This window comes from Peromyscus maniculatus, chromosome 5 (genome assembly GCF_049852395.1).
Source record: "Peromyscus maniculatus bairdii isolate BWxNUB_F1_BW_parent chromosome 5, HU_Pman_BW_mat_3.1, whole genome shotgun sequence".
NCBI lineage: Eukaryota > Metazoa > Chordata > Mammalia > Rodentia > Cricetidae > Peromyscus > Peromyscus maniculatus.
Window position 1 is genome coordinate 46,367,062 of NC_134856.1, and position 72,089 is coordinate 46,439,150.

Sequence of the window (72,089 nt, forward strand, 5' to 3'; positions counted from 1 at the left end):
TTACCAATATTTGAGTGGAAAGTTTACTCAAGTTTTAGAACTGGATGAAACTTGGAGGAAAGAATCTGGTTTCTTTCTGAACAGGGAAAGTGACTTGATTGATAGATTCTCAGTGAGCCAACTTGTCTGCAGAGAGAAGTGCTTCCAGTTGAGAATTCCCAGGTTTTATTGGACTTGCATGGAAGTAGATGCTAGAGATGCAGGAGGTTAATGTGTGCCACAGTCTGGGTATTCTGCAATGACTTCCTTCACAGCATGTTCATTTGAAGAATAAAGAGGTCTTTATGGTTACTGGGAGTTTAATGAGGATCACAATGGCCCACAGACGCTTACAGCAGCATTTAAATAACCCATAACCCCTGTGTTTATCACAAGGGGGAACCTGCCAAATTTTAGGAATTACAAACATTTCTTCTATAAAGTGTTGCCATTTCCGCAGTCTTTTCCAATGATTCCTTTCTTGCTATATTGCAAGGTATAAATGGCAGAATGTGTGTTACTATGGAAACGACCTCAGGTTTATCTGTTACTCAAACACATGAAAGATAAGATGAGATTATACTCTCCTAGCCGATAGCTTGGTGACGAGTCCTCCCCTCCCACCCTCCCCATTTCTAACCATTTAGACCATGGGCAATTTTGAGATGGTACAGGAAGGCAAATGTGGTGCTAAGTCAAAGCACCAATGTTTTATAGAGGACTAAAGGACAGGTTGGAAAAGAAAGGTCAGAGACGTGACTGAAACTACTGTCCTGATAGCAGCTTCTTAGACCCCTGTCTTCTCCCATGCCATCTAAACTTTAGCTTACATGTGCATCAGAATTGCCTGCAGGACCTGACTGATGGTTCTGCCATGCATCACCCTTCCAGCCTATAGGTCTATGGAGTGGGGTCTGAGGATTCTTGTTCCTCCTAAGAACATAGGATGCTAAGGCTATTGGTATAAATACAAAACTTGAGAACCACTGTTCCTAGTATTATTGAAAGCATTTTTGCCACAAAAAAATGTGCATATGGCCAGTGACATGGCTCAGCCAGGAAGGGCCACCATGCCTGAGGACATGTGTTTGATCCTTAGGACCTTCTGGTAGACAACTCCTTGAAGTTGTCAGTTGGCCTCTACACATGCTCACATACACACACATGCACACAAATGCATACAACAAATAAATAACTCTTTACAAATATTAAAAAGGAACATAATGTGAACTTTAGCAATTTAATCATTTCCAGCTACAGTTCAGTGGCATTAGCTGTATTTGTGTTGTACCACCTGTCTCAAGAACTTACCATTACAATTTGAAAATACTGTACTCATTGATCAATAACTGTCTAACCTCTGCTTCCTTGACAACCACCACTCAGCTTTCCATCACTACTAATTTGACTATTGTAAATACCTCATAAAGTAGATTCATATGATACAAAATTGTATGTCTGGCTTATTTCGTTTGGCATAATATCTTCAAAGCATTTACACGAAGGAACAGATAGACGATAGGCAGATAGATAGATAGATAGATAGATAGATAGATAGATAGATAGATAGATAGATAGATATTTTACTTCTGCCTTTTGAATATTATAAGCAATGGTGCCATGAACATGGTTATATAAATATCTGTCTGAGAATTTATTTAGGGAAAATAATCAGCACTGGATTTTTTGTTCTAAACATTTCACTTCCATAATTACACTCTACTTTAGAAAAAGATACGCTATTAATATACACATTTTATAAAGATGCAAACTGAAACTGAATTCACCCTGATTTCCTGAGGTCACACAGTTGGTAAACAGCCTAATGACCAGTGGAGGCAGGCTGGCTCCAGGCTCAGGTACTCAGCACACTTGACTGCTTTCTCTGCCCCAATAAAGTATTTTATTAGTCACAGAACACTTTTATTATTGATGAAAATACTGATTTCCTACAATCAGGGTGAAAATAAGTACCTTTAAAAGTATATGGCTCAGGTAAAATTGAAGAATCAAATGTATATGAGGATTTAAAACGTGACATAGTCTATCTCATTGGTTAATTGTATTTCTGTTTTATTTAATTTCTGGAACAAAGTAGTATAAGTCGTTTCTGAAGTATGTCATTTGGAGGTCAGAAGTATTTAAAATTGGCCAAAGACCTCAACTCTGAGCGGTAGAAATGGAAATCTTACAGCTGAATGAGTTGTCCTTTGAATGGCCAGAATAGCTGGCCTGGCCTATGGACATACATTCAGTTCTCTCACTAATTAAACCAAACCATCCATTGATAAATTCCAGAGGAGGAATCCACATCCAGTTAAATTAAATTAGCATGCTGCATGAATCACAATCTATGATTGGAAGGCTACCGGAAAAATCCAACAGGGAGTCTATGACACAGGCAAACAATGCAATGTGGCTAAGAGGACCTTGGAGATCTGCTTAAGGGACTGGATCTCATTTATTTCATAATGGCCCCTTGCTATGGACTGCCTATTTCCTGTCTAAGGAAATGACATGGCTTAGTGCACAGGACATGGCATGTCAGGCTCCAGAATTGATAGAGAAAGTGGATTACAGTGTCCTCAGGAGATGTCTTCTCTATAGGTAACCAAGAGCTTCTGTGAGTTGCTAAGTGTGACAGCTGTGTCATGTCCAGAAGTAGGCATTTTTCAGCTCTTTTCCCCAGGTGCCAGTTCTTCCTCCCATGACCCCTCCCCCATGATGTTCCCTGGAAAGTGCAGTGTGGATGGACGAGGGGCCCCCAAGTTCCCTCCTTCCTTGGAGGGGCTGGCTATTGTTTGATGCCTGCTGATGGAGGCAGAGTCCCTCTCCTTTGGGGACATGACTGCTGGTAGGCAGCTCATGCTCCAGCGGATGGCCACACACTCGTAAGCAGTTAGGCAGTACTAGTTGGACCCAGAGGCTTACTAATAACAATTAAAAGAAGATATGAAACTGGGAAGGAGATGGGGTGAGGACTAGGGGGAATTGATGAGAAGCAGTAAGGAATGGATGTGTTCTGCATACATTATATAAATGTATGATACTTTCAAAGAATAAAAATGTTATATGAACGGGTAAGAGTGTCACCAATTAGGGCTGTTTTCAGTGTATTTTAAAAGGTACACACTTATACTCTAGGAATTGTCATATGGTTACCATGGGTTTAATATTAGTCTACAAAAGGAAGCAGGTTTCTCTGTTCCCCAGGCGTTGTCCCAGGTTCCACACGTGTGTATCCTCCTGTTTGTCAGCCTAGTGCTATGAGCAAACCAGAAGATCATTAGTCTATTGATCTGTTTGCAGTGGAAATCCAATCTCTAAGTAGAAGAGACTAAACTAAAGAGAAGATAGAATTTATAAGAAAGGCACTTCTCAGGCTGGCTTAGTGATTAAGAGTGCTTGCTGCTCTTTCAGAGTTCGATTTCCAGCACCCTCATCAGGTGGCTCATAACTGCATGTAACCCCAGCCCCAGGGGATCTGACACCCTCTTCCGGCCTCTCTGTGCATCAACAAGCACATACACATACATACAGTTATGCATAATAAAAATAAAATGTTTAGAAAGGAGCTTCTTCACTCTGGTGTAGCTTTGGAGGTCAACAAGACACATAGAGTCCTAGGAATCGAGACAGAAGGACTTGTCTTTTGTGAGCAATTAAAGGATGGAACATGGCAATCTTGCAAATATTTAATAAGCACTGTTACATGCAATCTTGCCTCTAGGCTGTGCATGTATGGTCTCTAGTCTTATGTGCTGTAACCTAAATGATGTCAGCTCTTTAAATTAACCAAAGTTTCCTTCTTATTTGTGGCCTTGGATGAGCTGTTGTTTGGGAGGACTGTTGAGTGACTTCCAAGGGAGACCTAAGCAAGCATCTGTTCATTCCACTTAGAGCACCAAGGAAACAGTTCTACCCAGGGCTAGCTACGTAAACCAGAGAGTTTATTGGAGTTACTTACAACAGCATGGATGATGGCTGAATTGCAGGAGCATGGGTGGCTCAAAGGCAGCTGTTTCCTCAAAAGACCCACCCCAGCATGAGTGAGGACTCACACAAACTGCACCCCTGGAGCTCCCTGCACAGCTTGCAAGTGGCTTGGCTGATCGGAGAGTCTCTATTTCAACAAATGTTACTGCTTATACGACCTTGGGGGAAGAAGGGTCTTGTGTACTTTCTGAGCTTCAGGAGCATCCCGACTTGGAGATTTTGTTCACCTCCTGATCTTACAAGTCTCTCTCCTTCCACAGGAATGAATGTTTTCATTCAGAGGAAACTGGGGCGGGAAGGGGGGTTCCACCTTGCCCCTGTCTTGCAGGAGAAGGTATTTCCACATAAATTAACATCAATATAGTGTTATTAGTTCTTTTTTTAGATATTTGTGTGCGTGTATCTGAGTAAGTCTGTGTACACGTGTGTGCAGGTGCATATGCCTGTGCCTGTGCATATGTGTGTGTGTGTGTGTGTGTGTGTTTGTGGGTTGAAGTCAGAAGAGAGTCGTGAGTCTCTCAGAGCTGGGGTTAACAGGCATTTGCAGGATACTCTAGCTTGTTACCTGGCTGTTGGGACCTGAAGTCAGGTCCTCAGGTTTGCATAATAAGTGCTTAACTGCTGAGGCATCACTCAAGCCCTAGGAGTTGTTTTTTTTTTTTTTAAGACTAACACTTAGAATTACAGTTTTATGAATTTATCAAAAATAAATTACTCTTAAATACAAAAGGACATTTGTCATAGTCCAATGTTTCAATGTACACTTAAATATTTTAATCTTTCTATATCACAAGTTAATAATAATTAGTGAAATTGAAAAAGACAAATTAACGGTGAGTTTTTTTAACTTTATAGTTTTAATCCACTTTTAAATAATCATTTCCTCTCTGAGTCATGTATTTGTTTTTCATACTACTTATTTTGTATAAAACAAATTTTTAAGTGTTTTTCTTGCATTTAGATAGAACAGTGAATCCGGGATATATCCTGGTGGAGTTCCATAATACTGTCTCTACAGTTCTGAGCATCCTCCTTTGGTGAGCTTTTGTCTGTTTCTTCCAACTGTTTCATATCTAGACCTGTCTTTTAACACCTCCAGTCACATGCCTCTCTTCAGAGGCTTTGCCTTCCTCAGTACCTCTTTCTCTTTGGTAGAGCTCTCACAATATCTCTGATTATCCAGACATAACAATGGTTCTCAACCTTCCTGATGCTATGTCCCTTTAACACAGTTCCTCATGTTGTGGTGACCCCCCCAACCATAAAATTATTTCACTGTTTCTTTGTAACTGTAATTTTATTACTGTTATGAAACATAATCTAAATATCTGATATGCAAGGTACCCAAAGGGGGTTGAGACTGTTAAAAATGGTAAGTGGCTCTGGTTACCATGCAGAAAGGTCATGACGCATGAGCCACTACAAAACCCAGTATCAGAGCTTTATTGGGGGGGGGGGCTCAGAAAGAAGCACGTGCAGAGAGCAGAGAAAGGGAAAGAGAGTTAGAGATAGTGGGGGCAGAACAGAACAGAGCAGAGAGGAGGGGGAGTCCCTATCTGACTCTTTAAGGATTCCTGTGCACATGTGCAGGTAGGCTCATGGAGCTACACCATGCATGATTGCTTCACCACACTGCACGCATGTAATCACCAGCGTGCACTGACGACATAACACACAAGACCCCTTACTTAGCTCCTGAACTGCGCATGTGTGGTCATGGAGCTGGAATGGGGGCAGAATCCTAACAGAGGCCCTTTGAGAACCACTGAGATATTGCATATGAAATCCTTGTCTCATTTATAAAGCTATACCCTGCTGTCTCTTCTCAGAGATCTTGATTTTTTTGGAGATCTGCCTGCAAACATTTGTGTTCCTTGAAGTCAAAGACTGTGCCCAAATACTCAGTATTCTATTTTCTATCAGTCAGTATTCTTAGTTGCTTACAGGAGACTGACACACTGGGTTATTCATGTAAAATCAGGCTTTATTTTTAGAAAACTGAGCAACTCAAAGGACCTGTGGTCTGAAGAACTGGGCTGAATCTTTTGCAGGACCAATACTACAGATCTTACAGCAAGGTCTCTTACATACCAGCTGAAAACTATGAATACCCATTATTATTCATCTAAGCATGGCTTTGGATGGCAGTTCCATGGAGAGTTAGACCACCTTTCTGCAAGTGCTATCAGAGATTGGTTGCCTATACAACATCTTGTTGCCTAAACAGTAGTCTCCTTGGTACTTTATTTAGACTGTAACACTTTTTAATGCCCAAAGGTAAAGGACAGTTAGTTTCCATGAGGCAATGGGCAGAGGACAGGCTCATGTTCCCTTTTTTGTTCCTCAGATACTCATCTCTGACATCTACTTCATGAAAACTCTCCAGGTAGTACTAGATGGGTGTGTCCTGGCAGCCCATCCTGGTGGCTAAGTAGCAAATACATCTCTCAGTTAGCATTCTTTCCTTTCTACCTCCAACTTCTATGTCTCCCTACTGAGATCACATCCCTCTAAAACTATCAACTCAAAAACTTTTATATTCAGGAGGGCTAAGGGAGTATAGTTTGATTTATTATTTATTATTATTCCCCTTACATATTTATTAGTTTATAAATTAGTGAATTTCCTCTTTTGTTTTAAAGTGTTTCTCTAGGAGCTGGAGAGAGATGGCTTTGGGGTTAAGAGAACTTCCTCCTGTTACACAGGACTTGGGTTTGGGTTACAGCACCCACATGATGGCCCACAAACTCTGTAACTCAGTTCTGGGAGATATGTTGCCCTCTTCTGACCTCTATGGGCTCCTTAATGCACATGATAAACACACACACACACACACACACACACACACACACACACACACAAATAAAAAAAAACACATGAATAAATAAATTCATTCTATAGATTTTAGTGCACACTGAATTAATTTGAAGCATAATTTAAATTTACTCTTGCTACACATAAATTTATGCTTGGACCTTATCTAGTCCTTCTCTGATTCAAGGACAGTTGATGCTGATTAGACTGTATGACTTTCAAATCTCCTAAGACTTTGGGAAATTTTGTCATGGACAAATAACAATCACTTTTTGTTGCTCCTCATCTATCCATGCAGTTCTGCTCACACAATTGGTGTTATTTGTCTGCTGCTAAGAGCAATCTGCATGAAGAGTTGGGGTGAGAGATGCTCTCGAATTTTCCTTTGCATCCATTTTTTTCTGGAGAATATTTTATTGGATATTGAATTCTATATTGATTATATTTTTCTTTCAATTTTTAAAATAATGAGCAACAGCTGCAGTCTGGCCTTCATTGTAACCCTTTTTAATATTAAAGATTTATATATTTATTTTTATTTACTGTGTATGTGTATTTGCCAGCATTAATAATATATATATATATATATATATATATATATATATATATATATATATATATATATATATACACACATTTGTATCTGTTGTCCAAAGAGGGCAGAAGAGGGCATGAGCCATCCAAAGAGGGCAGAAGAGGGCATGAGCCATCATATGTGGGTGCTGGGAATTCATTATCATGGTAATATTAATACATATTCTTTTTTTCCTGGCCCTATTTTTTGAGATTATTTCCTTTACTTTTACTAGTTTTTATCTGTGGAAATCTATTAATTATTCTATGTGTCACTGGTAGCACTTCATAGGCTTGTGGCTTAGTGTACTTTATTAACTTTAGACATTTATCTGTCACTAGTTTCCACATATTGTTTCTATCCATTATCTTCCTCTACTCTTCTGGGACTATAGTAGCCTTACATCAGCCTCATGTCCATGACCCATCTGTTTAAACTATTTTCAGCATTTCATGTGTCCTTGCAGACCAGAAGAGGGCACCAGATCTCATTACAGGTGGTTGTGAGCCACCATGTGGTTGCTGGGAATTGAACTCAGGACCTCTGGAAGAGCAGTCAGTGCTCTTAACCACTGAGCCATCTCTCCAGCCCCCCCCCCCTTTTTTTTAAAGATTAGTTAGTTCATTTGGAGTGTTTACTGTTTTTTTTTTAAGGTTTATTTATTTATTATGTATACAGCTACTGCATGTAGGCCTGCAGGCCAGAAGAGGGCACTAGATCTCATTACAGATGGTTGTGAGCAACCACCATGTGGTTGCTGGGAATTGAACTCAGGACCTCTGGAAGAGCAGTCAGTTCCCTTAACCTCTGAGCCATCTCTCCAGCCTTATTTTCAGCATTTCAAATGCTTTTTTCTTTCTGTGCTTCATGCTTGATATTTTATTCTCATCTGTTCTGTTAAATTATTTCTCCACCTGGGTCTACACTGCCCTTATCTCCTTCCAAGTAACAGCTGGTTTCAGTTTTGTTGCTATATTTCTAGAAGTTTCATTTGACACTTTATTGAAGGCTTTTGCTCCCTGCCAAATTCTGTCCCATCATTTAATGCTTCCAACAGTATTACTATTTCAAGGTACACACTTCATATTTACACTGATCTCTTTTGTATCTGTTTAATATATGGTTTTCTTTTATTCTTAATTTTTATGTCAAGTTATGATTTATTGAATTTTAAATGTTATACCAGAGTTATGGCATAAGTATTTGTATTTTAAGCAGATAACTAGTTGCAGGCAGAACTCCTGGCTCTAATGGGGAATTGAGTTCATTTTAAATTAGACATTTCAGTGATGGTTAGAGCAGCCTTCTGGTGTGAAATTGTGTGGAGACATCAGGAACCCAAAGAAAAAACTTGACTAACTTACCAGGACTTTTTCTAGGTGAGTATATGTCTTATTTCTGTTTCCTCCCTTCTGACCCCATGCAGTTGTAGAAATCCCTGCTCTTCCTGGTCTCTTAGCAACACTCAGGGTTGCTACAGCCTTGTCTGAAGAATGGGACCAAATATCAGGACAAACTGTCACTTGGATTTACCCTTTTCCTAGATGTTAGGTCAACCAATACCCACTGCTTTAAAGGCAACTGTCCAGTGTCTTCAGGTGTGTGTGTGTGAAAGAGAGAAAGTGTTTATGTATGTGTGCACATGTGTGCATGAACATGTGTAAGATTGTGTGCATGTGTGTGTAGGTACACACATGTGCAAGCATTGTGAATGTGTATGTGCATGTGAGTGTGTCTGTGTGTATTGCACATGTGTGTGTACATGTGTGCAGTATTTGTGAGTGTGGGGGAGTATGCTCTCAAATGTCATCCAGTTTATATTCACAATCCTCTGGATGGAAGTTGTTCTGATGTGCTAGTTTATTATTATCATAAGGTGAATTTCTCCTCTTGGATTTAAAAGGATAGAAGTTCCCCTAACTCTCACCCTCTTCCGCAGGCAGAGTCCACCTGAACTGTGTGTCCTGGCTCAGATGCCTATTGGATATTGACTCACAGATCAGCAAGGTGATGATATCTTCCATTTTGTTTGCTGGCAATTAAAGTATTATTTGTTTAGAGGAAAAATATTTTTCTTCCAAATGTGGATGGTGAAGATAAAAGCCATTCATAGTAAGAATCACCAAAGCTGCAAAGCAAGAGAACAGACTGCATTATGAGATTGTTGGAAGATCTAAACAGATGAGTAATTATAAAAACAGTAATATTTTCTTTTCATACAGTATATTGACTTTTCCGTGGAGAGAGTTATTTCACAGATTCAAGGGCATGTTAGCAATAAATACAAACAGATAAACAAACATAAAACAAAGCAACCCCCCCCCATGCACACCACCATCATCCCCTCCCCAGTAAGGATATGGATGTAAAGTAACTTAAGTTGATTCTGCTGAAAAATGATGGTGGATCTTGAATCCTGAAAATAAATTGAAATTGAAGAAAATCATTGACCTTGTTAAAGTTGTGGTGATGGAGAGGCTTTCCTATCTGGACATGGCTCTTCTAGATTTTTTCATGTGCATGCAAAGAACAAAAGACTTGGGGAACGTCACAAGTAGAATGGTATAATTCAAGCAATCAGAAGAGTAGATGTCAAAAACCCATCTGCTATTATATCCAGCAGCCCAGGTCATGTACTAATTCTTTCATACTACAGTAAAAGAGTTAATTCTAGTACTTGAGAAATGATGATAGAGCAGCTGACAAAGTGCTCCTGCCTTCCCAGAAAGTTAAATTTTGATGCAATCTTCACTTTGTAGATACTGAGAAAAATTAAAGTCAGAGAGACACAAAGTGGATGCTCATAGAAGCATAAGGCAAGCTTCAAAACTTTTTGGTCAAGTTAGATTGATAATAAAATATCGGTTGTAGAATATTATTTTAAGGGGTGTTACTTTTGTTTATGTTATATTTGCTTAACTCTGTGAAGCTGTGTTACTGTGCCTGTCTAGAGCACCTGATGGTCTAATAAAGAACTGAGTGGCCAATAACAAGGCAGGAGAAAGAATAGGCAGGGCTGGCAGGCAGAGAGACTTTATAGAAGGAAAAACCTGGGAAGAGAAAAGAAAGAAGCAGCCAGAGAAGGAGGAGGACTCCGGGGGCCAGCCACCCAGCTACATAGTAAGCCATGGAGTTATAGTAAGACTTACAGAAGTAAGAGAACCTAGGGGCAAAAGGTAGATGGAATAATTTAAGTTAAAGAAAGCTGGCTAGAAACAAGCTAAGCTAAGGCCAGGCATTCATAATTAAAAATAAGCCTTTGTGATTTATTTGGGAGCTGGGTGGCAGACCCCCCCCAAGAGTAAAAAACAACCAACAAGTATCATCAATAATAATAATATTAATAACATAAAACATTAATATTTTTAATTAATTATCTCTAATTAATAATTTTAAAAAATCAATAAAATTAATTTCAGAACTTCCAGGCTAGCATAATAACCATTTGCCATATTTCAAATCTCATTCTTTAGGTATAGTTCTTATAAAATGCTTATAAATATATTAACCTAGCCAACTCATCGCTGGGTCTAATTTCAGCAGCTCAACATTAAGCTCCAAGGATGTCTTTGTATTTCTTGAAATGTAGTCAAATTATTTCTCTTTTGTTTATATTAATATTTAATTATATGAACAGATCACCAAATATTTGTTCACTACATACTTGGTGAGTGTAAATAAAAGTCATTGTGGGCATTTTTTAACATTTACTTATTGCGGGAGATGCATACATGTTATAGTTTATGTGTGGCAGTCGGAGGTCAGCTCTCAAAGTTCAGTTTCCTCCTTTCACCATATGGGTTCCAGGAATCAAACTGAAATTCTTCAGTCTTGGCAGCCATCTCCGTCACCTGAGGTGTCATCTTGCTGTTGTGTGCTGTGTGTATTTGGATATCCATGTCCTACACAGTTCTGGTGAATACCCACTCAGGGGTTGAATTGTGCTGTGGAATGTACATAGACTCGCATCCAGAATATGGGCCAACAGACTGCCCAAAGTGTGAGTACCTTTGCCGCTGTAGCACCAGAATCCGCAGTACACTCGTCATGTCATGTCCTCTCTAATGTAATGGCTACCCTTTCAATGCTGTCTACTCTGGCTGTCAGTTTTCACACTGGGATGATTAGCAATATGTTGGAGCCCATTTGGGTTTCCTCCTGGCTTTACCCAGCAGGTCTGCAAAAAGAGGATGATTGGACCACGGGCCTGAGTGCAGGTGTCTGAGATGGTCTGCACTTGGCTGCATCTAGCAAGGGGGAAGTCTTTTGCCCCTCCCCTTGGCATTGACACAAACAGCCTTTTGGAATAAAGTTCTGGGCCGACAGATGAGGATCCAGGCCCTCCCAAAGCTATCTTGTTTTTCCTCTCGTTGTGTAGGTATCTCTTCTATCTAATATTTCTCACTTCTCCCTATTCAAGAGTACCCTGGATTGTAAATGTGGGGGCTAGTCCCCCACAGCAATATAGAAAGTTTTCTTATTGGCTAACTGGCTTATGCTTGTGGAGTGTGAGGAACCTATGCAGTTGAACTACTCTGGATATAAGTAATTTGCTTTATATTGCAAATAGTGTCTCCCAATTCCTGTTTGTGTTGTCTATCTAGTCTCTCCTTGATGTCTTTTAATGAACAAATACATTCTGGGTCTTTGCTGGCCTCTCTGTGTCTGTCTGTCTCTGTCTCTACCTCCCCCTCTTGCCCCCCCCCCCGTGTGTGTGTGTGTGTGTGTGTGTGTGTGTTAGTCCTACTAAGTGTTCCAAACTGGCCTCAAACTAATGATCCTTCTGCCTCTGCTTCCCAAAGTTTGGGATTCTAGGTATATGCTACCAAATCTGGCTTGAATGCTGTTTTAAAATGTTATTTATTATTTCACACATACATGCATATATTTTGATCATAGTTTTCCACATTCAAATATTCTTAATTTTTCATGAAATCTATTTATCTATAGATTCCTATAGGATAAATTTTTTAAACAACTACTTTAATAACACTTGTTGACTCCAAGGTCATGGAAAAGGTTTTATGGGATCTAGTCCTCTATAGAATCTGTTTACCAATCCAGTATGCCTGTTGGGGATTGCTATTTTAAGGTGTGTTATTTTTGTCTATGTTGTATTTGTTTAACTCTGTGAGGATGTGTTACTATGCTGTCTTAAAACACCTGATGGTTTAATAAATCTCTGAACAGCCAATAGCAAGGCAGGAGAAAGAATAGGCAGGGCTGGCAGGCAGAATGCATAGAAGGAGAAATCTGGGAAAAGGAAAGAAAAGAGATGGAGGAGTGAAGAGAGGGGAGAGAAGGAGGAGGACGCCAGGGCCCAGCCACCCAGCAACACTGCGAGCCATGGAGTCAGAGTAAGATGTACAGAAGTAAGAGAACGGGAAAAGCCCAGAGGCAAAAGGTAGATGGGGTGAGTTAAGTTAAGTAAAGCTGGCTAGAAACTAAGCCAAACTAAGGCCGGGCATTCGTAATTAAGAATAAGCCTCCATGTGTGAATTATTTAGGGGGCTGCTAGGTACAGCCCCCCCCCCAAATACCAAAAGAACAAAACCAAACTACAACATATGCTTTTTTTAATATTAATCATAGTTTTAAACTTTTCATGCTGCTCTAAAAACCAGATGATCACTGGTTCTGCTTCTCACATTACTCAGTTGTTGGGGTTTAGGGCCTGTCAGATTTGGGACTGGCAGGGGATTGAAGAGGACACTGAGACTGATGGCTGGAGAGTGAGGGGGTTTATTAGAAGACTTAGTAAGACCATGGACAGCCAGAGAGGCAACAGCATGCTGGGGCTCCAAGGAGAACTTGGGCCCTGGCCCAAACAACAGGCAGCACAGTAGAGTCTCTGGAGAGAGAAATCAGACTCCATGCAGTCTATTGATACAGCTTTCTGAGGATGGAGGAGGCTTATGGCAAGAGCCTGTGGCCAGGCCTCTTTTTAAAAAATAGTTTTACTAATTCTTTGAGAACTTCATATAATACATTGTTTTGTATTTATCCATTATGCCTCCCATAATTCCTCTCAGAGCCATCCCACCTTCCTATCCCCCAACTTCATGTCTTCATTTGAAAACTTACTTCTTTTATTTTTTAAGCTTATAATATAATTACACCATTTCCTCTTCCTTTTCCTCCCTCCAAGCCCTTCCAGACTCCTCCCTGCTCCCTTTCAAATTCATGGCCCTTTTCCCCATTAATTGTTGCTCCATGAGTATATGTGCATACATATATTTCTGAATATAGCACACTCAATCTATATAATGTTACTTATATGTATGTTCTCAGGACTGACTATTTAGCACTGGATAACCAATTAGTGTATGTTCTCTGTGGAAAAACCATTTCTTCTGCTCTCAGCATACCTTGGTTGTCTCTTTGTGTAGGGCTGAGGGCCAATGGGCTTTCCTCTGTTCATGTTAGCATGTCTGTTGCTATTTTCCTGACTCAGCTCATGTTTAGGCAGCCATGTTGGTGAGATTTTATGGGTGTGGCTTTTCTGGTGGGTGACAGAGAAGAGAGTGAGCTGTGAGGAAAGTGGCTTAGATGTAAACTCACTTCCCAGGTGCCATATCCTGGCACAGGGAAGTCTGTTATGTGGGAACTCACAGACTAGGTATCAATGTGATGCCTGTCAGTTTCTTTTGAAGAGGAGAGGTAGCTGCTGAAGTTATTGTGGCCTGACCAGACACTGGAGTCTAATATAATCTTACAGTATTTTTTTCTTTTTTACTAATTAAAATGTTGTCCTTTTTTTCCCAAAAAATGTCACAGGTTCTATCAGATGATTTTATGAATGCTGCCTAATGCACGATAATAAACCTACTTAACACATTATCTTTAATATTGCAATTATTTCTTGTAATTTGGTTGCCAAATTATCAGTAGTGAACTTTGCAGATGATAGATCTATTGCAATGCTAAAAAGTTTGAACATACCTGCTGGATAAAGCCCGTATTCCTTGAGAAAGTTAGTTTCAAATGGATACACATTACTTGTTTGTTTGTGGCAGGGTCTTTTGTATTCCAGGCTAGTCTTGATTTCACTGTGTAACCAAGGATGACCTTGCACTTCTGACTCTCCTGCCTCCACCTCCTGAGTGTTGAGATTAGGGGTGTGCATCACCATGTTCAGTTTTGAGAGTTCTTGGGCCCAAACTGCACTGTAGCCATGCACTCTACCATTGGAGCTACACCTCAGCCTGTGTGCTGTTCACTTGTGCATCAACATGCACAAGCTGGGGATGCAAAGAGTAAAGGGCAGGCTCAGAGTATTTGAGAATCCTGTCTACTTCTGAGCTGCTTCACTTGTAGGTTACTAGGGTGTCGTTCTTCCTTAGAGAACTGGATGCTAGTTTTTCACTTTCCTGTACATTTAGTTTTGGAAAATCCCTGCTCATGGTCTTAGATATGTAGAAGCCAATCTATCCTTTGCTCATCACCCTGTGACCCCTTTCCATGGGCAAGCAACTTAAGAATGAAGCATAAAGGAATGCACAAGGGCACATGATGTATTTCCCTTTTCTTCAGGATTTGGTACCCCAAGTCTTGGCTCCTTCAAAATACCTTATCCCCAATCTTTGGCTATTTTACCTGTAAGCCTGTGCAAAACACAGCTTAGCTGCTTTGTGCCAGCTTTCCTGCAGCTGCCCCCATGCTGTTCCACAATCTGCAAATGCATCCATAGAAAATGTAGGATGTTGGGCTCATCTCCAGCACTTTCTTCTCTCCACGCTCTTGGCTCCACATCTAGTAATTGTCTTGATTGCTCGCTGATACCTTCACAAATTTTACTTTGGTAGTTTTGATTTTGTTCTTGCATTTACCTTTCCTAGTTGGTTTGTACTTGGTCCAGCTGTATACTAATTCACCATAGCTGGAAGATGAAACCTTCAGTTACTGTATTTTTGAACTCAAAAGTAAAGCCCTAAAAATGGACATGGTCAATATACTAAAAATTATCTCTGATCTAGAATGTTTAAGTAAATGTATTCCTATATCACAAATAAGAAATATTTACTTGAAAATTCAAAATGAGTCTTTCATTTTATTCCTTGAGATTCAGGATGCAGTTTTGAAAGTATTTATATTTGTTGAATAGAAATCAATGTGTAACATATTTAGTTCATTTAAAACCTAAGGTATAGGGGCTGGAGAGATAGCTCTGTGGGAAAGAGTGCTTTCTGCTCTTTCAAAAGACTAGAGTTTGATTCCCAGCACTGAAATGGGACAGCTCACAACCACCTGTAACTCCAGTTTCAGTGGATCTGATGCCCTATTTTGGCCTCCAGGTATACTTACAACCATGAGATACAAGCATAGATACACACACACACACACACACACACACACACACACACACACAAATAAAAACAAATCTCTTTTAAAAATCCATGAAATAACATGTTCTTATTGCAGAAAGTATTTTACATAATTAGCTCTTGTTGTTGCTGGCATTTATTGTACATAAGTACTTTAATCCACATTCTCATTAAATACAACTCATTAAGTATGCAAAAGGATTACTGCTATTTATATATTTGAGATGAAGAAACAAGAAAAAGGACAAAAGGATCCTGATTAAAGGCACTGGAGGAGCCAAAATTCCAACTTGAGTACATTTTATTGCAAAGCCTGTTGGTGTATCTGTTGCATACATTCTTCAATAAGCTTGCATCTTGTTAGATTTGGAGAGGAAATGTTGAGCATGAACTATAAATAAGTATAAATAGAATGCATATAGGCAGGTACCAATCTATTAAAAATTATCATTTCTGATATAGTTTGTACCAACGCCAACAAAGGACAAAAGAAGCCAATGCTTTCACCTCTACTCATCAGATTTTCTAATCTGCCACAACCTTTTAATAGTTTGAGATTCCCACTGGGGAAGGCAGCATACAAGCTTCACCAGGAGCTGCAGCTGTTCCCATATCCCTGCTTGTTAGCTCAGTAATGCGGAAGGGGATATGAAGGCTGTGGGGGCCCTGTGATGATGATATTATTGGACTTTAGGATACTATTAACAATTTGCAATACAAATGACTTGTCTGCAGGAAGGGAATCACACTGCAGTCATACCTAATCAATGTAAGAATTCAAAACAAGCTAACATGTGGGGAGGCACAGGTGGGGGTACTGGGAACTAAGCTTTCAGCTCGCCAACAGCCTGCCAGTCAGAGTTCAAAGTCAGAACTCAGGTGCTTAGCTAGATTGTATTAGTCTCCATCCCTTTCACTGAAAATAGATAAAAATAGAAAGCCATCTTTCATGAGTATGGAAAAAGAGTATCTTTTGCCTCCTTGCTTTGACTCCAGTGCTACTCAATGAAGAGCATGCAGGGATGTACCACCTTTTGACATTGTCCTTGATGTTGCCATCTGCTACTGTTCTGGGCTGTACTCATAGCTACCCCGAGATACCCAAGGCTGGTGGGCCGCTGGCTGGACATGCCTGATTGTAGACTGAACTGAGGTGTATATTGAAATTGCTGCTCATACAGTGAATGGAAGTTAGAGGCATATCTTCACAATATATTGTAATTTTAGTTTTCAATGTGTTAACTGTCAAAATATTTAGTCCACCCTCCTAGGGGCAGGTAGATAACAGAAATCTTTTCTAAAATAAGAGTTCAGCATTTTTGAACAAATGGAAAGATTGGGAGTATATAGAGATCTAAGAATGCATATAACACCAGCTCCAAGAACACAGACTGGTATAAATGGATGCTGCACTTGGCCGTTTCTTTTTTCCTTTCCTTGTTCTGAAGCAATGGGTTCCTTCTTCCTTTGTTTCTTTTAGGGGCAAAAAAAAAAAACAAAACAAAACTTCAGGTTTTAAAATTATATTTTCACTTCACGTCCCACACCTATTAAGATTCAATTTTCTTTATGTTGGGAACATAATTTACAGAGTATTGAGAAAATGATTTACTGAAAGCAATTAAAATCAATCATTAAAGCTAGCCAATGACCCCTCTTGGAATCATACCTGTATGCCTTTTAAAGATATTTCTTAATTTCTAGAATGAAAAACCACTTTTGAACTGCGAAAGGAAAAATACCCCATTCTTTATTTGAATGCTCATCATTTGTTTTGATTATAAAAGCACAGTTGTAAAAAAAAAAAAAAGTAGTCATTTTGGAATCTGGGTATTTGGTTATTTTGTAATTCCCCAGTATAGTCTTTCTTAAGAGTTAGTTAACTCTGCCCGGCGGTGGTGGCGCACGCCTTTAATCCCAGCACTGGGGAGGCAGAGGCAGGCGGATCTTTGTGAGTTCGAGGCCAGCCTGGGCTACCAAGTGAGTTCCAGGAAAGGCACAAAGCTACACAGAGAAACCCTGTCTCGAAAAACCAAAAAAAAGAGTTAGTTAACTCAAACTAAATGGTGACTCACAGGAACCCCAGACTCCTCTTACCTTATCTGTGATGTAACTTGTGTCTTAACTGCCCATCTTCACCTGTTATCACTAATCAATAGATTTGCCTTCCAGTGAGAAATGCAACACATTCCAATTGCTCTTCAGACTTTATTATCAGGACACAAGACTAAGCTCAGGTTTGCTGAGTAATTGAAAACTAATGTTCTCTGTTTTCATGATGAAAATGGTTAATAACTTCTACTTTACACAATTAAACTAAGGATAGTGACCAAATTCTTGTTAGATTGGTTGATAGATTTTTAAATAGAATAGAATTTAATACGAAGAGGTATGGAATTGACAAATGCAGCCAAGGACTTATAGTTACTGCATTTAGTGTGGGTCCCTTTAACAAATTCTAGAACAGTATTTAATAACTCTATAACTCAAGCCTGAGCTTCCATCAGAATCACCTGGGGGACTTGTTACAGCAGAGATTGCCACCAGTTTCTTATTTGGTAAGTCTAAGGTGAGACTGAGAATCAGTGTTTTTAACAAGCTCTCAGCTGCTGCTGCTGGGCCTAATGCAGATAAAACACTTGGAAATTGATAGCTCGAGGATCTTTGGGAGCTGTGTAGCCCAGGCTGGCCTTGTACCCCTGAGCTATTACTAGTACCTCTGTGGCTCCACTAGGCCTGGTTAGAAGCAAGATTTTCCTGCCATTGTTGTTTCCCTGGCTCTCCAAGGCAAGAAAGTGGAGAGTAGACAGGGGTACCGCATCCCACAGACGGAGAAGGTTCTGCTGCAGCAGCCATTGTGTGATGGATCACTTGAATCTGCTGCCAAGAAAAGTCCTGTGTTTTCATAGGCCTGCCAGTCTGTCCTGTCAATTTGTGAGGGACTCTGAGAAGGAGCTTCTTGTTGTGTTTTGGTTTTCAGTTCGTTTTTAGCCTCATTAACTAGAAGGAAGGTAAAATGGAGGTTGGGCTTCAGTGACCTGCTTCAGAATAACCAAGAAAGGTTATAAGTGGTTTTGAAAGGAGGAAAAACTTCATCTCTTCTGGGTCTTCACAGGTGAATTATACTATGAGATGTTTACTTACTTGAAATAGTGACCCAATATGATATTTTGTCTTCATTTTTTCTCATTGTTTTTTATTATTTTAATGAATGTTTTTATTTGAAAAAAATTAGACTTGCAAACCTTAATGAGTATTGCTTTGCACTCCCAGCTTCCCTTTCTTTTAGATCATGAACTTTTGAAACTAGGGCATGCCTGCTTTCTCTACTCTACCAACTCAACTTCATCTTTATGTTTCACTGAACATTCAAGTTACAAAGATCATGACTCTTTACTACTAAATAATTCAGCGTGTTTTGCAAAACAACAAGGCCAGCTTCATGCATAACCACAGTGAAATTATCGTTTCAAAAATCTGATATTGATTCAAACATGTATCAATATGCTTCCATATTCCAATCCTGCCCATTACCTATTTACCAACATTTTCAGTTCCATCTTATGGGTCCAATCTAGGTCACAGGGTGCCTCTAGTTGCTCTGTCTTTCTCCTATATTTTAATTTGGAAGTTACTTAGATCACTTTCAGAACATGGACTTCCGGGAAGAAGGAATGCTCGCCGTACTGCCGTCTGTTGAAATTGGCTAGATCTTTTCTCACATTTTCATCCAATTTGTGCACTTTGGGCAGGATTCTCCTAAAGTGGTATTTTATCCTTTTTAGTGGCTCAAATCAACAAATGCCTGCTGTCATCTTGTCCTACTGATGAAGAGCAGTGCTTTGTCCATTCGGTCACAGTGTGGTCTACCACATTCCTCCATTGAAAAAGCTTTTGTCCTTTGGGTTGTTAATACGTGTTACTGTGAGAAATTTAGACAATATATGCATGTCTTTCCTGGGAGCAAATGATCACCTGAGGCTTTCGACATCCATTGTCAAGTCTTCATTGCACCAGTTTTATTTATTTCCATGAGATTCTCTAATGACAAGGGGGCTATAATCCTGCATTGCTAGATCTTTCATTTCACAGAAAAAAAAAAGGAGTTTTCTCCCTCCTCCTACTATAACCAGCAAGTGAGAAGAAGAAATTTTATTGTTGGAGAATTTCACACATGTGTATAGTATGGTTTAATCAAATCCACCTCCCCCATACCCTCACCTTAGTTCTTCCCCTCCCATCATTTTCTCTCTCAACTTCATGTTCTCTCTCTCTCTCTTTTAACTTAAATCCACTGGCTCCACTTAGTGCTGCCTGTATATGCATGGCCATAAGACTACTTACTGTAGCATGGATAGCCTTTCAGCAACATGCATGAAGAAAACTTACTCCCCTCCCCCAGCAGCCACAGATTGCCAATAGCTTCTTTGCTAAAGATTTCATAAGCTCCTCCCCCACCCATGCCAGGATTTTGGTTGGCTTTATCTTGTGCAGGTCTTGTGCACATAATCACAGGCATATGAGTTCATGTGTACAGTGACACTGTCATGCTCAACAGGTAAGGTTTTGTTGCAAAGAATAAGAGGCTGTGGGATGTTCTACTCTTAATCATCTTTTTTTAATCAACACCACTCCTTGCCCAAGGCACAGATGTCATCACAGAAGAGAGGGCAAAAGACTGTAAGAGCCAGAAGAGGAATTTTAAAGAAATATATGAGCCTCTCCCATGTGGGCTACCAGACTATTGAAAAAAAATGAGTCTCAAATAATTAAAATTTCCCCAGAAATTCTATGAGAGGAAAAGGAAGGACTGAAGCTATGCTGTCATCCAAAGGAGGAACTTGCTTCCAAGGGAGAGATTTCACACAATTTTAATAATGCATTGGACTGCCTTGCAGGGCAGATGAGCTCCAACAGCCATGAGCCAATGATGGGCAGGACCAGACTTTGACTAGGATAGCTTAGTCATGTGAACCTCTAGCCTTCTGCTGAACTCTATCCGGTCAAGGGGTTCCTGCAAGTATTGCTACTGGCAAGATAGCTGACTGCAGAGAGATAAGAATGAAATTTTGGGACAGTGCCATTTTTTTTTTCAGGCACTCGGTCAAGATCTCTGGAGACTGACCCCAGTGGTTTATTATCCTTACACATTTGAACATAGCAGAACTTGTGACCTGTGACCTTTGCAATAAGAATGAATTATATTGGCTAATAAACAGCTCAGGGCTAGGGTCTAGAGAAGGATCTGTGATAAGCGTAAGGATAGATTCTATTGGTGGAAAATGCAGAGTACATGGGGCTTCTTTTATCGATACCTTTTCTATTCACTTGAGAGACAAGGCTTAGAACTAGGGCCTAAACAATGTTCTGAATATTGGGGGATTCAGGAAGGCTGGCTCATAGAATAGCAAAAAGATCATCAAGTTGATTGGCCACTTTTCACTCTGGTATTCCAGGTATCTAGGCATCATTCATTTCCTTCCACTGAAGAAAACAAGCCCACAAGATTGGCAATCCTGGATTCTCCAAAGCTTATTCTAAAATGCACTTCATATTCTAACCCTCAGGACTGGAGAGAAGGTGCCATGGTTAAGAATTCCTGCTCACAGAGGACCCAAGTTTTGTTCACAGCCACTTTAGAACCAACACTGTCTTCTGATTCCTGACTTCTGGCAACTGCTGCACTCAAGTGCATATACAGACATACACACAATTAAAGTTAAAAATAAAAATCTTAAAAACACACACACAGCCGGGCGGTGGTGGCGCACGCCTTTAATCCCAGCACTCGGGAGGCAGAGCCAGGTGGATCTCTGTGAGTTCGAGGCCAGCCTGGGCTACCAAGTGAGTTCCAGGAAAGGCGCAAAGCTACACAGAGAAACCCTGTCTCGAAAAACCAAAAAAAAAAAAAAAACACACACACACACACACACACACACACAAAAAAAAAAAAAAAAACTTAGGAGCAAGAGATATGGTTCAACATTTAGGAGCAAACACTGCTCTTATAGAAGACCTGAGTTCAGTTCTCAACACCCAAGTCAGACAGCTCATAACCTTACCTGTACCTGGATCCTGGGAAATCCCACCCCTCTGGGCTATGCAAACACCTGCACTCTTGTGCATGTACCCTTGTGCGTACACACACACACACACACACACACACACACACACACAGGCGTAGTAGTTAAGTCTAACTTGATGGGGCAGAGTCCAGGCTTTGGTTTAAAAGCTCTGATAATACTATCACTTAGTTTGTTGAAATTGAAATGAAAGAACTACTTTATGAAAGAGAGCTCGTAGTTCCCTGACAAGTCTTTTGTTTTGGTTTGCTCACCTGTTTTTGTGTTGAGAAAGGTTTTACACAATTCTGACGACATACTGGACTACATTGCTGGACTCTTTTGAGCCCTGCCATAAACCTAGCCAGCCTTGAATTTATTCTGTAGCCCAAAACTTCAAACTCCTATTCTTCCAACTCCTACCTCTCAAATGCTGAAATTACAGGTTACAGCACCATGCCTGGTATTATTTTGACAAATCTTTAAAATATGAGTCACAAACATCTATTGGATTTGATGCCGATTCTTTGGAAAATTTGACACAAGGATTTGTGCTAAATACAACTGACTTCATAATCATTCCTGTAAAAACCCTTTCTAGTTCTTGGTATTGATTTGATTGACACAAGATTTTCTATGAGTGCTTGCCTTGAGATAATTCTGTGTCCTGGTAAGAAGAAGCAGGAAACATGGAGTGTCAGGGAATTCCTAGTCTGAATTTCTGTACTTAGAAACCCATTTTTCTGTTTCTACATCTGTATGTGGCAACTTGTAAAAGATGATGCCTTACTTAACTCAACCAGTGAGGCAGTATGTTTCTATTTCCAGTTTTGAGCAGTTGACCTTTTATTTAAAACATACATATGCAAATATAATGTTGATTGACTATATGCAAAACCTATGCATATTTTAAATGCTTTGAATACTCCAAATATTATAATAATCTGAATAATTAAAATATGTAGATATTTTAGATACTTCTCTATGTCATGATGCTTTGTAAAATTGTCTGATAATTATAACTAAATTGTTACATAAGATAAAACTAGTAGCTTATATGTCATGTTTTACATGAATTTAGTTGCCCTTATTAAGTATTATATGAGATCATGATTTGGATTGAGTATCTGTACCAGGCTCAACAGACCAACCTGTAGGTTAACTCCAGTAACTAATCTTTGCCTGGTTTTTTAGAAGGTTACACAGCCCATTAACTAATTAAGCTGTAAGCTAACTAAACTGTAATCGATTGACCAGCTCATGGGCTAAGTTGTAGCTCATTAACTTATTTGCTATTGCACTTCTGTTTCTCTATAAATGCTGTTTGATTGTTTTAGAATTTGGTTTCTTAGAATCTGCTTAGTTTTGAGAGATACTTGATGTAAGGATTCTGTATATGTGCAGCTCCGTGCCTTATTACATCATCAGCAGGCAACTTTGTCCAAGCCTAAAAGCTGGAGGTGCATGCCCATGTGCTCTCTCTGTCTCTGTCTGTCTGTCTCTGTCTGTCTGTCTGTCTCTGTCTGTCTGTCTGTCTCTGTCTGTCTGTCTGTCTCTGAGCCTCTCTGTGCCCCTTTCTTTATGTTTCCTCTCTGCCAGACCTGGCTTCTCCTGTCCTATCCCCTCTTCTCTCTACTAAAGCCCATTCTAATTCTGGTAACCATGGCTTGTGATTCCTCCGCTCGTGACTCTTCCGTTGACAGCCAAACTGTGGTCGCCGTGGTTAGCAGTGCTAGCCAAACCATCACCATATACCCTTTCACCTGATTCACAGTCTGCTTTTGTGTTGCTCAGATATATCTTACCAAATTTAATTAGTATCTAGGCTGGAGAGATGGTTTGGTGATTAAGAGCCCTGCTGCTTTTCCAAAGGACCAGAGTTTGGGTCCCAGCACGCATTTTGGGTGGTTCACAACTGCTTATAATTCCAATAAGGAAACTTTTAAATTTTATTATGAAGATGTAGGTCATTGGCATAGGATGCACTTAGTGTGTATTCCCGGAGTTGAATCCTTGTACCACAAACAACAATATTATCATCAACTGCAAAACCCAGGAAGTCCCCAAAGTCTAAATGCTGCATCTTAGGATACTGGCATCCAATCACATCTTAGCAAATGATGTGCCTTTAACTTTGTAAAAATCACTTCTCACCCATCTGGGAAGTGGGGTTTGTATTGGAAACAGTACATTTTGCTGAGAAGCAAAGCTTATTTGTTTTTGTATCTTTTAAATAAACACATCTAGGCTGCTATGTTTGGTTTTCATCAATGAAGGTCGATGAAGACATTTTCTGAAATCAGCAGGGTAGATATTTAGTTGGTTATTTTTCTTAGTTTCTGTTTATTTGTTTGAGTTGTGTTTTTTTTTCTCCTTCTCAAAGATGATGGTTTGTAGTCTAAAAATATGCTTCCTAGGAGTCATCTTGATTTAGCTTAGAAACTTCAATAAAAACACATTGTCTGTATGTGGCTTCAAACTGGTGATTCAGCGTGGGGGCAAGCTGAATGAAGGAGCAAGAAATGAACCAAATCCTGTTGAGAGAGAATGGAGACTGTAATGACTCCTGCTATAAACACAGGCCCCCCACCGGCCCTTGATTGGCCATTCTGTGTGAACGCGTGTTTGAAGGGAGCTGTTACCCCAGTCAAAGATGGCCTTGAGAAAATAAAAAGGAAGGACGAGATAGATAGCTACTTGTTTTGGCAACATTTGCCATCTTAAGTTACTCCCTGCGTTAAAGTCCTTACAGAATACGAAGCAATGAGAGGAACCAGTCGCGTTTTAGAGGTGTGCATTAAATGTTCAATGTGCTCTGCAAATGAGCAGAAGCACAGGGAGATTACCTGGCATGGCTGGATAGCTGACGGGTTGTGGTCTCCGACTTCATCAAGGCAAGTTCATTACAGCGATGACTAGAAAGTAGACAGGTTCTTTGCTGTGGCCACTCTAGTCACTGCAGTCTCTCAGTCATATATTCTATTTCACATAAATGCATTTTCCTTATTACTGCTTGTGTTCCTCACTCACCAGGGTGACATCCTCTTTGTAACCCCAAGACATTCTAAAACCCCATTCCCTCAACTTATTGGTTGTTAGAGAGCATTTGTCCCATGGTAGCATCCTAACACACAATACTCATGGCCACAGCAAAGTCAACTATCATCAACCACTTTACTAGAATGGCTCTATTCTGTTTTTTCTTCTTCTTTTTCTCTTCCTTTCTTTCTTGTTTTTACTTTTTCCATTTTCCACGTGTACGTGCATGTGTTTGGTGGATGTGTGAATGCATGTTTTTGTATGTGTGGCAATACATATGAGGACCAAATATGATGCAAGGAATCATCCTTGACACCTCTTTTATTTTATTTATCAAGGTAGGGTCTCAGTCAAATCCAGATCTCTTTGATGTGGCTAGTCTTGCTAGCCAGCTTTCTCTAAGGATCACCTTGGGATTTGGAGGCTGGAATCACAGAATGGACACTATATCCACCCTGCATTTGCATGGGTTTCTGGGGATCTGAACCCTGGTCCTCACACTTTCACAGCAAGCTCTTTAAGTTCTGAGCCATCTCCCTAGTCCGTCCCTACACTGTTGGTTTTAAGGACAAAGATGAGTGTATGTATGACTTTCTCCTGATGATCCTTTCTTTGGTTTAGGCTCTGTTTTGCAAGTGAGTAAACCAAGATTTTAAAAGGTAACATGATCAAGGGTACTCAGGAAAACTAAGTTTTATCTATGTGAAAAGTACCTGATAACTATGTGGAATGAAAAGTGGTGGCTTCTTCATTTCTCCAAAATATTTTGTGTTTAAAATGTCAACACTGAACTATTTTGGTTGTGTATAGTCTGTAAAATAAAAAAAAATGTATATGTATTTTTTTTTACAACTTGAGTTCAATAATATGACATTAGTCCAAACTAACCACTGCCCACAGAACTATCCTGTTTTGGTAAAGATCTACTGGATCTTAACCATTGCCTAGGAGTGCTTTGTTAGCTTCTCTGGACTTTCAGACAAATCAGACTCCTGATTGGTCTGCTACATCCATCTGAGGGATTTGGGGTTTGGGTCTTTATTTCTTCATTATAGGCCTTTAAAATTGATTTGTGTCCGGGACTATGCATATTATTTTAGCAGCTTCCCCTCTCCTGTTTCATTTCTGTATCCCTGTTGATTTCATCAGTTGCATGGAGAATAAAAAGGGTACCAGGATAAAAAACAGAATTACATAAACCATACCATATATATGTAAATGGATAGTAAACAGATGCTTCTCAAAGAAAGAGAAAATATTTATTTTCTGCTCCTGTCTTGCACAAATCAAAGTCTTGTGGACAGGGGCTCTGCTTTCTTTTCTTCAGGAAGGAATGACTGTTATGTGAAAACATTTGCATAGAGGGATTTCTATACATAAGCGATCTTCACAAACTAGTTTTTCATCTATGTAAAGATGATATATTTGCTTTACCTCTATCAAGCAACTGTGTCAAGATTTGGACTATTATTTTGCTTCACCTGAGCTTTTTCACCAGTTAGGAAATTAAGATCTTTATACTTAAATTAAGGAGGAAAAGAAAAAACACAGTGTAAAGGCTTGACTATGATATGTCTCCATAGGCTTGGTCCCCATCTGCCGATGCTGTTTTGTATGTGCTATCGACTTCAGATGCTCAGACCTAGAGAGAGAAAGTCACTGGAAGGGTGTCATGGAGGCTAGGTCTTGCTCTGGTCTTCCTCTGCCTCCTGGCTCTCTCAAGGTGAACAACTTGGCTGATGAACCATTTAACTATGCACGCTTAGCCACACAGTGAGCTGGAAATCATAGAGCCAGCAGCATGGACAGATACTTCTACTTTAGTCCACGAACTAAAATATCAGCATCTCTTTCCTACATTATTTTTCTCAGATATTAGACATAGTATCAAAACACTGGCGGATACACATATACATGAGTAAATAGAAGAAATATTATCTTCTGGAGACAGGAATCCTGGAATAGTAGTACAAAGATTATTGGTAATATTTTAAGTTCAATAGTGATTTTCAAAATTTTTGATTCTTATTATTTCACTTAACAGTGAAACCAATGTCCCAGGTGTTTCATAAGATATCAGAACTCAATCATGTGTAAACATTAATATTCAAAATTTGTCTAGGTTTGAACTTTCCCTTCTAGAAGATGGAAAGGGGAAAAATGTATCTCCATTGAGGTCCTTTCCCACTACATCAAATGGTCAAGCATCAAAGACTTGTTCCTAATTGATTATTAAATGAGTTGAATTGTCTGTTCACACAGGGATGGGTATCAGGCTATTGTAGTCCATTCTCTTCCCTTCCTTCCTCCTTCCATTCTTCCTTCCCCGCTCCCTCCAACCTCCTTCCCTCTCTTCCTGCCCTCTCCTTCCCTCTGTCCCTTCCTTCCTCCCTCCCTTCTTTCCTTCTATAAAGGAGGTAGTGGTGGGAGTAACCTTGACAGATCCATGTACAGAGGAGCAAAGGGAAGAACACAGACACAAAAATAAAAGGAGGAAAGAGACTACAGGACTCTGGACCAGGACCGAGGGCATCCACACATAAAGGAACAGACCACTCATGGCCAGGAAATAGCTTGCACTCTGTCCTTGAATCCTTCTGGTACTCTTTGCTATAAAGACTTTTTTTTCAAGGTGGTAATAGTAGTGTACATCCTTAATTTTAGCATTCAAAGGCTAGGTAGTTGGATCTCTGAATTTAAGGATAGCCTACTTTACATAGATTTTGTTTTTAATTGCATAGTTTGGGTGGAATTGATGTCCTCATTTTTCTTGAACCAAATTTAAAAACTTCAAAATATTTCATTTATGAGCTCTATATTCATTAAACAAAACTCTATTTTAAAATAAATAAAATATCATATTCATTAATTTATTCATTCAACTTATTTTAGTGAATAGCTCATATCTTCTAGGCCTCTTCTGAAGGTGTATGGATCCACAATCAACAAAAGGCACATAAAGAGCTAATGAGGACTGATGAGATACCACTGTGGGTTAAGGTACTTGCTATATAAGCTTGGGAACTGGAGTTGGATCCTTAGACTCTCCTAAAGGTAAAAGGTGAGAACTGAGCCCACAAAGTTGTCTTCTGGCCTTCACATGTGTACTGCAGCAGAGACATTCCATATACACACAACTCTTAATTCAAAACAACTGCATTAGTTACAAGGACCAAGAAGTTTGGCTCCTTTTGAGTCCTCAGAGGGGGCCCATTTGTTGCTTCTTGATTATTCACATTAAAGACATCACAGGAAAAAATAAAGCCATTCGTTTAAAAGCTGGGGGTGCTGTTTAGGCCAGTCTGAATGAGATGGTTATTCAGCTCCACTATGCTTTGTTTCTTCAGTAAAAATATAATGGTATTGGGTCGCCTGAAATGCTCCAACTTTCAATGTAAGAGTTCATAGCTTTGAGTTCATTAGCAGGGATCATGGCCAAGGCTATATTATTCAAAGCTCATTGTGTTATCACAGCAACAAATTCATCAGCACTAAGACTCATTTTGAAATTAATATGTGATTATGACTATATAATTGTAGAAAGAGAGGGCAGGAGATTGGCAGCCATCATGCCTCACTGTACTAAGTCCAGAAGAGCAAGGACTTGGGTTCAAAAGACACTGTAGCTCTTGTCTTTGGACTCTACAGTCTGATTCCTTCTTTCATGGCCTTCTCTTAGTGGTTGCTTCTTGGGCAATTTTTAGGAGACCTATTTCAGGGTTTGGAATGGAAGCACCTCCTCATGAGTCTTAGAAAATCATGGGGCAAGAACACCTGCTTCCTCTTCTTGCCAGTACTTGGAAATGCACATAATTTAAGGTATAAGGCCTTACAGTTCTCCACACCATCTATACTTGTTATCTTCTGTATTTTAAAATTTTTTTTATCAATCTTTCTATCAACTATCTATCTATTTATCTATCTATCTATCTATCTATCTATCTATCTATCTATCTATCTATCTATCATCTATCTATCTATCATCTATCTATCAATCTATTTATCTATCTACCTATCTATCTATCCATCATCATCATCATCTATCATCTATTTAGTGGGAGTAGGAGGCATGCATGTTTGTGAGCGTCTGCATGAATGCCTAAGTGTCTGCTTATCATCCCAGCACTTGAGAGGTGGAGGCAGGAGAACCACAATTACAAGGACCAGCTGAACTATGTACAGAAAACCCTGTCTCAATAATAACACAAACAGGATTAAAAAGAAATGCCAAGTGTGAAACCCCATACAGGTTGCTTTGAGGACTTTGAACTTAGAAAAGAATAACTCATGTATGGCTATGCACCTCACTCATCAAAAGCCCCCTGAGCATTGCCAGGGGAGAGATTAATATTCTCCTCCCTCTGGCCCTAGAGCTGCCCTGGGGAAAACACTATTTCACCACAGTATACAGAACATACTGGTCCTTCCTAAATAGTCAGGACACAATAATTAATGGGTCTTTGCCTCTGCAGATCCTTGCGTAAGCAGGAACTATTTTGAAGTTCCTTGTTAACAGAAATCTTGCCTTGCAAAGTGGAAGCTTCTTGGTGGGAAATGCCAAACTAGTTTCTGGGGAGGAGCTTTTCCATGCTGTATTTCATTCTGTTGCCGAGGATGCTTGCACGGGATCTCTTAGGAACTTGGCACATCTGTATCTTTTGATCCACCCTTTCCCCACTGTGTCTTCCCTATTCCCCTTGAGCATCCTCCTCCTCTATCTCACTGAGGATAGATTGCAGCCATTTCCTAAAGCCTGCTTGTGTCTCATATGAGAAAATTATTTCAACTAATGATCTACAACCAGGGAGATAAAAGATGATACTGAAATGTTTCGTTTGTTTTATACGGTTCTCATTTGAAATGCCTTGAGCTTATTTTTTTTTTCCTGAATGTTGTCACACATTGTATTAGTTTCATATTAGTGTTTAGGTGTTTTATGGCACCAAGAGGATAGCTATTTGCATGTGTGATGTACACTATGAGGAAATCCAACGTTGTTCCAATTGTCTTCTTACCACTCTTTGAAAGATGAGACCCGTGGTGTGTGTGTAGAAGAATATATCAGTGTACTGAAGAGGGGGAAAAAAGCAGCCAATTTTATATCAGTCATTGATTTCTGTTTTACATTTCCTACTTTAATGCACTGAGTCATGATTTAATATGCTTTTTAGTGAGTTTTCATTGGACTTTGCTCTTCAATATTTTTTCCTATAGACATTCAATTTCCATCTCAATTCCTTCTATTTTCTTTTCCTGTTCTCCACTTATGATCATTATATGTTCTCAAAAAGTCCCATTCAAGAGCTAGAAATCCAAAATCAGTTACTGAAGTAACAGTCCCCAAGGCTGGGGTAACCTGGCCCTGAGTTCCAGTTCTACCACTAAAGCTGTGCTCCATTGGGAAAGTCAATTGACTCCTCTGTTGCTGGTTTTCTAGCTTGGAAAGGTATGTAAATAAGACAGCACCTGATATGTTAATTATCTGAGGGTTACATGAATTACTAATACAGGAAGCACTCAGTTCACTTCCTGACACATGGCTATGGCTATGCTAGTATCAACAACCAAGGTTCATCCCTTTTTCCTCTGGCCTAATTTATTTCCTTCTCTTTGCATGTGTAGAGTTCTGGTGATGCCCAGACCCCTAAGTTCTCTTCTTCTATCTCTGAAGACACACTAAACATTCTATCAACAAAAATAGAATTCAAAGAAAAATTCTCATGTTATACCGAGAGACAATGTATTTATCATGCTGTTAAGGATCCTCATCAGGTCTAGTCAAAATAAATGGCTTGGGAAATGCATTACGAAAGCTATTTTCTTCCCACATATTTTATTGTCATTTGTGCTAACAATATTTATGTTAAGGCTGAGAAGATATAACCCTTAGTGGTAAGTAGTAATTAGGACCCAGGTGTTGGGATAAATTATGCTCGCTCCTTCCTTAATGACATGGATATATTCTGAGAAATTCATTGAAAGTGATTTTATCATTGCACAAGCATTGTATGTACTTACACAAGCTAAGATAGCTATGACGTCACCAGGAGATAAAGTCTGATAGGACAATGATTATCTATTATGTTGTCCACTGTGAACCAAAACACCATTATGCAGTGTCTCAGAGTATTAACCTACATCATTTTAGAGATAAGGAGGCATAAACATTTTCTGCTTTATCTCATCTATTATGAGATTTTGTAAGTCAGTGTTTTAAAGATGGTAATAAATAGGAATCATCACAACATCAGTGTGGACTTCTAGCACTGTGAATGTTAGTAACTTTTCTTAGTGCTGTGACAAATTCCTTGACAGAAACAACTTGACAAAGGGATAGTCTCAGCCTCTAGTGTTAGTTCACCCTGGTGGGGAAGGCATGGCAGCAAGAGGCTGAGGCAGCTGTTCACACCACATCTGCAGTTAGGATGAGGAGGGAGATGAATACTGCTGTTCAGCCTGCCTTCTCCTATTTATTCACTCTGGGACACCAGTCCGTGGGATAGCGCCATCAGCATTTGTTGTGGGTCTTTCTTCTTCAGTCAGACCTCTCTCTGGAAATGCCCTCACAGATACACCTGGTGATGTGTCATCTTCTTGGCAATTCTAAATATAGTCAAGTAGACAATGCAAGCTTACCCTCATCCTGGGGAAGTGGAGAAAGAGGGGGCTGTGTATCAAATGGTCTTGTGATTTTGCTCAGACCAGTAGTTCCCAGATGGGAGAATGTATCATACTCTCTGAGTTTGGAGAGTTTATTACAAAGATTAAAACTACATCCTTAGTATTGAAACCCACAGCAGAACATGCTACATATGCATAGTAGTACTTCTGAAATATTAGCCACTTCCCAGCTCCCACACAGAAAGAGGACAGGCTAATCATTTGTTAGTATAATATTGATTGAATTGGAGTTTCCTCATTCTGTAATTGCCTCCCATAGGGGACTATAGATGTCATTTGTCCAGCTTCCAGTCTAAGTCCTAAGTAGTTAGAAAAGCTGCCTGAGATGTTTGCATATCTGGTAATGCCACAGCAACTTAAACAGAGGAAGAGTCGAAAAAGAAAAGTATAGAGGCAATCTAGATCATCCCCAGGAAAAAAATAATCAGCATGGGGCATTGATGTGGGCAAACACCATCTAGTTTGATTATTGTTTGCTACTTTAAAGATTCTACCAAATATCAGAGACATGGGAAAAAACTATCATTTTAGAATTCTGCTGTTCATCCGGGGTTTGGTTGATGAAGGCTGGGCTTGGTTGAATAGCTTTCCTTCCAGCCATAACAGATGGGGAATCTCTGCTTCACCTACCTCCCATCCTTCTTGGATGGTGACCACTATGGCATCTTCTTCTCATAGCGAAAACAAGACCAAGAAGAAAGCATGTGGAAATACACAAGGCCTCTTAGGGTCTGCACTTGAATCTGCACAGTCCCTGTCTGTCTATGCATCATAGATCAAAGCAAGTGCTTTGGCCCAGCTGTTGCACCAAGTCTTGAGTGTCTGTTGCATTCCCTCATTGACAGAATCCCAGCTGTTACAATCCAGCTTGCCCATATTACCTAATGAAGTTCAATGAAATGGCCTGGAAGCCACTGTGAAACACAACTATAAAACAAGTCAACCTTTATCTTTGCCCTAAAACAATTTGAGTAGGCACATGATCATCCTATATCCAAGGCATGCATGCTCCAAGGGGTCCTTTGCTGTTTCTTATGTTTTCTGATGTCTTGAATATTTAAGATGTTCAGAGAGTTGAGCCCTTTTCCTTAATCAGCAATCCTTGTAGGAATGTACTCACCAAAACAGTGTAAGTTGCAAAAAAGTCACCCCATATTGTATTTGGTCTAACTCTAAAATGAAAGGTTACTGGGAACTTTACAGATGTGGCTGAGCAGTGTGGATTTATCTCTGCCAGAGAGCTTCTGAGATGTTAAATATCTGCAGTCACAAAATGAAACTATTTTTAAGGATTACATTTCTGTTCCCCCATCCCTGATTTTTCATTCCAGTTATCAGGATTAAAGTGATGGCACATGCTAACCACGTTCTACAAGTGTAAATATAAATGAAACCTCGTGAAATTTATCATGGCTCATTGAACCACAAGTAAATGGCCTTTCTTTTTTGGTATTATAACAAATTAATTGTCAGTCATTTTCCTCAAATAGATTCTGCATTTTAATTTAAGGGTGATTTTTCCCCCTTGTGTCTTAAAATATTAGCTGCTTGTTGTTCACAATATTCACTGTGAGTAAAGTGGTACTCTCCTTGTTGCCTTGATGGATCTCCCAGCCACTCTGGATTTTAGCCATTCTTGTCCTATCTATGGCTACCTTCTCTCTGTGATTGCCTTGGGTTCATGGAGTCGCCTCTTCCATGATGTTAATTATCCTTGTTTTCATCACAATATTGCTTTACTGTGTGTTCACAAATGGACAGTTTGTAGAACATAATTTGGGCCCATTATATTTACAACACATTAATCTGTTGAGCAAATGTTCAGGGTGTATTTCCTGTTCTTGGATTTAACTTTAAATGGCATCATGGCAACTAACAACTGATAAAGCTTAATAATGCTTAGAACTTAACCAAAGTGCTGACTTCATGGAAAGGATGCTAAAGTGGAAGGCAGATGAAGAAGTCAATGAAGATGAGGTATAGCTTCGGAATCAACTATAGCAAAATTACTATTTGTCACATTTTCCTCCTACGAGCTCCTAACAAGAATTGTGGTCATGGTGGCCATATAAGACTTAGGAAAAGCCATGCCTGAGTGTAGCCAACTTCATGTGAGGAATAAGAACTCAGTGGAGATCATTACATGGGCATGTCTTCTCCAGACATCTCCTTGGGAACCTTATACTCTTTGTTGAAAGTGTTGGCTTCTCTAAGCTTGAGAAGTTTTCTATAGCATTCTCTCCTGGTAGGTATCCTTTTGTCAAGAATGTTGTAAATTCATAAGTAGCCTACCACATGATGGTTAGTATTGATTATCAGCTTGGCAGGCTCTGGAACTGCCTAGGAGTCAAGTCTCTAGATATAACTGTAAAGGATTATCTAGATTAAGTTAGCCTCTGGGGACATCTGTGAGGATTATATCTGATTGGGTTGAGATTGAAAGACCCACTCTAAAAGATAGCAACTATTCTCTGGGCTTTGATCCCTGGTTGCATAAAAAGGAGCCAGTAGGCTGAGTACTGGCATCCATCATTCTCTGCTTCCTGACTTGCATCCACAGATGCAATGCAACTGTATTCAAAACTTCCCTGTCATGATAGACTGTATCCTTGAAACATGGGCAAAAATAAACTCTTTCTCTTAAGTTACTTTTGTCATGATATATTGTCACAACAACAGGAAAAGTAGCTAAGACCTACCTGACAGGGGTATATAAAAGATTAGGCTCCTTGCTACTAAAGGGGACAGCTATGTCATGGTGGTTCGAACTCCAAGAACCTAACTGTGATTGGGTTTTACAAGACTTTCTACTGCTGCATATGAGCTATATTAGAAAGCCTTTAGGAATCATTTTACATTTGCTTAAAAGGTGTAAATGGGATGTAGGAAGTTTCACTTATCTAACTTTCTTCAATATTAATATCGAACCTACCATACTTGTCAAACCTAAGAATCAATGTTGGTGTGACTTTCTTAGTTAAGCATGTGTATCATTTGGATTTTACCATGTTTCAGGTGAGTATCCTCTGTTTCTTCTGTGATTCTGCCATGGTACATCACATGTGATTGGTATTGTCTTCTTTGGCTCCTCTTGGCTCACAGATTTTCCTTGTTTGTCCTGATATTGTTTCGAAGAGAGTTGATCAGAAATTTCTAGAATGGCTCCTTCCTGGCTTTCTGCTGCCTTCTCATGATTAGACTTGGACTATGAGTTTGGAGATGGCCTCACTGTGTTGTCTCAAGAGGCACATGCTACTAAGGTGACTTTTCAATGGTAGGGTCCATCCTCGTCACTGCTGGGTTTCTACCCTCCACTTTCCTGTTCTTCCTCTTTCATACTCCGTTTTGGGAAACTAATGATTCAACCCATCCATAGCCAGTAGCTGGAGAATTAAATTATACCACATGGGAAAGATTCAGGGACACATAGTAGCTGCAATTCTTCTTTGAAGAGGATTTGTCTCTTCTTATGCATTAATTAGTTCTTATTGAATCCAGTGTTTTATTCTTGGAGTTATAATAAAATATTGTCACAATTTATTTTGCTGTTCAGAATTATTTTCCAGCTCTGGCCTCTGGGATCCCATTCCAGTTGGCTTCTCTGTCCTTTTGACATGGCTTTTTTCATTTTTTTCAGCCATCCCTTCCTATAAGATGCTCTGGGCTTCTCTTACTTTTCCCGTCTTAGCCTCAAAATCACACATCTCTCCAAGGAGCCATAAGGCCTAGTTTGAAATGTGTTCAAGAAAATAGAATGTGCCAAACATGAGGATCTATTTCACAGAATCAAGTTTATTTTAGGCTATGTTTCCGGGAAAATACTTACAGCACAGGCAAATATCACATTCTGACATATACTTTGCTTTCTTGGGTCTCCTTTGCTTTCCTTATTCTCAATGTGACTTTTTTTTCTAACTCTTTAACACATACAGTTATCATGCGTGCTTATGCTGCTCAACAACAACCGTACCACACTGTGGAAATTTGTATAAAAATTGATTTTTTTAAAAAAAGTTTATCTTATTTTTAATTATGTGTCTGTGTTGGAGTGTGTGTGTATGCCTGCAGTACCTGTGGAGGGGAGAGGAGGATCTCAGATCCTCTGAAGTTGAAAATGACAGGTAATTGTGAGCCACCCAATATAGTACTGGAAACTGAATTTGAGACCTCTGCAAGATCAGTCTGTAGTCTGAACTGCTGACCATTTCTCCACCTCATGATATGAATCTTGTCTTATTGATATTAGTGGTTATTTCTTGTCCCATGATAATCAGCAGCTGAGTGGTTAAAACTGAGAAAGATGTGACATCTCACATGGTCCAATCAGTGGGAAACAGTTGCCTGACTCCTTAACAGCTGAGCAGGGAAGTATGGGAGGGAATGGCCTTTGGGAGTATCTTCCCTGACACTTGGTGACCTTCACATCAATGTCACTGTGAGGGTTCTTAGGCAGTGCACAGGCCTTCCATGCATAGAGAAGGCTGGAACGAAAGGAAAGACCACACTTCTTCCCTTGAGCCCATTTGTTGATAGCTTTGGATTCATGATAACAATTTGATTGCACATTTAGAAAGTTGCTAATTGAAAATTCACATATCAGAAGGTCATAATTCCAATGGCTTTTGTCTGTATACCAAGTTTAGTGCAAAAAAAATTAATTAATGAATATTAAAGATAAGAACTCTTTCCAATAAAAAATCAGAGTCGAAGCCTCTCCCACCTGTTCTTTGTCCTCTTGGCAGGCATTATTTCATTGTCACAGGAACACACTTTTGAATACATTATGTAAATAAGGGAACGGATAATTTGTTGAGAATCTTTAGACCAGTGAGCATTTTTTGAATATAGCCATTTGGAATTCTCAAATACTTGACATAATCATCACACACATACAATGATTTATTTCGGAAGCAGGCACTATTTATCTAGAAATGGACTCATCTCCAGCATGTCTCACCATTTAATTAATTTCCTGAAGATGAAACTTTACGGCATTATCATTATGGATGCGGTGAAAATGCTTCTGTTAAATTAAAAGAAGTCAAAATGCAGAGCTTAATTAGCGGAATATATTTACCAGTAAGAAATAATTAAATACGCATTAATCAATTAAAATAAATTCAGCAGTATGCTGGTCCCTTCACCGTTGTCTCCATTCTCTCCCGTGGACACATCAACCCTTTGTTTTATTTACTGCGAGTCCCTGCTCTTGTATCCCGGCCTACCCATTCTCCTTGTCATTTGTTAATTTCTTCCATTTTCATGACCTTTTCACTATGGTTTGTCTAAGGTTCTGAAATCAGCCTTCCTCTACTTCCATATATTCCCCTGGAGAACTTATTCAGTCATAGATTTCAATGTCATCTTTGTATTTTCCATCTTCTTACAATGGGAGGCCCTTACCTTCAACTTCATAGGCATCTGCTCACCTGAGTCTACACCACAGAATGTCTCAAGTTTCTGCCCCAGCCATACCATCATCTTCTCCATGCCATGAAATGGGCAACCTTCACCAAACTTTAGAAGTTATTTATAATTCTTTGCTTATAACCAACCTATTGATCTAATTGTAAACTATTTTTATAGTTTTGTAGTTGTCTGAATATTTGGCGTTTTGCATCTGATTCTTTTCAACATTGTAGGATGCCTTTTAGATCAATTCATACTACTGCCTGCACCAGCAATTGCTTCCTTTGTGCTGCTGAAAAGTATTTCATTGAATAAATAGATACTGTTTGCTTGTTCATTCAGTTGATAAGCATAGTATTTAGAACCTTCCATTTGGGGGCTATTAGCAATGATGTTACCATAAACACATGCCTAAAAGTCACTGTATGAAAATAACTTTTATTTTAATGGAGGATATTCTTATGAGTAGCATTCTTAAATTGCATAATAAATACACATTTAATTTTGTGTGTATAGAGGTATGTATGTGCATGGAGATGCATGTGCCCATGACTAGTGAGTATATGCATAGTTCCTTCCTTCCTTCCTTCCTTCCTTCCTTCCTTCCTTCCTTCCTTCCTTTCTTTCTTTCTTTCTTTCTTTTTCTTTCTTTCTTTTTCCTTCTTCCTTTCTTCCTTTCTTCCTTCCTTCCTTCCTTCCTTCCTTCCTTCCTTCCTTCCTTCCTTTCTTTCTTTCTTTCTTTCTTTCTTTCTTTCTTTCTTTCTTTCTTTCTTTCTTTCTTTCTTTCTTTTTTCACAGAATCTCTTACTGTCCTAGGTCTCACTTAGTGGGCTGGGCTGGCTGACCATTTTCTCAGAACTAAAATTGTAACCAGAGATCACCACACCCAGCTTTTTTAAAATATGAGTTCTGGGGATTAAATTTGAGTCCATCCTTGCAGAGGATAGTTAGCTACAGATATTTTCCAATCCAATTTAAACATTTTATAAGGAGGATCCAAATCTTTTTCCAAAGTGACTAAACTGTTTCACATGCCAGTAGCATTGTAGCAGGTTTTCTATTTTTCTATGTCTTTGCCAACACTCAACTTCTGTCTGGTCCCAGGCAATTTGTATCCTAAACACCAGATCAGCGCCACTCTAATGAAAGCCATGGATTTACACACCAAGTGAATGTGAGCGCCCTGTGATGACTTGCTTCTACTGAGTCAATGGGGTAGAAGAGAAAAAGCCAGGACATAAAGAGATAAAGAAAAATTACAACTCATTAGGCTGTAAAGAAAAACAAGCACTTCCCAGCACGTAGGATAATTACATCTCTCTCATCCTAAGAGGTTCTCTGATGAAATAAAGTGAAATTAACCTGTCTCCCTGTTGCAGGCAAGTGGATAGTCATGGAATCTGAAGTCACCTGGTATTTCCTTACTGTATTACATCATAAGTAGGTATAGAATTCCAATTGCCCAGAGTAGGTAGGTATAAGACTAAATATGTGGGGGCTGGAGAGAGGGCTCAGAAGTTAAAGCACTAGCCTCCCTTCCAGAGGACCCAAGTTCAGTCCCCATCACCTACCTGGTGGCTCTCGACCATCTGTAACTCCAGTTCAAGGGGATGCAACACCCTATTCTGCACACCATGGACACTTCACACACATAGCACACATATATACATACAGGCAAAACACTCAGATATGTAAAATAAAAATAAATCTTTTGAGAGAGATTAAATATGTAAACCAACAACACAAAATAACACTAAAATTAACACAATCAACCATTGCAAAATACAGTCCCCGAAGGGACAGGACTCAGAATATTTATGAAATCAGAAAGAAAAATATTAAAATGAAATAGTAAGTCATTAACATAGAGTCAGGATAAAATTTCGAAATTGTTATTAAAACATTATAAGAAATCATCATAATAAAATTAATTGTAATCCTTATGCTTGGCACATTCGTAACATCCCTGACCCCCTGTCATTGTAGGTGCAAATCACCTTCATAAAATTGTCTAAGCAGACAGTCACTAGTTACTAGTTAATGAACTAATTGATGCATGTTAGAGTTTGAGTTAATCATTAGCTTGGATTTGAATCGAGGTCAGTTTGTATCCTGGAAGAATTAATAAGGCCCTAATTAATTTCTCTTCCAACATTTGAAACTCAAATATATATCTGACTAAAAATTAAGATGCTTAGCAGGTGCCAAGCCTTGCCAGGGGACCTGGAGGTCTTTATTTTTCAACTGACAATAAAAAAACAAAGATTTTTCAGTGTTATCTGTAGATATAATGTGCACACTGCATATTAACAGAAATGTTATGTTTTGGACTGCAACTGGAGAGGATGAGAGATGGTGGAACTCCATCTCCTGTGTGTAATGCCATTTCCACGCAAAGTTGAGAAGTGGGGTATGAGACTATAGTTCAATACATCATATTTGGCAGAGGTTAATTAAAGAGATTAATAAAATTTCCTTTCACCTTCATGTGGAAAAGACAACAAAATTCAGTCCCCATCCTTTTTACATCATTTCCAGTGTGTTTCCCTCCCTGTCACGATTTTTCATCTTTCCTCCATATTGCACACTTGTATTGTAGAATATAAATGTAACAGTTTTGAAGGCTTACACATCCTAAAAAGCAAATACCAATAATATATTCACAGATTTTTGTTACTAAAATCAACCGACACACTCATTAATCATGTCTCTAATGTCCCATAGAAAATAATTATAATTATAATTATTCAGGAAATTGTTACAGTATGCAGATAGCTCCATGTCCACTGAATGCCAAAGTGATATTTCCAACAACCAAAATGGTGTCTTTTGTAACTGTGGCTTTTAATCTTCTTTAACGAGTACATACTATGCTCTGGGGTACTGAGTTAAGCACTTTACACTGATTTAATCCTTCCTACCACATTAAAAACGATTACATTTAATTTTTTACTTTTTATAAATAACCGAAGCAATGGGAACTCACCAAATGACTGCTGCTATGAAATACAAAGATGGCTAAGCTCCAGGAATCCACACCTAGAGATAAGTAAGGACTGAATCTACTCCAATCTCCTGGTTACACTTTCATCACTCGGGAATTGGGGTCTATATGTATACATGTCATCTAGCCTGCTTTCTGTAAGCCCACACATTGACTGAGGAGGACTTAGGTAAGAATCCTCAATATTGTCCGGTTTGTTGGAGATAGAAGACAAGCTGAGACTCGCTGATGTCTGTACATCCAAGTAGAACGCCACTTCCCAACTCATTCCCAGCAATAAGAAACAGATGTCACTGCCGTGCGGCTCCATCAAGTTCTCTTCAGGTGTGTAGATGGGAGTTGGCTGGTCAAGCTCCATGTATGAACATGCTCTGTGTGGTTACGAAGGGCTCATGCAGATGATCAATTTTGTGTGCATCTTTCTATTTTTGCTAGCATCTTCCTGAGGGATATGGTGAGCAAAGACAGAGAAGGGAAAATATCTTATAAATTCTTCACTAAAATAAAGATTTTAGGTTTATTAGAATCTGGCATAATACTATATAGCCTCGCCATTTAGTGTTAATTTGTTTAATTTTCAGGGGTTTTTTTTGTACAAAGAATTGCCATGTTGAAAGTAGACAGCAACTTTCCATCCTTTGCCTCCTTCGAAGAATATCCAAGATATCCAGGGCAACCTGTTTTCAGAACTCTTTCCTGCTTCAGGATACTGAAGCGCTATCTCTGGATAAAACCATGCTTACTAAAACAAAACAATAAAAACAAAACCACAGAATATTTTGACTCAGTTGCTGCACTTGTAGTGCATTTAGAGATTGATCCTAATGTCCTCCAATAATCTAGGTTGCTAAAATTCTCTTGATAAGAAGTCAGAGGCAGGAATGTGTCCACCTCTTTGAGTCCCAGCTTCACATCTAAACTCCCATTGCTGAGAACAAAGAAGTAAGCAGTCTGTCAACGAGGAAGGCCCTTCTTGTGTCAACCCCATGCTCTGTGGACCAAGGCCGTCCCTCAGCAACAACCAACCCCCCTTTCTCTGAAGCAGCCGAGAGCGGGGTGTCACTGGGCTTCCTGTCATTCCAAGACATGAGCAGTTGCAAGACATAGTGATTTGTGATTTTTTTAAAGTGAAAATGTATAAACCAGAAAAGAAAATGATGAAACAAATATGAATGAAACATATTAATAATGTCAGAGCTATGGGAGCTTGGTAAGATATTTTTGTTGACATTTTTAAAACAGATATCTGTGATATTTGCCTATTTCCAATTAAAACTGTGATGTAAAAAAAAAATGGAAAATTCAAAAGAAGGCTGAGCATATGGCTCAAGAGTTAAGCTCTTTCATGAAAAAGTAAAGGCCAGGCCTTGTTCCTTAGAAAAATATGGGAATGCCAGGTGGGCATGGCAGCTGCCTGTAACCCCAGCCTCAGAAGGCAGAGAAGCAGAATCCTCAGAGCACGCTGGCTAATAAGAGTAGGAGAGCTCTGGGCTTGATTGAGAGAGCCTGCCTCAATGAATAAATTGGAACAGTAGCAAGGATGGTTCCTGAACTTGACCCCAGACCTTCCTATCCATACACACATACACACACACACACACACACACACACACACACACACACACACACACACACACACACACGGAAAATGGAAAAAGAACTAGGGACAGGCACAGGCCCATCACTTGGTTTCTCTCTGGAAAACCCCCAGAAATCTTTGAGACACCAGTTTGCCTGAGGCAACACCTGCAGAGAGAGCTCTGCCTGTCAGAGCCATAGGCCCACTTTGAAATGACTAAGAGATGTACATTACGCCATTGACTCTGGAGTACTGTTATCTTGCAAAAACTTTACTAAGGAAGCCAATTTATTAAATGCCAAGAAAAATGTGTGCTTTTCCAGGAAAAGCAATGGAAGTGAACCATGGGTGCAGTTATTCAAAGCTCTCTAGTTATTGTTATCATACGCCCCAAACCAATTAGGTCAAAAAATATTTGAGCTGCTTTCAAAGCATGACACAATTAGGGCCTCTAAATTTGCATGTAGATATTTTTCACAGAACTGTGATGTTTCCAAGAAATTATGGCTTAAGGAGAGGGTAAATAGATGGGGAGATACATTGATATTGGGAAATTGGCATCTGGTTACACGGGTCTGTTGAGGTGTCTGCATATATCGTCCATCCATTGTAAGATACAAAGAAGAATGTAACTGCCTTTTGGTTTCAGGCAAATGTGTTGCGGGAGCTAGGTGTTCACTGTAGCATGTTTTCTTTAGAGCAAACTCTTTAAATGTGCTGCCAGCATTTACAAAGCTGTCCTCTGGGATGGTGGATGACATAAGTTAAGGACAGCGCTAAAGAGACGGCTCAGCAGAGAGGTGGGGGCAAGGAGGGCGGTTTGCCATCCAAACCTGCCAACAAGAGTTTGAAACCTAAGACTCACATGGTGGAAGGTGAGAACTGAATCCCAGAAGTTGTCCTCTGACCCCCACGTGTAGGAATCATGGATGTGACTACACACGAATACCCTTTATACACACAAAACAAACAGTAATAAAAGACAAATCATAAATAGAAGTGTTTGTGACTAGAGAGATGGCTCCTTTGGGAAGAGCATTTTCTGCACTAGTATGGCAACCAGAGTTTGGGTCTCAGCACCATGTGGAAGGCTGGGAATGACTGTGCTGTGGTGGGACTGGAATTCCAACACTGTGGGAGGCAGGGCCGGGAGAGGCACTGGGACCCTCTGGTTGTCAACATTGCTAGAGGTTCAGTGAGAGATGCCAGTTCAATAAAGTAAGATGGAAGTGTGGCTCTTTGACAGAGTGATACTTCCATTGTGAAAATAAGTCTGAGAAGGAATCAGCCCTGTCCATCTTTCTTATGGTAATGAGCCCTTATGTGTCTTGGTATTTACTTCACCCCCAGGCAGCTAATAATCCCCTAAAACAAATGAGCAGTCTTCATTAAACATAAGCGTGCACACATGACTGTTGTTGGCTGTTTTTGCTGTTTTGGGGGCCCGCCACCCAGCTCCCAAATAAATCATACACGGAGGCTTATTCTTTATTATAAATGCCCAGCCTTAGCTTTTCTTAAATCAGCCCATCTACCTTTTTGCCTCTGGCCTTTTTCCTGTCTTACTTCTGTAATCATACTTTCACTCTGACTCAGTGGCTGGCTGGGTGGCTTGGTGGCTGGCTGGCTGGCTGGCTGGCCCCTTGTGTCCTCCTTTCCTTCTCTTGCTCTTTCTTCTTTTCCTCCCTGATTTCTCCTAATTTTTCTTGCTGCCTGCCAGCCCCTCCTATCCTTTCTCCTGCCTCACTATTGGCCCTTATTAGAGCATAAGTGTTCTAGACAGGCAAAATAACATAGCTTCACAGATTAAAATAAACGCAATGTAAAAGAATGCAGCACATCTTTTCATCATTAAACAAATGTTCCACCACATAAACAAATGTAACACATCTTAAAATAACATGACTGCTTGATCAAGAACCAAACAGAGAAGAGGGGAACAGATGATTGGTGTGGGGTCACACTGCTAGAAGCTAGTTATAATAAATAAAACAATGGTACTACTAGTCTGGTTATTGTAGAATATAAATGTCAAGAGTTTGCTTTCTTCAATACTTTCCCACTATTTCCTCAAATTTTGGGTGAGATCAAGGAATGTTGTTAAAAATCATACTCCATTCTTACTCTTCTCATGACCTGCTGCTCTAAGCCAAAATATGTTGGAATAACACACTAACTCCCTTGTTTCAATCCTTTTAAAGTATCATTATAAAATGTAAAAGGAAAAATTCACATAAAGATCTAAACATTTCTCCTCCCCTAACCCTATGCCTCAGCATCTAAAATGAGTTCTGTTGGTGTTTGTGTGAAAATCAGATATTGAATTTCTATGGGGTTTGAAGATCCTTACATAACAATTTCAGTGTCATGCAACTACCGAAGAATCCAGTGTCTATGGGGGCCCACATGGCAAACAAATCTGCCATTCACATACAATGGACTACGTTCTGCTCAGGATCTGAAATGAAGTGGGACGAGCCACATGGTTTTTGTATTTGAAAGCTTTTATCTCTTTAATTCCTAACATCCAAACATCACAACTCAAGCAAGGAACAGAGTCTATTTCTCTGCTTCTCTGATACTTCATAGTTTAATTTTTCTTCTTCTTGGGTTTGTAGGGGCTAAAGTCAGAGTAAGGAGAAAGATAAGAGCTAATTGGTAACTCCCAATACCAGCTCTGGGACACACACATGAGAGAGAGAGAGAGAGAGAGAGAAAGAGAGAGAGAGAGAGAGAGAGAGAGAGAGAGAGAGAGAGAGAGAGAGAGAGAGAAATTTTTTAAAAAGTAATTTTACTTTTTAAGTTATGCTTAGGATATAGATTAAAGGCTTCACAATTTGAGACTTGAGTATCCATTTATTATTTCTGTCCTCCACTACATCACGAATTTTTCAAGGGCAGATGTCCTCTTTTCTGGAAAGGATGTGGTAGAACTATTGAGGTTAGAGAGATGGTTCAGCAGTTAAGAGCAGATACTGCTCTTGCAAAGGGCCCAAGTTCAGTTCCCAGCACACGCATGGCAGGTCACAACCATTTGTAAGTCCAGTTCCAGGGAATCAGATCTGATCTTCCCAGCTACCTACACTCATGTACACATAATCCTTCCCTACACACCCACATACACACCATTAAAAATGAAATCTTTTAAAAAATAGAATTTGTTCTCAACTGCACCCTGAATACATATAAGATAATGAGCACCTAAGCAAATACAGAAAAAAAATCAGAAACTTGTGTTTATTTATAAGCCATATATATTTTTTGAGACAGGATTTCTTAATGTAGCCCTGGCTGTCCTGGAAGTCACAGGTATCCTCCTGCCTCTGCCTCCCGAGTGCTAGGAGTAAAGGCACATGCCACCACCACCTGGGCACATAATTTTGTTTTAAGGTAATGAAATAAGCCTTCATTTTTTTAACTAAGATATTCCAATCTCTTAGGAAACATTTTGGGGGAAAAAGTCCCCTCTATTTTAGGAACAAAACAAGCCATTTCATCTTTCCACCTTAATTTCAAAAGGCCCCCATTTCATTAGTTCTGTCTGGGGTGTTCTATTTTTGGAGCCATGATGAGAGCTATTTCACATCTCTGAGAAGTGATAGTGCAGAAATAACGGGATCTCTGCACCCCAGATAATTTAAAATGGAAATCCAAGTGGCAGTTCAGGGAGTGATAAAGAGAAGCCATATGCACGACACAGTCTCCCGAGCCTTGGCAAACTTTTTAGAGTCTTGCAAAGCACTGAAAGTTTAAATTCTTTTTTCATAACGCTGAGATCTGGTCCTATTCTATGTCTAATTTTATAAATGGACCATGTTGAGGACCCCATGAACCAATATGGATCAACTGAATTTTGACAGTTCCTTGTAATCCTGATGGAATGGCTTTTGATAAACTACTTTATCTGCTGGACTTGTTATAAGTACATCCCCACAGAGAGGAGACATAAGGGTGAGCCTCTCTAATGGCTTCAGACGGCTTCATTACCCTGGTGACTGTTCCAGAATCCTTGTCAGCAGCAATTATCAATGTCACAGTTGGCATCACTGCAGAAGATACAGGGAGATCTAAGAGGCTCCAAAACACTGCTGCTGAGAGCTAGGGTGCTTAAGTGAGCATAGTTTAGCATCCTCCTGGATTTCCAGGATAAAGAAACTTGAGATGCCGGGTGGGAGTGGAGGCATAAGCAGAAGACTATGTGAAAGTTTATGATCACATGTGTTGACAGTTTTCCTCTTTTGCAGTACCCCGTGACAAAACTGCAGGGTCATTTTAGTCACCTATTGTCCTGAGATATGTTCCAATTTCTTGACAGTGTGGTACCTTGTGTCTGAGCCTCCACTCAGTTCCATTCTATCTTGCCAACAGTCTAAACCTAACTTTACACATGCATGGAAAACTCCCCATATCATAAACTCAATGTTAAATACGTTATAAAACCCACATTTTTCCAAAAGTATATTGTAAGTCCGCAACTTGCTAATTTTCCCTAGAGACAGGGTTCTGGTATCATCTAGTATGTAGTAAAATATTTAACAATTGATGCTCAATAATTTTAACACTGAATATGTAAATTGATTGTCAAATATTGAAAAGTTCATTAATATCTCTGAAGGCCTTATGTCTTAGGAAGCCTAGAGCATTCCTATAACAATCCCTCAGTGATCACCTGAACTAACCTGGTGGGATTAACAATAAAAGGAGACAAGGCAGAGCTTTGAATATTAACTCGTGGCTCACTATGTGCAAAAAGAAGTGGTTACAAAGAATATGAGAATATTAAAACCTAAAATATCCAGAGTGTGCATAATGAATTATACCAGACATTATTCAAAACCACATCATGTTAGCCACACATGTCTTCAATTATACAGTGGTCTACTAGGAATGTGCTTTATCTACTTGCATACAAATTCACTTTAGATTCTTGTCCCTTGGTTCAGGACATTAGCCTATGAAAATACTCAACTCTACATGCAGAGCTACTAAATGGGCAACATAGACAGTTCTGGGCAGCACAATAAAAGGGAGATGTTATAAGTAGAAGAATTTGTGATGGATGGCCTGAGAGATCTTACTCTCATTCATCGAGCATAGAAGACACAGATCTGAAAATCATAGAGAGGACTCAGGCATACATGATGACCATGTTCTCGTCCCTACTGTGACCTAAGTAATGCTCACTGATGAACACCAAAAATGATCTCCGCTGGCTGTCAGAAACAAAAGCCTATCCTTCATACATCCCACCTTCAACCATACATTACTCTGTGCACTTGCCAATAACTACCAGATATGGCATTTAATTGAGGATTAAAAACAACTAGGACATGAAGATTCCAGATTGTATAGTGACTATAAATTATTTTATAGAAGATTTGAATCCTCTAGTTCTCTCTTTGTCTGTCTCTCTGTGTGTGTGTTTCTCTCTCTCTCTTGTCTCCTTGTCTTTCTTTTAACTATTTTCTTTCTTCAAAGGACAGACCACCAAATCTCTGTCTCAAAGCTTTTTTGTCAATCTATTCCCAAAGGAAAAAGAAAGCTGAGGTAGTGTTAAGTTGGCTCAAGTTTAAGCCCAGGCCTAATGTAACATCAATGTTTGTCTTCTAAAATTTTATTTTCTAAAGCAGCAGGCTCAGGGCTAGGTTGCCATTTCTCCAAAATGGATTTCTCCATGTAGTGCTTGTGTGTGGCTTTCAGTTATTTGTGTAGGAAACCTGGATTTGTGAAGGATCATTATTGATGTCTAAAATAGTTCACAGTCTTGAGGTTATCTTCAAATGAGTTACAAGAACAGGTGTTTATATATGTATTTATCTTCTAGAATGGCATATATAAAAATCCATATTCTTAGTCACTCTGGGGAATCACAAAACTGGGCATAGATAAAAATATTGTAAAGTTTAGATAGGAATAAATCTAAAATTCTTGGTATAATATAATGAGTCTCGCAATTCTAAGGAATTTACTTTCAAGTAGAATCTTTGCTACTTGATGTTTGATTAAAGAAAACATGTCTGCTTTTCAAAAGAGACATTTTCTAGTACTAAATTTTAGGATAATCATTGATGAGCTCTCACTGTGGTGGTATCTTGTAAGGAGCACTTTAGAGCAGTGGTTCTCAACCTGGGAGTCACAACCTCTTTGGAAATCACCTATCAGATATCCTTCATGTCATATATTTACATGATGATTCATAACAATACCAAAATTTGAGTTATGAAGTAGTAATAAAATAATTTTATGGGTGAGGTCACCACAACATGAGGAAAGGGTCACAGCATTAGGAAGGTTGAGGATGGAAGGACAGTGGATGAAGGGATTCTGAAGAGGGAGAGATGTGAGTTGTTCTGAAAGCTTTAACATATTTATTAATTGTGTGTGTGTGTGTGTGTGTGTGTGTGTGTGTGTGTGTGTGTGTGTGTGTGCACATTCATGAATATGTGCATACACACATGTGACACAGCTCATGGGTGGAGGTCAGAGGACAGCTTGCAAGAGTCTCTTCTCACCTTCTGCTATGTGAGTCCTGGAACTTCAGGTCATCAGGCTTGGTGGCTAGCACCTTTACCAACTGAGCCATTAAGCTGGCCTGGGAGACTTGAATTCTTAAACCTGGGGTGGATGGAGGAGTCATCATTGAATAACAGTATACCCTCTTCTTCATGTTCCCATTTCTTGCCCCATGTACAATGTTGAGTGTAAAATGGGATGCCAGTGGGTAAACAGGATCAGTCTCAAATAACTAAACATAATTAGTAAAAGAAAATGTTAGCCAGAGGGCTTTGCTATAGCCTTTCTTCCCTACCCACCAAGGATTTCATGATGAATGTCATCTTATCTCTTAAGGAATTTGGATGATTAAGAATGCAGTAAATACATACACATACACACAACACAGAAATAACAAATATGGGCTAATCATGGCTTTGCAATTAGTGGCTTATAATGCAAGTCTCGAATTTCACACCCATGGGTTTCATGTTTAGAGACAGGGCTTGGTGCCAGTCACAAGATGATTGAGAGTACACATGTAAAACACAAGTTCTTCGCAGTTAAACACCATTGCCTGCTAAGAAATGGAAGCCATTTTCACAGAAAACTATTTATTTGAAAGAAAAGCATCACTAAAAGGCACAGTGATGCAGTCTCTGTCTTAATTTACACAGTATCACAACCTGCTAATGAGCTTGCTTGTGTTTGCAACTGGGTTCAGTTTCTGAGAGAACTTAGCAGTACTCTACTGGTATTATCTTAAAGGCCTCAAAAAGTTTTCTGGTAAACCAGATACAATTGTAGGGGCTGGAAGGATTGGTCCACAGATACAAGAGCTTGCTTGTCCCCTCCCCATAGAGGACCAGAGTTCAGTTTCTAGCACCCTCATGGGGTAACTCCAGAGGGAGAGGATCTGATACTCCTCTCTCTTGGCCTCAGTTGTCTCTTTCATGTACACACACACAAGCACACATACACACACACACACACACACACACACACACACACACACACACACCTGCGTGTACTCCCTCCACACACAAAAATACACATAAATAAAAATAAAAGATTTTTTTAAAAATATACAATTGTGAATAACATACTTCTGATTCTCAGGTATATCTATTCATAATACCATAAAAAATAAAATAAAAGAAGAAAGAGCTCACTCAGAATCATTTGCTGTATAGCTTGAACCACAGACTCTATTGTTTGGAAATACCCATGACCACAATGATACAATCTGAGTTATAAAAACAAGAGAGTGGTTTTTGTTTTAGGAGTAGTTGTTCTTACTAAACTCTCTTCACATATGTGGAAGGCAAAGATTGTGGATAAACAACTAAATCCTTAAGCAAACTACAGTTCAGCATTCAGGCATTATATTTCATTTTACTTTGTGGGTAGTTTTTGTTTTCATTTTTACTCATGGGATAAAATTAGCCAAGAACATGGTGGTATTTCTGTGGTTTGATGTTTTGTCCTCGTTTGATTCTTTTTACTTCCTGCTGAGGTGATACAGCTCCATTCTAGACGTTTCCCGTGAGGGGGAGTAAGAACCGAGTGAACCACCGAGCTGGTAAATAAGGATACATCAGAGACGTGGGAATGGATAAAGAGCAAATTCTTTAGTGTCAGAAAAAGTTTCTGGTCAAATATGAAGCCACAGGGATACCTCAGATAAAAACCGATAACATTTTCTTTAGTATGTTCCCGAAGTGAGAGGAGGGTCAATCACATGCACGGCTTGAACAAACCCTCAGCTACACCATGAAACAGGTGACTTGGCTTTGTGGCAGGCTGCACAATGGCCATGAAAATGTTCAGTGCCATTCAGGGGCAGAAAAGAGTTATGGTTTTGTTGGTAGTATAAAAAGCATTGCAGGGGCTATCTATCTATCTATCTATCTATCTATCTATCTATCTATCTATCTATCTATCTATCTATCTATCTATCTATCTTTCTATCTACCCATCTATCATCTATCTGTTATCTATCATTTATTTATTCTGTGGATGAAATGGGGAACAAAGACCATCTTGAGTTTGGGGGTACATAGCAGGAAGTCTTACTCTATTATTCAAGAGTTTCCTTGTCCCTCACCCCTTTGGATAATTGCCATGCTCATTATGGCACTATTTCTCAGTTTACTGGAACTTCAGACGTTCTTGGGATAATTTTAATGGGTCTCAGTGGTACCTTGAGTACAGTATTGTTACAATTTCGGAAGAGGTACTTAGCCCACTCTACTTTTACACATAAAACATCAAAAAAGAAATGTTCAGAGGTAAAATAAAATGCTACTCAGCAGTCACCCACAGAAGGGTGGGGTTTGGGTCTGCATTGTTCTGGTTACTGATGGATATGATGAAGACTTCTTCAAGTGATCACAAATAGAGGAAAAACATTTGTGGAGATAAATTGGAATGGGTACAAGTGCATCCACTATTATTTTCTGCCTCAAAGAGCATCTGGAATGAATCTATTCCAGAAATATCTGTCAGACCAGAGTCTCGGAGGTGGTTCTTAATGTATCATACCCCAGGCTCCATTATGAAAACATCTTGGAATCAAATTGCTCCACTTCTCTGTAAGTTTTGACATCTCAATGGCTGTCTCCTGGCCATACACCATGAATAACGTATACATTTATGTAAATTCTGGACACTTGTTCTGAAGATATAGAGTGAAAAATAGAGACATTTTAACTCACTGTCTCCTGCTGTATGCAAATAGTACAGAGCGTGTGTGTGTGTGTGTGTGTGTGTGTGTGTGTGTGTGTGTGTGTGTGAGAGAGAGAGATTCTGAAGTGTGTGAGATTTGTCACTTCAGAAAATAAACATTCATTTCTGCCATGGTCACAGGGTGGGACCCCTCTAATTCAATTATATTCTGACAGGACCTCACCAAGAGGTAATATCTGGCTCCACAAGTGAAGAACTCCATCCTAAGACCTGAAGCCATTACACATGCTAGTGGCAGGTCTGTTTGAGATTCTGAGCAACTAGCTAGACATTAGGATTCCCACAGATCTCCTTCTAGAAGTAAAATCATTTTCTAAGTGGCTCACACAACTCAGGGATCATGCTATGCTTCCAGTTACTGCATCACTATAAAGGACAGTTTTAATCATACAGATCAGCAAGCAGATGAAGGAAAACACAAGAGTGGGATTTGGTAGGATCCTGGGCACAGAGCCCCACCCCTGTGCAGGTCAAGTTTGCCCTCCCTGTAGGCAAGCAACTTCTTGCCAGCCTTAATAGGCTTGGGTCTCTATTCGCTCTCTGCCCTCTTTGGTTTCTCTGGAGACTTCATTGCATAGTCCCCATAAAAGCCCATGTAACCATGGAGAGACATGGTTGGACAGAAAGGATCTGATTTGATGCTAATGGGCTGAGTGGGGAAAGCCAGCAAGGCCTGTCCAGATTCCTCATGCCCTCTCTGTGCAGCGTTCTTCCTTCCAGGCCTGGGCCCGGGCCCCTTCTGAAATGGTGGGTCTTGCAGTTTCATATGAGATGAAACTTTGGAGCCCTTCTTTCTGACTGTCTCCAGAGTAGGAAGGGAGAAAGGCTAGCATGTATTTTTAGTTCCTGTGACCTAGCTTAAGAAAGAGAAATGCTCGATTTTATGACCTGCCTTTGGGAGAGAAAGAAGGAGGTGAAAGGAGGGCAGGAGGGCAGAGAGAGATATTTTGCTTCCAGAGTCCTAAAACACTCTGACATTATTCTAGTCACTTAAATAATAAGAGCTATGGGAGGTATGAGTTACAGACCATAGACAATAATAATAATAATAAAGTATATGTCAAAATACCACACTTCTCGTCTTAGGTTTTCCGTGTGCAAGAGCCCATGGCTGTAGCTTTTCCTCTTTCTGCAGTTGAACTGGTGTTTTGCCAATTAACAAGGAAGACCTGAAGGACCATGCTACTATTCTTTGCCAATATTAAGATATTATGTTGGACAGGTTCAGGAGCATTCAGGGTAGTTCGGCTGTTGACAAAAATATCATCTTGGAATTTTGATATTTCTTTGTGTGAGGGATGAAAGGTGCATACATTGGCTCCATTTAGTTCCATACCTTATAGGGGTGAGCTGTGTTTTATTCCCACCCCCCTCCTGCCAGCTTCCTACATACAAAAGGTAGGCTAAGACCTTTCTATGCCTTGACTAAATCTGTTCTGTCCCACCTCTTAGATATCAGCTGCAGATAGGTGTGTGCTTTTAAAGGCTCAGATGATCAAATGTAGCCCACCTAGATAATACCTGTTTAATGTCTATAATCTTAAATATGTATGCAGTGGTCCTTTTCCCCCCTGTATAACACAATATTCTCAAGATGCTCAAGGTTTAGCCTGGGACAGCTTTGAGTCCTAAGCAAGGTGGCGTGTGCTAAAACAGAAAGGCTCAGCACATCTGTAGCTCACAGATAGTTGCTATCAACTCTAGGCTTCCTGAAGCTTTGAGGCATAAGGATGTTATGGCTTAAATATGAAAGGTCCCCTATATGCTCATGAGTTGAACACTTGGTCCCTGGATGGTGGCACTATTTTGGGAGGTTCTGGGAACTCTAGGATGGGGGGCCTAGTTGTATAAGGAAGAAACCGAGGATGGCTCTCTGAAGGTTCCACCTGGCCCCTAGTCCCTTCCTGTGTTATGCTTCTTGCCTAGTGAGAACACATTCCTCTTCTTCATGCTCCCATCACCATGATATTGTGCCTTACCATGGGTCCAGAATCAACATAAACGATGGCTATGGACTGAAATCCCAGAAACCAAGAAACAAAAGAAGTCCTTATTCTCTTAAATTGTTTTTGTTATTTCCTCTGTCACGGCAGTACAGAGGTAAACAATATAAAGAGAAAACTAAGGGCTGGGAAGATTGCTCAAATAGCAACGTGCTCTCCATGCAAACGGGAAGACACGAGTTCATTCCCCAGAAGCCATGTGAAAGACCAAGCATGGTAGCACACTCTTAGGATCTCAGACCTGGGAAAGCAGAGACAAGAGGATCCCTGGGGCTTGATGGTCAGCCAGCCCATCCTAATCCTTCATGAGTCCCGGGGCTGAGCATGAGACCCTGTCTCAAAAACCAAGGTAGGAACAAGGTAAGAGGCTCATGGCATTAGATCACTTGATAAACAAGCATGTGGAGCTGTATTCAAAAACCCAGCACAAATGCAAAAGCCAGGTGTGAATGCCTGTATGCCTATAACCCTATGGGAGGTGGAGACACGTGGATTTCTGGCAGACAGTCTACTTCCAGGTTCAATGAGAGACACTGTCTCAAGGGAATAAGGCAGAGTGATAGAGAAGGACACCTGACATCCTCTTGTGGCCTCTATATGCATGTGCACAAGAACATATGCACCCCCCACACACACACACACAAAGGTGGATGGCTCCTAAGACTGACACCCAAGGTTGACTTCTGGACACCCCCTACATGCACACACAAGACATAAGGTAATATATATTTAGCTGATCATCACTCTGGGAAGCTGGTGGGGGGGGAGTAGAAATAAAAGGAACTCACTCTTGTAAATGGAGCCCATACTCTACCTAGATGGACTTATCCCTGGGGTCTGCAGGAATGAATACAAGTGATGGACACTCAGAATATTCTAGTGACCTTGGACTTATGAATAACAGGAGAGCAGCATATTAAGTGGTGGTTATTTCAAGCCACTAAAAAGGCAGTTATTTGTTCTTAGAGGATGAACGCAAAGCAGCCTCCCATTGTCATATTTCTTTTTCCTTTGTCTCTGGAGGTTATTCTGCCATAACAGGCCGGAAGTTGCATTGTCAGGGAATTGGTAATAAACAGAGTCCATGGTGGTAGATGGGCAATCTAGCTTCCTTATAGCCTCAGTTGGGGAAGCCAAGGGTGCATATTCCTCACTGTACATAGTTTCCCAGCAGTGCTGAGCTGTAAGGCATGCTGGATAAGGTCCATGGTGGCTTCCTTCTCCTTCTGCATCTTTCATTCTTGACCTCTTAGGATATTTCCTGCAATCAATTTCTAGATATGCAGCTTGCATTTAATTCTGGACATACGTGTCTGCTTCTTAAGAGATAGGAACTAATGTGGCAATATCCTCCCTGTGGTAGCTATTTTTTAGAAAACAAAATTATTCCTGAATTGCAGATAAATTTAGAGTACCAATAGTAACAAATATTTTAAAGAGTATGTCATATGTCTTTGTATTAACATGCCTTATATGCCTTGTATAGCCATCATTTTCATCTTCTCAATGGAAAGTCAAAGCTGCAGGGTCAAAGAGATGACTCAGTGGCAAAAGTGCTTGCTGCTATTCCAGAGGACCTGAGTTCAGTTCCCAGCACCTCAGTTTAGGAGCATACAACTTCCTGTATCTCTGGGAATCTTATGCTCTCTTCTGATCCCTATGGGCACTATATTTTCTCTCCCTCTCCCTCTCCCTCTCCCTCTCCCTCTCCCTCTCCCTCTTCCTCCCTCTTCCCCCTCCCCCTCTTCTCCTCTCCCCTCCCCCCTCTCCCCCTCTCCCCTTCCTCTCCCTCTCCCCCTCTCTCCCTCTCTCCCTCTCCCCCTTTCCCTGTCTCTCTCTCTCTCTCTCTCTCTCTCTCTCTCTCTCTCTCTCTCTCTCTCTCTCTCTCTCTCTCTCTCTCTCTCATACACACCCACCCACACACTTACACACACACTAAAAACTCACAGTTGGAGCTGGATAATTTCCACTGTGTGGAAGGCCTGAAGCTTAAGATGATGTAAGTTGATAAGAGGCTCATGTTTGTTGCAAAGATGAAATTTGCATCACGTCCACTTGATTCTGAAAGCCATTCTCCTAAGCAGTCCTTCGCCTCCACATTAGCATCTCTGCACAGCATATGGCACCATGAAAGTTCTCCCACAGGCTCATGTTTTGAATGCGAGGTCCCCCAGCTTGCAGTTCTATTTTGAAGAGAGTGGAATCTTTAGGAAATTGGGCCTGACAGACAAAAGCAGGTCATTAAGGGTGGACCCCTTATTGTACACCTGTGTCTTCTATCAGCCAGCCTGGACTTTCTGTATTCTGTCTGCTACCACACGAGCAAGCCTCCATTTCAAAGCCGCACTATCATGAACAGGGCCACTCCAAGCTTCCATGTAGTCCCTTCCATGATAGACTGAGACTCTCTGAAACCATAAGTCAAAACAAATTGTAATGCATTATTTTGTGTAGGGGGGGTATATATATGCCACTGAGCAGTGTGGAGGTCAAATGACACATTTCAGGAAATTGGTAACCTCTCTCTGCCATGTGGATCCCTAGGTCTGAACTCAAGCCATCAAGCTTTACCTGAAAGTGCCTTTACCAACTGAGCCAGCTGGCTAGCCCATCCTTGCTCCTAGCAATATAGAAAGTAACTAACACAGTGTATTAGCTGTAGTCAAAGAAATTTATTTTATGAAATCTATCCCTACAGTATATATATATATATATATATATATATATATATATATATATATATATATATCACATTATTATTTCCTCATATGATTTCATCAGTTTCAATGAAATAGATCCCAAGATTTAAAGACTAGGCCTTTCTCACTGCTCAGTCTCCCCTGGTGGAGTACCAATGTATGTTTGTGGAGTATCCGGACTCATCTCTCGTCTCTTCCATGGATTGTAGTTCCTTTGCTTCAGGACCCCAGTTAGATCCCTTCTATCTCCTCATTTTCATTTTAGTCAATCTTCTATCTCCATAGACTCTCATTAGGAATGTGTGCAGAGGCTGCTTTGCCTGGCTAGTTACTAGTATTTGCCGGGCTGCCCTGAGATATCTTCTGCTAAGCTGTGGCACAGGCTGAAAGGGAGATAAGGGGAGCAGCCAGGCATAGGCTCCCAACTCCTTTGTATGGAAACCCCCCCTTCTCCTGTTGTCCCCCAAAGGCTATTCTGCAACACTGGCTTGAAGATACAGGGTCAACATTTGTATGCATTATTTTGTACTTTTCTGTAATCTCTCACAAGAACCAGCCATGAACAGATGGCAGGATTGGCAGGGAGATCAAGAAATGAAATTATTTACTGAAGATTGTCCATTGAAAGAGTGATAACACAGTAATAGTGATAACCTGTCCAATTTCTCCTAGCTTCAGGCTCATGGCAAATACTAAATAGTGCTGAATAGGGGAGTTTCCTCTTTAAACACAGGTTCAAGAAATAACACTACTTGCACAGAGCATTTTAAACACTTTACTACATCTGTTCTCTCTCTCTCTCTCTCTCTCTCTCTCTCTCTCTCTCTCTCTCTCTCTCTCTCTCTCTCTCTCTGTGTGTGTGTGTGTGTGTGTGTGTGTGTGTGTGTGTGTGTGTGTGTGTGTGTGTGTGTGTACATCTGTGGGCATGGCATGTCACCTGTGTGGTAGACAAAGGACAGTTTTGGGGAATTGGTTTTTTTCTTTCTACCCTGAGAGTCCCAGGGATCAATCTTGGGTCATCAACCTTAGCAACAAGTTCCTTTTCACTGAGTCCTATGCAAGGCATTTTTATAAGGAATCATAAAGACCCTCGTCTGAAGAAGTCTTTGAATAAATTAGGTTTCTTCTGGGTCGAGCTATTTCCTCACTCCCACCCTCAATCAGATATGAGAAATCATCAAAAAGGGTGGGAATAAGGTGTCATCTTTCAAAATAAAGAAAACAGAGAACACTAACAATAAATTGGCTTAAATGAGGTAACTTTTGTAAAATATTAAGCACAGAACCTGACAAGTGTAAAAGCTCCATAAATGCTACCTCATGGCATTATTATTTTACAGTGTATGCTAATAGTTTAAGAAATGGCGTGCCATCAACGCAAATGTTAGACAACCTCATGGGCTCGTGACTTCCAAGCCCCAAGGAACAGGTTGGCCTGGCGTACACAGAATGACTGCTTTGGGAGCTCAGCTCAGTGTTTATTCTCTTGGCAGCACAGGGGAAATTCGTTTGTCTAGTGTAGTAGTCAGCTCTGGCTGCCCCGGCAAAATATGAGAGCCTATGGAACTTACATAACAGAAATGGGTTCTCTCACAGTTCCAGAGGCAAGCGTCTTAGTCAGAGAGCTGACAAGGTTATATTTTGATGAGGACTCCCTTCATGCCTACGAGATGGTTACATTCTGCCTGGGCCCTCCGGGTAGATAAGAGAGAGACAGAGTATGAGCCTCTGCTCCCTCTTCCTTTGCATATATGAACTTCAATCTCACTGCAAGGACCACACGCTACTGTCTTGATCTAATCCTTCACAAATACCAATGGCCCAATTCCTAAATACCTTTATCATTAAGACAAGGGCTTCAACATTTGAGTTTTAGGAGGAGCTACAAACACCCAGTTCGTAACAATAGATTATTAATTGTTGTCCTATTAAAAGTGACAACTGTGTAATGTGACTCAAGAGTGTGGACTGGAGGTTACTCACCCAGAGTAGGAGGTGGACAGTCAGGCTCCCTTCCCTTTTCTGCCTTCTGGGAACTACTCACCTAGGAACTCACCGTGGAACTACTCACCTAGGAATGAGTCAGCCAGGCCATCTATTTCCATGCCCAGGATCTCAGATTCCATTTGGATAATGTGCTGCGAGGGCAGTGGTTCTAAACTTTGCTTCTATGTGTGGTGTGTTAATAGTAAATTAGGTTTTTCAAATAATTGATGTTTTACATAGTATGTAGAATTTCAGGAAGAAGAAAATTATTAAGCTTAATTAAAGCTCTGGAAAATATACTTAGCACTAGATTTGATTATGCTATTATTTATCATAAATTATGAAATAGACATTCTAATATTTTCTGCAGCTCTTCTGATAATTTTCACCAGAAACTACCTACCTCACATTAAAATGGTTTAGTGCTGTCTAATTTCAGAAAATAACTAGCTACAAATTAAATTGAAAATATCATTGAAAATTGGATAATTTCAGCAAATTATTACATTATCTTCAGTAATAGCACTAGCTTTGCTTTATTTTGAAAATAATAAAATTATTTAAAATATTTTCAGTTGCCTATTACCTAAGAATGAAATAAAGGCACAAAGAGCAAACAACAATGTGCTCGGAACATTGAACTTGAAAGCAGAGGCTTCTCTTATGCCCCTCAGCTATTGAGTAAACAATGTAAATTGGCTGACAGACCAATCCACTGTCATGAGTATTAGTCATGCGTCTTTATCAATGATCACCTTTGCAGCATGCACTCAAGACTAAAAAATAGCAGCTGTTAGGTTAAGATCTCAAACATAACCTTGAATTTGGGGGAGAAAAGGGCAAGAAACAAAGGAATCAGTTGTTTAATTAACATCTTCAGAGGTTTCTATTTTCTGTAGCAATACTCCTTGGATACCCAGGCATTAAGCTGGCAAATTAATGGAGGGGGGGTGGTGAATGCATCTTTTTAGTTTTGCTCCATATAATTTTCAACTACTAAAGTCTTCTGAAAGTATCTACCCAAGCATGGCTGGTGGGGAAAAAAGTGAAAAGCTAAATAAAAAACACATTATGCAGCAGGACTCATTTGAATGATTTATTTTAAAACGTTACTGAAGAGAAGAAAGAAAAAATTCTTTAGTACGCAGAATCTATCTCTGAAATCCTTTGGGGAGATACAAATTTATTTTGCTCACATAATCTAGGCAATAAAATTATGGCATAATCATGGAAACGTTTTGTAAAATAATGCCTATGACTTGAGCAATGCAAATCATGAGGCAATTTCCAGATATCCATATTATTTGCATATTTAGAACAAGGCTACCTCTAGAAATCATTTATGGAAGGACTAAGATGTGTGCACCAATGAAGTAATGACACTAAGAGTTATTAATAAATTATTCTGCCTTTCTTCTTACCATATATAATACTGACAAACATATGGGTCCACACATGGCTCCCCTTCCTGTTTCCAGCACCCAACATGATGATTCTCCCTGGACACAGACAGGGACACACAGCTGCCTTGCTGTTTGTCCTGGTTATGATGGAAGTAGTGGTTCCATTTGTAGAAAAAATATTTCATTAATGACAGCATGCTTAGATTTGGGCTGCTATATTTGAAGAGATGGAAATGTACAAAATTATTAGAAATCTAGAAAAGTTCAATTATCAAGCCATAGGGCACAATGGCTTTCTTGAACCATTTCTTAGGGTCATGAATTTAATTTAATTTAATTTAATTTCATTTATGATTACTGTTGTCACATCATTATAAACATAGCCACTTAAGCTACAAGGAATTAATTATTTTAGTGTTGCAAGAGCTGATATAGTCTTACTGGCCTGGAATCCATAAGCTATAGTAGTCCTGGCAACCAAGAGTTTTATAGCATCGATTTTCTTGCATTTTCATGTTTCTAGAATTTCCCTGCCTGTCTTGATTCCTTGCTCCCCTTCTATTTTCAGACCAGCAAATGCATCACTTTGACCTCTGACTTCTGACTCATGGTTGCTTCCAACTCCTGTCCTGTAGACCTTGCCTCCCTTGCCCTTGGAGGACCTTTTTGTTTACTGTGTGTCTGTCTGGGTAGTTCAGGGTAATCTCCCCATTTTGAGAGCCTTACCCACATTTCCTAAGTCTCTTCTGACATGTTAATTAACATTTACGGACCATAAGGATTAGAATGCAAAACTATTTGGGGACCCATTATACTACCAATCATGGGCAGTTATGCAATTTATCATCATAAGTGGGAAAAGTAAGGCTGCTGAATACAACTCAGCCTCCACTTTTTTGAACAAGCGTTTCTTTTAAATCTAAGTATACATTATTGGGCATGCTTTTCCAGAATTTTCTAATGTAAAGTTTTCTTTTGCAAACTGCATACATTTTACAAAATAGACAGTCTGAAGTGTTTTGATCAATATACACTCATGACTGACCACAGCAGTCAAGACAAAGAATTTTCAGTCACTTTAAAATAAAATGCCCATAGATTTTATGCTGCTTGTAATGGCTTTTTATTCTGAAGTTTTAAAAATAATATTAACTGATCTACCATCACAAGTTTTAAGAAGTGTGTATCTATGTGTCTTTTGCCTGTCTGTTTCCTTGCTTTCCCCCTGCTTTTCTAGACTCTGCCTGAATTATTGGACTCCATTTCCCTGGGTTTTAGCTAACAAACGCATCACTCTGACATCTCCTGGATTCCAAAGGTATGTCATCTCCTCTCACTTTGATTTTCTAATATATACACCTGCTTATTAGCTTTCTGCATATAGTTTCTATACATTTATTTAAATTATCTTAAGGGATAAAGATATTAAACTCTAAGTACCAGTGGCCTGCAACTATTTGATAAATTCCCTTGATTATTTTTTCCTGAAACAAATCATTGTTATCTAGATTTTTTTATAGTTCTGGGCTTGTGCATGCTATAGAAGTCATCTGTGAGCTACATCCCCAGCCCAAAATGTGTTTCTCAGGAAAATATTTCAGTGCATATTTGAGATCTTTGAAATGGAATTATTGCTAATGCAGTATTTTTTCATGTGATTCCTGTGTACTTACTCTTATTTACAAGGCATGTCGGTAAAATTAACCACAAGTTCTTGCTTTTAAGAATATGTTTCCAGCCAAATCTTGATTAATGTCTTAAAGAGACAACTAGCTTTTGTGGTTGTTGTTATTTTTTTTCTAACTTTAACAAATCATCTATAAAACCATCTCAGACATACAATGGTGAACAAAACCCTAGAAACTGAGCATTAGATCAAGAGAAAATGGTACTTTGAGCTTCAGCTGTGATCATAACTCTGAACAAGTTGGCAAACACAAATAGAAGCATTTCATTTGGAATCTTAGAGAAAGACTGGAGGAAAAAAATCACTAGACTGAAGTGCTATGCTCTAGCAGGTGGCCTGGAAGTTTTACCAATGACCTGAGTTAGCACAATCTACAAGGGTCCTAAAATTAATGACAGGAAAATGCTCCCAGATTAACCAACAGAAGGGACAGTGTTGTCAGGCTGGCCTAGTCAAGAAGAAAGAAGATACCATGGGTTACTATAAAATAATGGAAGAGACATAGCTATTGTAAATGAGTGAAGACTGACAGAAGTTCTTATGGAGAGACACAGTTAACCGTCAGACACACAGCAGAGGGTGGCCTCAAATGGAGATGAGGGGTTTATTTTAAGCAACTCACTGTCAACAGAAAGATCCATCTGCTGTGCACATCAGTTATTAGCTGGGCTAATGACTTCACACTTGGGTAAAGCAGAGTCAAGTTTTGATCATATTTATGCAGCAAACTTTGGGACAATATGACAAAGTCAGTTCTTCCCAAATCTTCATTTACATAAAAACCACTCACAAGAATAAAGTGATCCCTAACTGTATACATACAAACCAGTAATGGATTTTGAGTAATTACTATTGATAAGTTTATATGTATAATAAAGATGATTCTACAGTTAAAATCATTTGGAACTTGTCTGTAAAAGAATGCAAATTGAATGACTTCTGATGCTGGAAGGGGGTGAATTTTGCCGGCCTCGGCATTAGCTATAGAAACAGAATATGCTGTTTAATTGCTGTTGTTTTGGCTTTCATCGTGTGTGAAATGGAAATGACGTTGGTCTCACAACATTCTTATGAAGATTAAATGTGTTCTTAGATTTGAAATATGTTTACATGCCTTTCACAGCAGCAGCTTCCTGTCCAGGGTCTCCTTTTTCTCTATCACTTTTTGTCATTCTTTGGGAGAAAATAATGGATATAAGATATATATTTTAAACTCTAGAAAAGGAAAAACAAATCAACAAAAAAAAATCAATGAGAATCACCAGAGCCGAAGGAGTCAGAGATATCATACGAATGCATTTGTGGACAAGAGAATATATGTTTGCTTTGTGGAGAAGAGAACCATACTCTCCCAAGGACATAGGTACTTGCTTAAGTCATTCTTTAGCCAACATGGAAGACCCTTCTTCCATGGCATGGGCAGGGTGCAGATATATACAATTCTGCATGGTCTAAACCTGGCAGCAGAAGCATAGGGACTGTGAAGACTTCAAGCTGTCATCCCAAGGAGGTCAAAAGAGAATATAGCCCTACCAAGATTCAAATGGCATACCCCAGTAAGACACAATGTGCTGGCTGCTTGAATTTCTTCTGGTGTCCAGTAATATTTCTGCTATATAAGAGAGGAATCCAGAAATAGCTCATGTCCTTTGTTTATGTTTTGTTTTGCTATGCAGGCCTTGAATATGAGCTTTCAAACATGCTAAACAAGGGTTCTACCATTAAACTACACCCTTAATTCTCTCTTCTGATCCTTTCAGTAAGCTGAATACACATACACACCTGTTTATTTGTTATAGGTCTACAGCACATAAAAATCATGAAACATTGCCTCCTGAAATAATTTACTACACCGAAAACTATTACAAACGCATACAATTTAAGCACATTATTGTAGTTGTTGTTGCTAATTATCACCACTGTAAAGAGATCCTTTAAAAAAATTCAAGACCAGGCTTGTCAACAGCCAATCATGGATCAGGGAGGGATTTATGGGCACCCATCCCACCTCACTGAACTATCAATAGTCAACAGGAAAGTTCTAAGGAATGGACAGTCATTTCCTACATTTGTATACCTACCCGGCTCCAACTTTATGACCACACAGATGGCCCCAGTTAAAATCAGAGGGTCACAAAATAGAACAACAACAAGAAGAATGAATGTGGGAAGGGGTCTGTTGGGAAGAAATGAGAATTACAGTGGTGGAAGGGAGATATGAACAGATAAAGGGATTAAAGAAAATAGAATTCACTCTACACATGTGTGAAACTGTCAACGAACAGATTTAATCAATAAAAATAAAAATAGCAATGTCTGAATATAAATTTCAATTATTGATTCTTCTTATTTTTTTATGGAATAAAGAAAGCCCTCTGTCATAATTTGATGTGTATGTTTACCACTGGTGGTTTATCATGTTGGCATCATGATTTAGGAGGATTTTAGTGTTTCATTCTTAAATGTGCTCAGAAATGCTCCTCAGAGTCCTTTGGGCAATTGCAAAGTATGCTGCAGATACATGAAGGGAAAACAAGCATAGCTATTAGTGTTCAGGGCTATTGGCTATGTACATCTTTCACACACCAATGGAAGAATAGATTTCTTAGCACTGGAAAGGACAGGATTACTTGAATGTTATAGATTTATGATTAAATTAAAACTTCAAATTTCACTGAAACCTTGTGTAATGAAAGGTTTTGCAAATGCAGGATCTTCATGCTTTAAGAACAACTTTTATTTTCTTTTCCCTGTTGCTCTTTATAATGACCCTATTCTAGAACATTCCATGGTATTGAGTTTTGAAATGGCAGTAAATGAACGAGCACCTCAAAAATCAATTCAATCGATTTCCATTCATGCAAATGCATTAACTTTTACACGGGTGGGTGTTCTTCCTTCCAAGTGGATTAGATTCTGACTGAAGACCAATTTGATAGAGTCTGCCCAATCCCACTTGCCCCCCTCTCCATATCCAAGATCACATCAAAAATATCCCAAGAGAACTACCTGAGCACATAATCTCTCCTGTAATTTGTTTACTTAAAAATTATAAGCATAGCACTGCTAGCATGAATTATAGCAATGATCAACTCTAAATACAAATATTGAAAGTATAAGTTATGAAACAAGAGCAAGTAAAATGTAACATGTGTAGGGCTGGAGAGATAGTTCAGTCTATGAAGGGCTATGTAACCATGAGAACCTGACTTCAGCTCACCTATGTTCATCTATAAACCAGCATGGATATGGGCTTCTGTAACTTTAAGGCTGAAAGAGGCAGAGTTAGGTAGAGTCATAGAGTTCCTGACCAGCTAGTCCAGCCAATCAGTAAACTCTGGGTTCAATGATAGACCTTCTAATATGGAAGGCCATATTAGAAGACACTCAGTGTGACCTCTATCTTAGAGAGAGAGAGAGAGAGAGAGAGAGAGAGAGAGAGAGAGAGAGAGAGAGAGAGACAGAGAGAGAGACAGAGAGAGAAGGGGGGCAAGGGATTTTCTTGTAAAGGTATAGTTCTCATACAGAACTGTAGTTATATCAGGAAACAGTCTCAGTCTTCTTTTATAATTGTTTAAGAGTATGGCAAGTCATTTTATATATTTTATATTTGTTCATTATTATATTCTAATGACCTCAAACTTTTCTATGCTAGCTATTTCTGCTAAGCAGCAAACCTGCTTATTGAATCAACTTCCTCATTATCTCAGCTGAGGGTTTCTATAGTCACCTCCATGTCAACATCTCATTCCATTTGTCATTTTCTCCTTAGGGGACTGACCCTGATTTTATCGTTTAATTAGTGGCATTAACACCCACCTTGTCAGCTAATCTCAACCTCTTGGAGATACCCAGACACTTCCTATCTCATTGTACCCAGACCTATTCTACACCTTTACATTTGATGGATTGGCAAGAGTGTGCATTCTAATTCTGTAGAGACTTCTTAATTTGTCTCTTCTTTTCCATTCACACAGCAGCTGCTTAAGTCTGGGCCTCCACCACTTCTCACCTGGATCCCCTCAGTGAAGTTATAATGGATCTCCCTGTTGTTAACCTTGTTTCCCCATCATTTTTCTTCACATGGTTTTGCTGTAATCTTAGGAAATCAGAATCTAGTCATGTTACATCATTTTTACTCTTCTTAAAAGCCTTTGACTGAGGTTGGAGAGATGGCTCAGTGATTAAGAGCACCTGCTGCTCTTACAGAGGATGAAGGTTCAGTTCCCAACACCCATATCAGGCTGTTCATGACCATTCATAGCTCCAGTTCCAGGAGATCTTCTACCCTCTTCTAACCTCCAAGGGTATTGCACTCACATCTTTCACATTAACTCACATACACACACACAAAAAAAAACTAAAAATAAATAAGTAAAATCTTTGAAAAGCCTTGATAGCTCTCTTAGATTTCATAGAGAAATCTCCAGGGCAAAATGAAGCCTGCACTAATAAATTTTGACAGAAATAAATAGGCCAATGGACCAGATTTTCCTATATACAAAATTCTAGGATCTCATGTAGTTGGGTTGACTCTCAAAATTGTACTGTATAATGGATAGAAATTCCTTGCCTTCCATTCCTATCAGCAAAGCTCACCTGATGTTCTTCCACTGTCCAGCCTTTAGTGCTTCCATCTCTTTGCTTTCTACCTTATTATAGACCACAGGGAAGAAGGGGTTCACTGAATCTAAAGATAATTTTTGAAACTGCCAATTCCCAGGGACATTGTGGAGCCAGGATGCAGTGTCTCAAGGCTAATGGCGGAGAGAAGCATTCATGTAGATTTCAGAGAGTACCTTTAACCACACTGAGATATTCATCTCATTTCTTTTCAGGCATCATACAACTCATATTAGTATTGTAAAGAAGACAGGATAATATGAAGACATGTACTGCTTGTCTTTTGAGAGTGCTTATCTCTTAATGGTTCAAACTGCATACACAACACTATTAAGTTGGGATAGGCCCTCTGACTATCCCAACATGTGTACTCATACAACTCAAAGGGATCTGACTTTCTACTTACAGTACCTCTGTAGACAAGAACCTAGAGGTCACATTGTCAATGTGCATATCAGAAAAAAGGAGAAAACCCAGGAAATGTCTATATTGTTTTCAAGTGTTGCATTTTGTAGCCCTCCTTCTAATTCATATGCTAGGTGCTATAAATAATTCCTATGGTGGAGTTGTGGAAATGGAGATGTATATCATTAAACAACTTGGAAACAAAGTCTTAGAAGTGATCATTGGCAGAGCTTGGATGTGGATCTGGCTAGCCTGTTTGCAAGAGTTCTGTTTTTACCTACTGTGCATTGATAGTGTGCACTGAACCAACTATCATGACACTCTCAATTCCTGCATTTAAATCCCTTACACTAGGCAGGGGACAATGCTGCCATCAGGTAGAACTCATTAGGATCCTGGTAATCAAAATAATTCTAAGCGTGCCTATGTTTAGTCTATTTTTAACATACCTTGAGTTTTAAAATCTGGTGACCAAAACTCAGCCAACAAGCTCAGATGCTATAGAGAATAAGCACAAGCTATATGCACATCTAGGTCAGTTTTTCAGTGTTGGCCCTACTGATGTTTGGGGCAGGAGAATTCTCTCTTGTGAGGGGCTGTCCTGTGCACTGTAGGATATTTAGCAGCATCTCTTCCTTTTTCCTTCTAGAGTGCAAGTAGATATTTTCCCTACTTATGACAAGTCACATTGTCACCAGTTATTGCCAGGAAAACCCCTTGAGATTAGGGTAGAAAAAATAGTCACTAATCAAGTACTGATCATGAAGAATAGAAGACATGATTAAAAGAAAATTTATATATACATATATATATATATGTGTGTGTGTGTGTGTGTGTGTGTGTGTGTGTGTGTGTGTGTGTGTGTATGGGAGTATACATATCTAGTGCAGGTACCTGTGGAGGCCAGAAGAGGGCATTGGATCCTCTGGAGTTGGAGTTAACAATTAGTTGTGAGCCACCCAATCCAGTGACTAGGAACCAAACTCACATCCTCTACAAAAGCAGTACACTACACACTGTTAGACAATGAGCAATCTCTCTAGCCACAGCATGATTGGTTTTAATATATGATTTTATTATTTAGTTTTCCATTACTGTAACTATATATTTGAGGTGGGTAATTTGTAAGGGAAAGATGTTATCAAATTTTTAGTTTGGTTTTGGAGGCTGAAAGTCCAACAATATGTCACCAGAGAGCTTGTGTGGATACAGTTAACGACATCACATAGTAGCAGAGCCATGCAAGAATTCCCATGGAGATGCAGGAATCTAGAGCATCATCAAGGGGCCAGGTTTACGCTTTTTTTATTATTTTTATTTTTTATAATTTAATTTAATATTACATATCAGCCACAGATAACCCTGTTTTCCCTCCTCCCACCCCCCTGCCCTTCTCCCAGCCTACCCCTCATTCCCATATCCTCCAGGGCAAAGACTCCCCTGGGGAGATGGCTCGGTCATTAAAGGCTAGGCTCACAACCAAAAATATAAGGTTTACTCTTTTTTATCACAATTAAGTCTTGAGAGGCCAACTAACTCATTCCAGGATACCATGCTCAATCTCATTTGAAGGAAGTATCCCTGAGGACGTTCCCATGAACTCTACATGTTACATATTCCATCACCTCTCATATCACCACACTAAGGAACAAGCTCTCAGCACACAAACCCTATGGTAGACATATCTGAACCACACCTGTGACACACTGAACATTCAGTAATGTGTCCTTTCCTATAACAGAGGAGTAGTCTTCATGTTTAGAAGGAAAAGAAAAATTATTAAGAAATATAAGCAACTGTATTCTAAACTCAATTTTTTTAACATTAGCTGTTACATCTGTGAGTAGGAATTTTCAGAAGCAGGTTTATTCCTCCTATTGTTTAGCCATTCATGGGAATCAAAAAGGAGTACAATAAAATCATAGTCACTGAGAAACAAAGACTAATATAAAGAGAACTATAAAACAAATCCTCAAGGCAAAGGAACAAAGGACAAGGCAGGGTAGGATAATAACATTGTATCTACTCTGTTTCATTAGTTCATTCAATTATACAATGATAATTCTTACTTTGAGCCAGGAAATGTCTACACTATTTTCAGGTGTTCTATTATGTTACCCTTCTCATAATTCAGTGATCTAGGTGCTATTAATATTTCTATGGTGGTGGAGTTATAGAAACAGAGATTTATAAAGGTTAGAAAAAGTGGAAGCAAATTGTAGAAGTAGTAATCGACAGAGCCTAGATGTGGTCCCAGCTAGCTTGTGTGCAGGACCTCTGTTCTTATTGACTGCTTTAATGATATGTTCTACATCACATCGTCACACTGTTACCTTCAGCTTCTGCATTTAAATCCCCTACTGTGATTGCTGTATATCTAACCTGTCCTAGAGTATTTTCTGAAATACATGTTCTAAGATGGGTCTTTGTATGAAATCTACTGGGGTGAACTTCTGGTATCAACACTCATGGGGCAGGAAAGGCAGTAAGGCAAGCAAACAGAGGAATTGGGAGCTATTATAATGCTATTGCATGGCTTTTCCTGGGGAGACATGAAAATTATCCATTAACTCTGGACAGATCATAGACAACAGATGAAATAAATAAATAATTCTTCCAAAGTCTAGCTTCCTAAGCCTAAGTAGCTGACTGGGGTTACTTGAAGAATTCTGAGTGAAGGTTTTCTTAAAGAAGCACTTGTAGCTCAAAGACAGCTGAAATACAAAAGAAAAAAAAAAGCCACCCCATCACAGATGACCTGTGAAAGCTGTATCCCTGGAGATCCCAAAATAATTGACAGGTAACTTGGCTGGGCCTAGAATCTCCTCTTCTAGTAATTATTATTGCTTTCACATGCTCTGAGAGGGGCCTGTGAATCTTGTTAGTTTCAGAGGCTTACTGAGACTTGTGAGTTTTATTTATTTCCTGGAGCTTAACGGAATATTTCCTCTTAGAGGAATAGCTCCACAACAGGTGTATTTTCCAGAAAAGCCTCATTTGGTCCTATTAGATTTGAAGCAGGGATGGCTCTTCAGAATGACCCTTCCTTTAGTTTGTAGCTGGGTTTTTCTAGAAAATTATGTACAAATCCCTAGATATGAGCTGTCCACAGAAAATGTCATGCAGGTAGGGCAGCTCTTTGCAGACCATAGTAATGTTTAGAGACAGCCTTGGCTGAATGCCATCAACTAAAAGGTCAAATTCAATAAAGTTGTTCTCTTTGCATTTTCCCTGGTCGAATACTATTTGTACAGGGCAGTGGGCAAATGGAAATATGCTCATAGTGAGAAGAGACGAAACAGACACTTTTGACTTCTCTGCTACTCATCTGTCCTTAAAACTATCACAGCACACCTCAGCATGTCACATCACTGTCCATCCTCACATATGAGCCTGAAGGAGTTCAGTGTTATAAAGGACTCCACAGGTCTATGACCCTGACCAAGGTAACATCTTCTGATGTAGTTTCCTTCTGAAGCTGAGAAGACTGATCTTAGCTACAAGGTTGAAGTTTCATCTGCCATCTGTATATTCTGCCCATGAAGAACTTTAACAAAAGATCAGTTTACTGACCTGCATTTCAACTCTAAGAGTTGGGGGGAAATCAACCAAAATTGACATTGTCTTAGAATTTTGCAGATTCTCCCTCTACCATTGACTTGGTGACTCAACATGTTTCCATCATCGTTAACACATAACTCTCAGCTGTCCTGGGGATGGCCTCCCATCCACAATTCTACAGAAGTGTAATTGTCTTCATGATGAAAACAAGTGTTTCTTGTGGTCTCTGTTTTAGCAGACCTAAGTCTAGAACCTCCTTGTCAATCAACAGGAATAATCATGTATAATGATGACTTAGTCTCCAGCATTTTCCTTTTAGAACAATGAGAGAGAACAATCTCTCTGTGGAGACTGTTTGGGGGTACCGATAGGAATTAGTGGTCATAGAAATTAAATAGGAACTAATCAGGGATTGGTTCTCAAGTCTTCCTTGTAAATGTAGAGAATCAAGGCATGCTAGAGAGTCATGGAGACAGCCAAGTTCGTCAGTCATTTATTTGTTTGAAAGGGAAATTATTATTTAGAAATTTACAATCTATTTCTCAACATGATCAACTAGCATCTCAGTGGGTATGTCAAAGTTGAGAAAAGGATCCCATCTAGAAATAGTGTCACTGTGCTGGTTAGCTTTAGCTGGCAATTTAATATAACCTGGAATCACCAGGGAAGAGAGTTTCAGTTAAAGAATTGAAACTAGATCATGTTGATGTATGGATGTGTCTGGAGGATTGTGTTGTTAACTGATGGAGGAAGACCCAGACAAATATGGGTGATACTATTCCCTAGGCTAGGGCCTGGACTGTGTAAGAATGAAGAAAGAAAGCTGAGCATAATCAGCAGCAAATGAAGAGGAAGCGTGGGTACATCTGTTTCATCCTGCTCTTAACTATGGATATAAAAATGACCTATTTCAAGTTCCTGCCTTGCTATCCTTGGACTATAACCTGAAATTGTAAACTAAAATAAATCCTTTCCTAACCTTATATTGCCTTTTGTGGGGATGTTTTATCAAGGCAGGAAATGAAACCGGAAAAATCACCTACTAGGTGTTGGATTACGAAGGGTCACAACATGGATTGTTGCTGCTCTATGACTTTCCAGAATCCATTGGTCTACAAAAGACTCTTTGCCCCTCCATCTTCTGCTTCAGCAGAGCCTACAGATGTGGACATGAAGAGCTTGATACCCTGAGGAGAGAAGAATGGGGATGGCAGTTGAGGCCAGAGACTTCAAAAAGGACATTCTTCTTGAGACCTCAGATAATAGGGACCACGAGCCACGTTTCTTTGGACACTAGGAAACCTCACCAACTTTGTATTAAAGGTTCAGAACATCCACATCAGCCATGCACCATGCACCAATGGAACCATAATTTTTCTGGCCCCTAGAAAAGCAAACCACAAAGGAAGACATAATTCTAGTTAAATGCTTAATTCATTTGTGATGAATTCTTGCCCCAAAAGTCATTTTCAGGCAAGTGAGCACACTGTAAACTTCCACCTAGACATATTTATTCTTATTGTAATTATTAATAATTCTTTCCTAAATTTTCACTTTCTCCAAATAGAAAGTCTATTCATTTTGTTACTGCTTAGTTTTCACCTTGTTTATATAAAAAAAAAGTTCTATTTTTTTTCAGTTTTTTAAAACAAATTCTTAATTAATAATGTAGTTGTCCAGGAACCATGTAGTGCAGGATAATTTATATTCACAGTCTTCTTGCCTCAACATCATAAATGCAGGGATATGTTTGTTTGGCTGGTTTTTTTATTAGTCATTTCATTGTTGCAAGTTTTGTGTAGGGTTTTCTTACTGGCCCATCTCCCCAGTCCAAAACTACCATTCTCAAGCATTTAGAGATAGGGTTTCCAAGCATTTTTAAGGAGAGGCTATTTTTCCAAAAGAAAGAATTTGGACAGAATATGGAAAGTAGACTGACTCTTCTCTTGGATGTTTTTGTAATCTGCATGAAAGCCTGCATTGGCTTGCCTGAATTATTTCTGGGAACATTTAATCTCATCAAGTTTACCTTTAGAAATTTAACACTTGAAATCGATAGTGACAAAAAGGGACAGGGATTCAGTCTGTGTTTCTTTCTTACTCTAGATATTTTCATTGCATGTCATTAGTTTGATAAAGACATTTGTATTTGTGTTTAAAAAGAGCCATACTGTGCCTTGTGGGGAAAGTATGTAAGAATATCATTTGTTCTCGGTCACAATATGCTTTTTATAGGATGGCATAAACTGCCCTGTCTGAATATGGAGTAGAACAAGAGAAATGGCTTTAGTGCATAATTTATCTTCAGCACATGCCCTACACTGTGACTGTGCTGCTGCATCCAGTAAGCAAATCATTGGTTTCTTTTGATTCTTGTCATACTTTGGATCATTAAGCAATTCACTAGGCATTTTCTCTGGGCAATAGAATATCATGAGAACATTCCATTTATGTAAACATGTGAGCATGTAACCACATCACTGAAAAAGTGCAATTCAGGAGGCAGATGTAAACACCACTAACTGTTCTGCTGTTGGCTAGTGATAGGCATGCATTAATTGGGATGGTAGACATATGTGCCTGCAGAGTACCATGCGGTACATGGTTTGCCACAGTGCTGTTAACTGTGTGGTCATGTGGAAAGCAACGTGTTTAGTTACAAATCACTCAAAACCTTGTAATCTTTAAAAATTCATCATCTAAAATTCCCCCTTTTCATTCTGTCTTTAAATATATATATATACCTACTGTATATATCTCACTTCTACCTTAGGCCCAAAGTCTTATGAGGTTAAACATCATTATTAAATGTATATAAACTTGGGTGAGGCAAGATGGCTCAGGGAGTATAGGCACTTATTGCTAAGCCTGATGCCCTAAATTCAATCCCAAGAACCCACAGCACACACACAATTTTACACATGTACACACGCACAAAGATGCACATGCACACTCCTCAAAATAAATAAGTAACTTTAATAGTTTTTTTAAAAAACATAAACTTGAATTTATGTATCTTCC